We start from the raw sequence: 72,089 nt of genomic DNA on the forward strand, positions 1-72,089 counted from the left end.
AGGGATACACACGGAAACAATTAAAGCCTGCGAAAGACGAATAACAATAGCACAACATAGAAGCACTACTCTTTAACTACCGCGCCACAACACCTGACAACCCGATACCTCAACACCTACTACCAACACCAGACAAACGAACAGCAAAAAAACAATCAAAACCGTGCAACCTGTGCAACAACCCAACAACCTAAGAATTCTGTTGGAAATGCAAATACGACCTAACACTGGAGCTACAACAACTCGACATTGAAGAAAACGAAAACGGACCCACCACGAGCGCATCCACCAAAAACCTGGAACACGAAGCCTCCGACTGAAACTATATAGCATGTGTGTGCCTTGTATTAGGTCATTAATAAATATATTATATTACACCTACTGTGGTTCCTTTAGTTCCTATGGTAGAGCACACACATCATACCTAGTTTCAATATTTCATTATGTGTGTCTACCCCCACCCCACGTTCGTATTTCCCGCTAAATCTATTCTCTTTTTCATTGGTTTATTTTGGTTTGTCTCATTTTCTATATATTTCATTGGTCAACCCCGTCGCGGGCGGTAGCCACCCCTTCAGGGGTGGCCCAACGAAAGGCGCATGCGCCCACGCATTTTGGAGGCCAATTACACAATTACGATCAATTAATTACCGATATATTTTCGAATAATAGAATTTAAAAGTCGTCAATAAATTAGTTAAAATTACAACACTTTTCTAAAATTTCATAATGTACCATATAATAGTTGTATAATTTATGACATTAACAATAAAAATATTTCAATTGTAATATTAATAATATTGAAAATTTAAGATTTTTAACCTCATCGATAGTTGTGAGGTTATCCGATGCGATTCTACAATGTTCACGATAAGAAGAACACATGCCGACAAATTTCAAGATGCTCATCGATCGTGTGAAGAAAATATCGTGAAAATTCGTTTCAGGAAGAAAGAACTGCATGAACTAGAGATGATTTGTCATGAAGATTCTTTAGATTTCGATGTGAATGGTTATTGTCAAATGAAAATGGAAAATGTAAATTTTTACCATGTTCATTACCATCGACATAATTTATAACGCCTATGTTTAAATAATTTATATACTTATCTAACTATTTCAAATAGATAATTTCCAATTCATTTCTCGGAATATTTTGATTTTTTTTAATTTATTATAATAATAAAAAAATTGGAATATCTGTTCAGATAAAAAGTACTTCACATCATTTCTTAAAATAAAATCTCAAAATTCCCCAAAGTTATACTTAAAACGAAAAACACTTTTATACTTCATTCCTTTCTACAAAATTTATAAACACATGATTTTTCTAAATATATTAATTATTGTCCCAAATAAAATTTTTCTACAAAAAAAAAATTAAACAAAATAAAAATTTTATATATAAACGCACACCTTTATAAAAGTTCAAAACGATATCAAATTCTCACCCCATCTCCAACCGGTCTCTAATTGAATTTTAATGACCTTTTCCATATAAAAGAAACTACCCTTCCAACTTTTATTTACCACCGGTGACAATAAACGCGAAACATAATTGGACAGCCATCTCCGGCGCCATAAAGAACGCGAAGATAAAATACAACAAGGCCAGGTCCGTGAAGGACGGCATCAAGGTGTTCCCAGAGACCACCGAAGACTACAGGAACTTAATCAAGTTCCTAAACGCCCACAATGCGGAGTACTACACGTACGCATTAAAGGTTGAGAAAAAAACCAAGATGGTCATAAAGGGCCTCTTTAAAGAACTACCCCTCACAGAGATCGAGGAAGACCTGAAGGCACAAGGTATAGAAGATGCAAAAGTAGTTCAGCTACTGAAGAAAAAGAGGGGAGACAAAGGAGAGAAACTGGTCTCCGAGTTCTTCATTGTGACGACTTGCAATGAAAACATAAAAAAGATTACAAACATTTGCTCCGGAAAGGTCACGCTCGAGGAGCCAAATAAAATCAGTGAGGTACCGCAATGCCATACGTGCCAAAAGTTTGGCCACGGCCAAAGTAGATGCACCTTCCAACACAGGTGCGTCAAGTGCGGCAAGGACCACCCCACCCGGGAATGCACCATTCCGTCGGAGCCCAAAACGGGGAACGTGAAGTGCGCAAACTGCGGCGGCCCCCATGTAGCAAGCTACAGGGGTTGCCCCAGCGTCCCCAAGACCGACGCACAAAAGAGGAGGGAAATTCAAAGAAAACAAGCTCCCCCCACGAGGCAAGAACCACCACAACCACCCAGACAGGCTCCTACTCAACAACCAAGGCAAGTCACGCCGCAAATTCAACAACAGGACATTACAACTATCCTGGCGTCGCTACAAGCCATTTTACTGAAATTAGCCCCCCAGTAAATGGCCATACAAATCAGGCCCACGTCCTTGAGAGCGACAACGTGGAACATACGGGGCATACGGGCCAACAAAGCCGATATCGAAGAATATCTGGCAGAATATGACGTAGACATACTAGGGCTACAACAGACACTCATAAGAGGCGGGACGAACATCAGATTCCACAACTACGTCATATACAGAAGAGACAGCCCAAACGGAAACGCCCGAACAAACGCAGGAATCGCGATACTAGTGAAGGAATCACTAGACCACGAATACTTAGGGATTCAAGACACCGGACTGGACGCCATCACCGTAAGAGTGAACATGAGGGACGGAACCACGCTCAAGATCACCACTGTATACAGGCAAAGTACTGTCAACATCACGGCAGAAGACATAGCTACCCTAATGATGGGAAGAGAATCCCAAATAATAATAGGAGATTTCAACAGTCACGCCAGAAGCTGGAACAGCAGGCAGTACTGTCCAAATGGAAGAACATTGGAAGCCGAGGTAGCAAGAAATGGGGGAACGGCCATCGGACCGGACGAGCCGATCCATTATCCCGACAATATGATGTGATTGACATAGCCATAATCAAGAACCTGCGAATGCCCTACGCCATAGCAACGATGAACGAAGGTAAGTACAAGGTAAGAAGGACGGACTGGAAAGCGTTCAAGGAGAAATGCGCACAAAGGATTAGCCTGGCAAGAAGACTCGTAACGAGACAAGACCCGGATGAAGAGATCGCCACCCTGGAAGGCACGATCCTGCAGGCCTATGAGGACTCAACGACTACCGAAATACGCAAAAAAGACAAAAGAATAGGCGGACCACTCCCTCCACATATCGACAGGAAAATCAGAGATCGGAGAAGACTCAGGAGAATCTATTGGAGAAATAGAATTGAGCAAAACAGAATAACCCTGAACCGAGCATCTAACCAACTGAAGGAGATGCTACGCCAGCACAGAAACAGACAATGGAAAAGAAAAACCGGAGACAACACTATGTGGAGAATGCAAAAGGTATTGCGGAATCCCAGGACCACGATTCCACCAATACACGGAGAAAATGGTCTAGCATACACCAGCTTAGAAAAAGCGGAAGCATTCGCGGACTGCCTGGAGCGCGAAGGCAGGACAAACACCGAAGAAAACGAAGAAACGGAAGAAATAGAACGCAAAATGGCCAGACCAGCAAGGGAGGTTAGAGAACAGGATGACAGTGAGGAAGTCGCTGATCCAATAACCCCTAAAGAAATAGTTGCGCATATAAAGAACTCCAGAACGAGAAAAGCTCCAGGACCGGACCAAGTGACCAACATAATGTTAAAGAACTTACCAAGAAAAGGTTTCGTGGCAGTTACCAATATAGGCAACGCAATCCTCAGGCTGAGGTACTTCCCCGACGCCTGGAAGGAAGCCTCGGTGACTATGATTCCCAAACCAAGAAAAAACAGAACTTTTCCACAAAATTACAGGCCTATCAGTCTAGTAAGCAGCATGAGCAAGATCATCGAAAGAGCTATCCTCACAAGAATTAAGACCTTCACGGAGGCAATGCAGGTATTACCTGAAGAACAGTTCGGGTTCAGGGCAGGACACTCCACCTAAATGCAACTTCTAAGACTCGTCGAACAAGCCGCAGAAGGCATCGAAAGAGAACAAGCAACAGGATTGGTATTACTAGACATAGAGAGAGCCTTCGACCGAGTCTGAAAACAAGGACTCGTGGGAAAGATGAAGACCATAGGATACCCCAACTGGATCTGCAAACTGACGGATTCCTATTTGAGGAATAGGAGGATCCAGGTGAAAGTAGGGCAAGAAAAATCGCAACCGAGGATCTTGGAAGCAGGAGTCCCACATCCCTCCCCATCTCTACACGATATTTACCCACGACGTACCGAAACTCCAAAGAACCGAACTTGGACCGTACGCAGATGATACAGCCTTATCATTCAGGACACCAAACGTAGATTAAGTAACGAGAAAAATGCAAAGAGCACTCGACGATTTGGAAAAATGTTGCACCAAATGAAAAATAAAAATAAACGCCAACAAAACGGAGGCAGTGCTGATCACGAAGAAAAGAACAAGACCCCGCGAAACACTCAACCTCAACGGAGAGGACATCGAGTGGAAGGACTCCGTAAAATATCTCGGGGTGAAGATCGACAAAAAACTAATGTTTAAACAGCACATAGACGACAATATAGCCAAAACCAGGGCAGTAGCGACTCAACTATATCCTATCTTAGGGAGACACAGCGAGATGAACCCAAACAACAAGGTCACGCTGATAAAGGCGGTTATAAGACCGACACTGACCTATGCATCTACTGCATGGGACTTTGCGGCAAAAACCTACATGGAAAGGCTCAGAGCTTGCGAGAGCAAAATCAACAGGCGGGTAGTAGGAGCTCCATACTACGTAAGAAACGAAAATATCAGAAGAGATCTGAAACTCAACACTCTGTTGGAGTTAGTCGTGGATGTTCAAACACACCGCCGCTTCGAGGGTGGCTCTCGACATACCTACCCCGAGACCATAAACACTGCAAATTCTGTTTTCTCACACAAAGTCGTAAAAAGACAGCGGCATCGAAATGAGGGTTGAGGGTTGGGTGATGGTTAGTTTTGCCGCCGAACCTTTTAGCCTCATTTAGTCGTGGATGTTCAAATGCGCTTGTAGTCCTATATTAAAGTGGAAAGTGTGTGGTAGATGCAAATATCGTTTTTATTTTCGAAACGGTCAGTTTTGTGCTGCTTGTGATTTTCGGGTTGCGATTTTTGGTTACGGTTATAGAGAGACACAGTTTTGTTTGTCAGTGCCTTTACTTTTTTTTCGAGATATTTTTACCATAGACAATGAACGGGTAAGTGACTAATTAGATAATTATTTGTAAATCTGCGAGTGAATTATCCTAAAGCCTTTAATTAACTAATCAACCGCTGTTTATTCTGATTCAGTTTTTTATCTGCATTATACAGGTGCGTCGCTATTGAAGTATTACGTTGCCACCGGTGCCTACTCAGGGCCGACACTGTCTGCCCTGAAGCGATATTCGCTTGCGATGGCGTCGAGGCGCATACGTTCTGCGCCTCGTGTGCCGATGTGATTGGCTGGTTGCAAAATGAACCCCCGCTACTTTGCCCCTTTTGCGGGATGATTGTTTTTCGCTCCAGGGTGCTGGAGCGAATGGCTTTTTTGGGAGAAAGGTAAATGTTTTTGTTAAAAAAAAAAGGAAGCAAAATAAATAAATTAAAATAACTCGCTATATTCTTGTTCATCATAGAAGACGCCAAGAAATGGAGAGGATGCCTGGCCCTCCACCCTTAATCCCAATTCAGGAGATCCCGAAGTAACTAATTTCACCCCTTATTTTAAAATAAAAATACTAACACTTTTTTCAACCAAAAAAAAATAGCTTCCAAGACGTAATCTCCATCGGATCCAGCGAGGAGACAGCGGAATTCCCACACCATGGCGGGGAAGTTAGACCGGGTTCGCCAAGCTCGGGGAGTAGCACCGTAAGCTACATTTTCGAGTTGCCGCCTCCCTTGGATCCTGAGGAGTCGCTCGATTCGGGATATGGACACGAACATATTTAAAAAAAGTACGAGCGGGTATTTCCACGATAACGCTGACACCGTTAAATTTCTAATTTTCTTTTTTCAGATTCCGGAATATAAATATTTGCTCGTTACCTCTCGTGTTTTATTTCCTCTGTCCTTGGTGCGCAATAAAAGCACAGTTTGTACCCGCGAGGGTACACATTCGCAGAATTATATGTTTTTAAAATAAATGTTTTGGTCAATATTCACTAGGTGGGGTTACCTTATTCAAGAAAATCTTATTCCAAGAGGGGACACTAGTTTACATTCGAACCGCTAGAGGGTGCAGATGGTCACGCGAACAATATGATCAAGTCTCATTGACGCCATTGCTTTTCTTAGGGGTGGGAAAATATCTGGGCTCTGATTGGCTTCGCCGCCATCGGAAACTAGAGGAGGGGGGATCGATTAAACCCCACATTTCTGGTTGCTTATCCAATGGGGGCCAGTTTCAAGGGATTTTGGGTAAAGGCGGAGGAGCTAGAGAGTCGTGGGTAAGGAGGACACCCCACAAAAAAAGGGAGAGGAGTGGGGGAAGCCTATCCTGTACCAATAAACTACTAACGCAATACGCGCTGGCACACTTCCAACACCCCCTCCATGTAAAGGATAAAGAAGACTGGAGACGCTACAATAACAGCGTTGACGGCATCATCCTGGACGATCTAGACTTCCCCAATTGCAGTCCCCTCACCTTACTCAAACTACTCGATATGGAGACGCCCATCACCCAGAACATCAAATACGGGGCAACCAGAATTCAAGCAGGTACACCCAGGATAATTTGTGTAAACCACTTGGATCTGTTTTGGCCCAAAGGGATACACACGGAAACAATTAAAGCCTGCGAAAGACGAATAACAATTGTACACATAGAAGCACTACTCTTTAACTACCGCGCCACAACACCTGACAACCCGATACCTCAACACCTACTACCAACACCAGACAAACGAACAGCAAAAAAACAATCAAAACCGTGCAACCTGTGCAACAACCCAACAACCTAAGAATTCTGTTGGAAATGCAAATACGACCTAACACTGGAGCTACAACAACTCGACATTGAAGAAAACGAAAACGGACCCACCACGAGCGCATCCACCAAAAACCTGGAACACGAAGCCTCCGACTGAAACTATATAGCATGTGTGTGCCTTGTATTACGTCATTAATAAATATATTATATTACACCTACTGTGGTTCCTTTAGTTCCTATGGTAGAGCACACACATCATACCTAGTTTCAATATTTCATTATGTGTGTCTACCCCTACCCCACGTTCGTATTTCCCGCTAAATCTATTCTCTTTTTCATTGGTTTATTTTGGTTTGTCTCATTTTCTATATATTTCATTGGTCAACCCCGTCGCGGGCGGTAGCCACCCCTTCAGGGGTGGCCCAACGAAAGGCGCATGCGCCCACGCATTTTGGAGGCCAATTACACAATTACGATCAATTAATTACCGATATATTTTCGAATAATAGAATTTAAAAGTCGTCAATAAATTAGTTAAAATTACAACACTTTTCTAAAATTTCATAATGTACCATATAATAGTTGTATAATTTATGACATTAACAATAAAAATATTTCAATTGTAATATTAATAATATTGAAAATTTAAGATTTTTAACCTCATCGATAGTTGTGAGGTTATCCGATGCGATTCTACAATGTTCACGATAAGAAGAACACATGCCGACAAATTTCAAGATGCTCATCGATCGTGTGAAGAAAATATCGTGAAAATTCGTTTCAGGAAGAAAGAACTGCATGAACTAGAGATGATTTGTCATGAAGATTCTTTAGATTTCGATGTGAATGGTTATTGTCAAATAATTTATAACGCCTATGTTTAAATAATTTATATACTTATCTAACTATTTCAAATAGATAATTTCCAATTCATTTCTCGGAATATTTTGATTTTTTTTAATTTATTATAATAATAAAAAAATTGGAATATCTGTTCAGATAAAAAGTACTTCACATCATTTCTTAAAATAAAATCTCAAAATTCCCCAAAGTTAATATACTTAAAACGAAAAACACTTTTATACTTCATTCCTTTCTACAAAATTTATAAACACATGATTTTTCTAAATATATTAATTATTGTCCCAAATAAAATTTTTCTACAAAAAAAAAATTAAACAAAATAAAAATTTTATATATAAACGCACACCTTTATAAAAGTTCAAAACGATATCAAATTCTCACCCCATCTCCAACCGGTCTCTAATTGAATTTTAATGACCTTTTCCATATAAAAGAAACTACCCTTCCAACTTTTATTTACCACCGGTGACAATAAACGCGAAACATAATTGGACAGCCATCTCCGGCGCCATAAAGAACGCGAAGATAAAATACAACAAGGCCAGGTCCGTGAAGGACGGCATCAAGGTGTTCCCAGAGACCACCGAAGACTACAGGAACTTAATCAAGTTCCTAAACGCCCACAATGCGGAGTACTACACGTACGCATTAAAGGTTGAGAAAAAAACCAAGATGGTCATAAAGGGCCTCTTTAAAGAACTACCCCTCACAGAGATCGAGGAAGACCTGAAGGCACAAGGTATAGAAGATGCAAAAGTAGTTCAGCTACTGAAGAAAAAGAGGGGAGACAAAGGAGAGAAACTGGTCTCCGAGTTCTTCATTGTGACGACTTGCAATGAAAACATAAAAAAGATTACAAACATTTGCTCCGGAAAGGTCACGCTCGAGGAGCCAAATAAAATCAGTGAGGTACCGCAATGCCATACGTGCCAAAAGTTTGGCCACGGCCAAAGTAGATGCACCTTCCAACACAGGTGCGTCAAGTGCGGCAAGGACCACCCCACCCGGGAATGCACCATTCCGTCGGAGCCCAAAACGGGGAACGTGAAGTGCGCAAACTGCGGCGGCCCCCATGTAGCAAGCTACAGGGGTTGCCCCAGCGTCCCCAAGACCGACGCACAAAAGAGGAGGGAAATTCAAAGAAAACAAGCTCCCCCCACGAGGCAAGAACCACCACAACCACCCAGACAGGCTCCTACTCAACAACCAAGGCAAGTCACGCCGCAAATTCAACAACAGGACATTACAACTATCCTGGCGTCGCTACAAGCCATTTTACTGAAATTAGCCCCCCAGTAAATGGCCATACAAATCAGGCCCACGTCCTTGAGAGCGACAACGTGGAACATACGGGGCATACGGGCCAACAAAGCCGATATCGAAGAATTTCTGGCAGAATATGACGTAGACATACTAGGGCTACAACAGACACTCATAAGAGGCGGGACGAACATCAGATTCCACAACTACGTCATATACAGAAGAGACAGCCCAAACGGAAACGCCCGAACAAACGCAGGAATCGCGATACTAGTGAAGGAATCACTAGACCACGAATACTTAGGGATTCAAGACACCGGACTGGACGCCATCACCGTAAGAGTGAACATGAGGGACGGAACCACGCTCAAGATCACCACTGTATACAGGCAAAGTACTGTCAACATCACGGCAGAAGACATAGCTACCCTAATGATGGGAAGAGAATCCCAAATAATAATAGGAGATTTCAACAGTCACGCCAGAAGCTGGAACAGCAGGCAGTACTGTCCAAATGGAAGAACATTGGAAGCCGAGGTAGCAAGAAATGGGGGAACGGCCATCGGACCGGACGAGCCGATCCATTATCCCGACAATATGATGTGATTGACATAGCCATAATCAAGAACCTGCGAATGCCCTACGCCATAGCAACGATGAACGAAGGTAAGTACAAGGTAAGAAGGACGGACTGGAAAGCGTTCAAGGAGAAATGCGCACAAAGGATTAGCCTGGCAAGAAGACTCGTAACGAGACAAGACCCGGATGAAGAGATCGCCACCCTGGAAGGCACGATCCTGCAGGCCTATGAGGACTCAACGACTACCGAAATACGCAAAAAAGACAAAAGAATAGGCGGACCACTCCCTCCACATATCGACAGGAAAATCAGAGATCGGAGAAGACTCAGGAGAATCTATTGGAGAAATAGAATTGAGCAAAACAGAATAACCCTGAACCGAGCATCTAACCAACTGAAGGAGATGCTACGCCAGCACAGAAACAGACAATGGAAAAGAAAAACCGGAGACAACACTATGTGGAGAATGCAAAAGGTATTGCGGAATCCCAGGACCACGATTCCACCAATACACGGAGAAAATGGTCTAGCATACACCAGCTTAGAAAAAGCGGAAGCATTCGCGGACTGCCTGGAGCGCGAAGGCAGGACAAACACCGAAGAAAACGAAGAAACGGAAGAAATAGAACGCAAAATGGCCAGACCAGCAAGGGAGGTTAGAGAACAGGATGACAGTGAGGAAGTCGCTGATCCAATAACCCCTAAAGAAATAGTTGCGCATATAAAGAACTCCAGAACGAGAAAAGCTCCAGGACCGGACCAAGTGACCAACATAATGTTAAAGAACTTACCAAGAAAAGGTTTCGTGGCAGTTACCAATATAGGCAACGCAATCCTCAGGCTGAGGTACTTCCCCGACGCCTGGAAGGAAGCCTCGGTGACTATGATTCCCAAACCAAGAAAAAACAGAACTTTTCCACAAAATTACAGGCCTATCAGTCTAGTAAGCAGCATGAGCAAGATCATCGAAAGAGCTATCCTCACAAGAATTAAGACCTTCACGGAGGCAATGCAGGTATTACCTGAAGAACAGTTCGGGTTCAGGGCAGGACACTCCACCTAAATGCAACTTCTAAGACTCGTCGAACAAGCCGCAGAAGGCATCGAAAGAGAACAAGCAACAGGATTGGTATTACTAGACATAGAGAGAGCCTTCGACCGAGTCTGAAAACAAGGACTCGTGGGAAAGATGAAGACCATAGGATACCCCAACTGGATCTGCAAACTGACGGATTCCTATTTGAGGAATAGGAGGATCCAGGTGAAAGTAGGGCAAGAAAAATCGCAACCGAGGATCTTGGAAGCAGGAGTCCCACATCCCTCCCCATCTCTACACGATATTTACCCACGACGTACCGAAACTCCAAAGAACCGAACTTGGACCGTACGCAGATGATACAGCCTTATCATTCAGGACACCAAACGTAGATTAAGTAACGAGAAAAATGCAAAGAGCACTCGACGATTTGGAAAAATGTTGCACCAAATGAAAAATAAAAATAAACGCCAACAAAACGGAGGCAGTGCTGATCACGAAGAAAAGAACAAGACCCCGCGAAACACTCAACCTCAACGGAGAGGACATCGAGTGGAAGGACTCCGTAAAATATCTCGGGGTGAAGATCGACAAAAAACTAATGTTTAAACAGCACATAGACGACAATATAGCCAAAACCAGGGCAGTAGCGACTCAACTATATCCTATCTTAGGGAGACACAGCGAGATGAACCCAAACAACAAGGTCACGCTGATAAAGGCGGTTATAAGACCGACACTGACCTATGCATCTACTGCATGGGACTTTGCGGCAAAAACCTACATGGAAAGGCTCAGAGCTTGCGAGAGCAAAATCAACAGGCGGGTAGTAGGAGCTCCATACTACGTAAGAAACGAAAATATCAGAAGAGATCTGAAACTCAACACTCTGTTGGAGTTAGTCGTGGATGTTCAAACACACCGCCGCTTCGAGGGTGGCTCTCGACATACCTACCCCGAGACCATAAACACTGCAAATTCTGTTTTCTCACACAAAGTCGTAAAAAGACAGCGGCATCGAAATGAGGGTTGAGGGTTGGGTGATGGTTAGTTTTGCCGCCGAACCTTTTAGCCTCATTTAGTCGTGGATGTTCAAATGCGCTTGTAGTCCTATATTAAAGTGGAAAGTGTGTGGTAGATGCAAATATCGTTTTTATTTTCGAAACGGTCAGTTTTGTGCTGCTTGTGATTTTCGGGTTGCGATTTTTGGTTACGGTTATAGAGAGACACAGTTTTGTTTGTCAGTGCCTTTACTTTTTTTTCGAGATATTTTTACCATAGACAATGAACGGGTAAGTGACTAATTAGATAATTATTTGTAAATCTGCGAGTGAATTATCCTAAAGCCTTTAATTAACTAATCAACCGCTGTTTATTCTGATTCAGTTTTTTATCTGCATTATACAGGTGCGTCGCTATTGAAGTATTACGTTGCCACCGGTGCCTACTCAGGGCCGACACTGTCTGCCCTGAAGCGATATTCGCTTGCGATGGCGTCGAGGCGCATACGTTCTGCGCCTCGTGTGCCGATGTGATTGGCTGGTTGCAAAATGAACCCCCGCTACTTTGCCCCTTTTGCGGGATGATTGTTTTTCGCTCCAGGGTGCTGGAGCGAATGGCTTTTTTGGGAGAAAGGTAAATGTTTTTGTTAAAAAAAAAAGGAAGCAAAATAAATAAATTAAAATAACTCGCTATATTCTTGTTCATCATAGAAGACGCCAAGAAATGGAGAGGATGCCTGGCCCTCCACCCTTAATCCCAATTCAGGAGATCCCGAAGTAACTAATTTCACCCCTTATTTTAAAATAAAAATACTAACACTTTTTTCAACCAAAAAAAAAATAGCTTCCAAGACGTAATCTCCATCGGATCCAGCGAGGAGACAGCGGAATTCCCACACCATGGCGGGGAAGTTAGACCGGGTTCGCCAAGCTCGGGGAGTAGCACCGTAAGCTACATTTTCGAGTTGCCGCCTCCCTTGGATCCTGAGGAGTCGCTCGATTCGGGATATGGACACGAACATATTTAAAAAAAGTACGAGCGGGTATTTCCACGATAACGCTGACACCGTTAAATTTCTAATTTTCTTTTTTCAGATTCCGGAATATAAATATTTACTCGTTACCTCTCGTGTTTTATTTCCTCTGTCCTTGGTGCGCAATAAAAGCACAGTTTGTACCCGCGAGGGTACACATTCGCAGAATTATATGTTTTTAAAATAAATGTTTTGGTCAATATTCACTAGGTGGGGTTACCTTATTCAAGAAAATCTTATTCCAAGAGGGGACACTAGTTTACATTCGAACCGCTAGAGGGTGCAGATGGTCACGCGAACAATATGATCAAGTCTCATTGACGCCATTGCTTTTCTTAGGGGTGGGAAAATATCTGGGCTCTGATTGGCTTCGCCGCCATCGGAAACTAGGGGAGGGGGGATCGATTAAACCCCACATTTCTGGTTGCTTATCCAATGGGGGCCAGTTTCAAGGGATTATGGGTAAAGGCGGAGGAGCTAGAGAGTCGTGGGTAAGGAGGACACCCCACAAAAAAAGGGAGAGGAGTGGGGGAAGCCTATCCTGTACCAATAAACTACTAACGCAATACGCGCTGGCACACTTCCAACACCCCCTCCATGTAAAGGATAAAGAAGACTGGAGACGCTACAATAACAGCGTTGACGGCATCATCCTGGACGATCTAGACTTCCCCAATTGGAGTCCCCTCACCTTACTCAAACTACTCGATATGGAGACGCCCATCACCCAGAACATCAAATACGGGGCAACCAGAATTCAAGCAGGTACACCCAGGATAATTTGTGTAAACCACTTGGATCTGTTTTGGCCCCAAGGGATACACACGGAAACAATTAAAGCCTGCGAAAGACGAATAACAATTGTACACATAGAAGCACTACTCTTTAACTACCGCGCCACAACACCTGACAACCCGATACCTCAACACCTACTACCAACACCAGACAAACGAACAGCAAAAAAACAATCAAAACCGTGCAACCTGTGCAACAACCCAACAACCTAAGAATTCTGTTGGAAATGCAAATACGACCTAACACTGGAGCTACAACAACTCGACATTGAAGAAAACGAAAACGGACCCACCACGAGCGCATCCACCAAAAACCTGGAACACGAAGCCTCCGACTGAAACTATATAGCATGTGTGTGCCTTGTATTACGTCATTAATAAATATATTATATTACACCTACTGTGGTTCCTTTAGTTCCTATGGTAGAGCACACACATCATACCTAGTTTCAATATTTCATTATGTGTGTCTACCCCCACCCCACGTTCGTATTTCCCGCTAAATCTATTCTCTTTTTCATTGGTTTATTTTGGTTTGTCTCATTTTCTATATATTTCATTGGTCAACCCCGTCGCGGGCGGTAGCCACCCCTTCAGGGGTGGCCCAACGAAAGGCGCATGCGCCCACGCATTTTGGAGGCCAATTACACAATTACGATCAATTAATTACCGATATATTTTCGAATAATAGAATTTAAAAGTCGTCAATAAATTAGTTAAAATTACAACACTTTTCTAAAATTTCATAATGTACCATATAATAGTTGTATAATTTATGACATTAACAATAAAAATATTTCAATTGTAATATTAATAATATTGAAAATTTAAGATTTTTAACCTCATCGATAGTTGTGAGGTTATCCGATGCGATTCTACAATGTTCACGATAAGAAGAACACATGCCGACAAATTTCAAGATGCTCATCGATCGTGTGAAGAAAATATCGTGAAAATTCGTTTCAGGAAGAAAGAACTGCATGAACTAGAGATGATTTGTCATGAAGATTCTTTAGATTTCGATGTGAATGGTTATTGTCAAATAATTTATAACGCCTATGTTTAAATAATTTATATACTTATCTAACTATTTCAAATAGATAATTTCCAATTCATTTCTCGGAATATTTTGATTTTTTTTAATTTATTATAATAATAAAAAAATTGGAATATCTGTTCAGATAAAAAGTACTTCACATCATTTCTTAAAATAAAATCTCAAAATTCCCCAAAGTTAATATACTTAAAACGAAAAACACTTTTATACTTCATTCCTTTCTACAAAATTTATAAACACATGATTTTTCTAAATATATTAATTATTGTCCCAAATAAAATTTTTCTACAAAAAAAAAATTAAACAAAATAAAAATTTTATATATAAACGCACACCTTTATAAAAGTTCAAAACGATATCAAATTCTCACCCCATCTCCAACCGGTCTCTAATTGAATTTTAATGACCTTTTCCATATAAAAGAAACTACCCTTCCAACTTTTATTTACCACCGGTGACAATAAACGCGAAACATAATTGGACAGCCATCTCCGGCGCCATAAAGAACGCGAAGATAAAATACAACAAGGCCAGGTCCGTGAAGGACGGCATCAAGGTGTTCCCAGAGACCACCGAAGACTACAGGAACTTAATCAAGTTCCTAAACGCCCACAATGCGGAGTACTACACGTACGCATTAAAGGTTGAGAAAAAAACCAAGATGGTCATAAAGGGCCTCTTTAAAGAACTACCCCTCACAGAGATCGAGGAAGACCTGAAGGCACAAGGTATAGAAGATGCAAAAGTAGTTCAGCTACTGAAGAAAAAGAGGGGAGACAAAGGAGAGAAACTGGTCTCCGAGTTCTTCATTGTGACGACTTGCAATGAAAACATAAAAAAGATTACAAACATTTGCTCCGGAAAGGTCACGCTCGAGGAGCCAAATAAAATCAGTGAGGTACCGCAATGCCATACGTGCCAAAAGTTTGGCCACGGCCAAAGTAGATGCACCTTCCAACACAGGTGCGTCAAGTGCGGCAAGGACCACCCCACCCGGGAATGCACCATTCCGTCGGAGCCCAAAACGGGGAACGTGAAGTGCGCAAACTGCGGCGGCCCCCATGTAGCAAGCTACAGGGGTTGCCCCAGCGTCCCCAAGACCGACGCACAAAAGAGGAGGGAAATTCAAAGAAAACAAGCTCCCCCCACGAGGCAAGAACCACCACAACCACCCAGACAGGCTCCTACTCAACAACCAAGGCAAGTCACGCCGCAAATTCAACAACAGGACATTACAACTATCCTGGCGTCGCTACAAGCCATTTTACTGAAATTAGCCCCCCAGTAAATGGCCATACGAATCAGGCCCACGTCCTTGAGAGCGACAACGTGGAACATACGGGGCATACGGGCCAACAAAGCCGATATCGAAGAATATCTGGCAGAATATGACGTAGACATACTAGGGCTACAACAGACACTCATAAGAGGCGGGACGAACATCAGATTCCACAACTACGTCATATACAGAAGAGACAGCCCAAACGGAAACGCCCGAACAAACGCAGGAATCGCGATACTAGTGAAGGAATCACTAGACCACGAATACTTAGGGATTCAAGACACCGGACTGGACGCCATCACCGTAAGAGTGAACATGAGGGACGGAACCACGCTCAAGATCACCACTGTATACAGGCAAAGTACTGTCAACATCACGGCAGAAGACATAGCTACCCTAATGATGGGAAGAGAATCCCAAATAATAATAGGAGATTTCAACAGTCACGCCAGAAGCTGGAACAGCAGGCAGTACTGTCCAAATGGAAGAACATTGGAAGCCGAGGTAGCAAGAAATGGGGGAACGGCCATCGGACCGGACGAGCCGATCCATTATCCCGACAATATGATGTGATTGACATAGCCATAATCAAGAACCTGCGAATGCCCTACGCCATAGCAACGATGAACGAAGGTAAGTACAAGGTAAGAAGGACGGACTGGAAAGCGTTCAAGGAGAAATGCGCACAAAGGATTAGCCTGGCAAGAAGACTCGTAACGAGACAAGACCCGGATGAAGAGATCGCCACCCTGGAAGGCACGATCCTGCAGGCCTATGAGGACTCAACGACTACCGAAATACGCAAAAAAGACAAAAGAATAGGCGGACCACTCCCTCCACATATCGACAGGAAAATCAGAGATCGGAGAAGACTCAGGAGAATCTATTGGAGAAATAGAATTGAGCAAAACAGAATAACCCTGAACCGAGCATCTAACCAACTGAAGGAGATGCTACGCCAGCACAGAAACAGACAATGGAAAAGAAAAACCGGAGACAACACTATGTGGAGAATGCAAAAGGTATTGCGGAATCCCAGGACCACGATTCCACCAATACACGGAGAAAATGGTCTAGCATACACCAGCTTAGAAAAAGCGGAAGCATTCGCGGACTGCCTGGAGCGCGAAGGCAGGACAAACACCGAAGAAAACGAAGAAACGGAAGAAATAGAACGCAAAATGGCCAGACCAGCAAGGGAGGTTAGAGAACAGGATGACAGTGAGGAAGTCGCTGATCCAATAACCCCTAAAGAAATAGTTGCGCATATAAAGAACTCCAGAACGAGAAAAGCTCCAGGACCGGACCAAGTGACCAACATAATGTTAAAGAACTTACCAAGAAAAGGTTTCGTGGCAGTTACCAATATAGGCAACGCAATCCTCAGGCTGAGGTACTTCCCCGACGCCTGGAAGGAAGCCTCGGTGACTATGATTCCCAAACCAAGAAAAAACAGAACTTTTCCACAAAATTACAGGCCTATCAGTCTAGTAAGCAGCATGAGCAAGATCATCGAAAGAGCTATCCTCACAAGAATTAAGACCTTCACGGAGGCAATGCAGGTATTACCTGAAGAACAGTTCGGGTTCAGGGCAGGACACTCCACCTAAATGCAACTTCTAAGACTCGTCGAACAAGCCGCAGAAGGCATCGAAAGAGAACAAGCAACAGGATTGGTATTACTAGACATAGAGAGAGCCTTCGACCGAGTCTGAAAACAAGGACTCGTGGGAAAGATGAAGACCATAGGATACCCCAACTGGATCTGCAAACTGACGGATTCCTATTTGAGGAATAGGAGGATCCAGGTGAAAGTAGGGCAAGAAAAATCGCAACCGAGGATCTTGGAAGCAGGAGTCCCACATCCCTCCCCATCTCTACACGATATTTACCCACGACGTACCGAAACTCCAAAGAACCGAACTTGGACCGTACGCAGATGATACAGCCTTATCATTCAGGACACCAAACGTAGATTAAGTAACGAGAAAAATGCAAAGAGCACTCGACGATTTGGAAAAATGTTGCACCAAATGAAAAATAAAAATAAACGCCAACAAAACGGAGGCAGTGCTGATCACGAAGAAAAGAACAAGACCCCGCGAAACACTCAACCTCAACGGAGAGGACATCGAGTGGAAGGACTCCGTAAAATATCTCGGGGTGAAGATCGACAAAAAACTAATGTTTAAACAGCACATAGACGACAATATAGCCAAAACCAGGGCAGTAGCGACTCAACTATATCCTATCTTAGGGAGACACAGCGAGATGAACCCAAACAACAAGGTCACGCTGATAAAGGCGGTTATAAGACCGACACTGACCTATGCATCTACTGCATGGGACTTTGCGGCAAAAACCTACATGGAAAGGCTCAGAGCTTGCGAGAGCAAAATCAACAGGCGGGTAGTAGGAGCTCCATACTACGTAAGAAACGAAAATATCAGAAGAGATCTGAAACTCAACACTCTGTTGGAGTTAGTCGTGGATGTTCAAACACACCGCCGCTTCGAGGGTGGCTCTCGACATACCTACCCCGAGACCATAAACACTGCAAATTCTGTTTTCTCACACAAAGTCGTAAAAAGACAGCGGCATCGAAATGAGGGTTGAGGGTTGGGTGATGGTTAGTTTTGCCGCCGAAACTTTTAGCCTCATTTAGTCGTGGATGTTCAAATGCGCTTGTAGTCCTATATTAAAGTGGAAAGTGTGTGGTAGATGCAAATATCGTTTTTATTTTCGAAACGGTCAGTTTTGTGCTGCTTGTGATTTTCGGGTTGCGATTTTTGGTTACGGTTATAGAGAGACACAGTTTTGTTTGTCAGTGCCTTTACTTTTTTTTCGAGATATTTTTACCATAGACAATGAACGGGTAAGTGACTAATTAGATAATTATTTGTAAATCTGCGAGTGAATTATCCTAAAGCCTTTAATTAACTAATCAACCGCTGTTTATTCTGATTCAGTTTTTTATCTGCATTATACAGGTGCGTCGCTATTGAAGTATTACGTTGCCACCGGTGCCTACTCAGGGCCGACACTGTCTGCCCTGAAGCGATATTCGCTTGCGATGGCGTCGAGGCGCATACGTTCTGCGCCTCGTGTGCCGATGTGATTGGCTGGTTGCAAAATGAACCCCCGCTACTTTGCCCCTTTTGCGGGATGATTGTTTTTCGCTCCAGGGTGCTGGAGCGAATGGCTTTTTTGGGAGAAAGGTAAATGTTTTTGTTAAAAAAAAAAGGAAGCAAAATAAATAAATTAAAATAACTCGCTATATTCTTGTTCATCATAGAAGACGCCAAGAAATGGAGAGGATGCCTGGCCCTCCACCCTTAATCCCAATTCAGGAGATCCCGAAGTAACTAATTTCACCCCTTATTTTAAAATAAAAATACTAACACTTTTTTCAACCAAAAAAAAATAGCTTCCAAGACGTAATCTCCATCGGATCCAGCGAGGAGACAGCGGAATTCCCACACCATGGCGGGGAAGTTAGACCGGGTTCGCCAAGCTCGGGGAGTAGCACCGTAAGCTACATTTTCGAGTTGCCGCCTCCCTTGGATCCTGAGGAGTCGCTCGATTCGGGATATGGACACGAACATATTTAAAAAAAGTACGAGCGGGTATTTCCACGATAACGCTGACACCGTTAAATTTCTAATTTTCTTTTTTCAGATTCCGGAATATAAATATTTACTCGTTACCTCTCGTGTTTTATTTCCTCTGTCCTTGGTGCGCAATAAAAGCACAGTTTGTACCCGCGAGGGTACACATTCGCAGAATTATATGTTTTTAAAATAAATGTTTTGGTCAATATTCACTAGGTGGGGTTACCTTATTCAAGAAAATCTTATTCCAAGAGGGGACACTAGTTTACATTCGAACCGCTAGAGGGTGCAGATGGTCACGCGAACAATATGATCAAGTCTCATTGACGCCATTGCTTTTCTTAGGGGTGGGAAAATATCTGGGCTCTGATTGGCTTCGCCGCCATCGGAAACTAGAGGAGGGGGGATCGATTAAACCCCACATTTCTGGTTGCTTATCCAATGGGGGCCAGTTTCAAGGGATTATGGGTAAAGGCGGAAGAGCTAGAGAGTCGTGGGTAAGGAGGACACCCCACAAAAAAAGGGAGAGGAGTGGGGGAAGCCTATCCTGTACCAATAAACTACTAACGCAATACGCGCTGGCACACTTCCAACACCCCCTCCATGTAAAGGATAAAGAAGACTGGAGACGCTACAATAACAGCGTTGACGGCATCATCCTGGACGATCTAGACTTCCCCAATTGCAGTCCCCTCACCTTACTCAAACTACTCGATATGGAGACGCCCATCACCCAGAACATCAAATACGGGGCAACCAGAATTCAAGCAGGTACACCCAGGATAATTTGTGTAAACCACTTGGATCTGTTTTGGCCCAAAGGGATACACACGGAAACAATTAAAGCCTGCGAAAGACGAATAACAATTGTACACATAGAAGCACTACTCTTTAACTACCGCGCCACAACACCTGACAACCCGATACCTCAACACCTACTACCAACACCAGACAAACGAACAGCAAAAAAACAATCAAAACCGTGCAACCTGTGCAACAACCCAACAACCTAAGAATTCTGTTGGAAATGCAAATACGACCTAACACTGGAGCTACAACAACTCGACATTGAAGAAAACGAAAACGGACCCACCACGAGCGCATCCACCAAAAACCTGGAACACGAAGCCTCCGACTGAAACTATATAGCATGTGTGTGCCTTGTATTACGTCATTAATAAATATATTATATTACACCTACTCTGGTTCCTTTAGTTCCTATGGTAGAGCACACACATCATACCTAGTTTCAATATTTCATTATGTGTGTCTACCCCTACCCCACGTTCGTATTTCCCGCTAAATCTATTCTCTTTTTCATTGGTTTATTTTGGTTTGTCTCATTTTCTATATATTTCATTGGTCAACCCCGTCGCGGGCGGTAGCCACCCCTTCAGGGGTGGCCCAACGAAAGGCGCATGCGCCCACGCATTTTGGAGGCCAATTACACAATTACGATCAATTAATTACCGATATATTTTCGAATAATAGAATTTAAAAGTCGTCAATAAATTAGTTAAAATTACAACACTTTTCTAAAATTTCATAATGTACCATATAATAGTTGTATAATTTATGACATTAACAATAAAAATATTTCAATTGTAATATTAATAATATTGAAAATTTAAGATTTTTAACCTCATCGATAGTTGTGAGGTTATCCGATGCGATTCTACAATGTTCACGATAAGAAGAACACATGCCGACAAATTTCAAGATGCTCATCGATCGTGTGAAGAAAATATCGTGAAAATTCGTTTCAGGAAGAAAGAACTGCATGAACTAGAGATGATTTGTCATGAAGATTCTTTAGATTTCGATGTGAATGGTTATTGTCAAATGAAAATGGAAAATGTAAATTTTTACCATGTTCATACTATAAATCATAGATGGGCATTACAAAATCAACGTTTCACATAATTTTTTAAAAGTATTTATACAATTCAAGTTAATAACATTTTTTTACCATCGACATAATTTATAACGCCTATGTTTAAATAATTTATATACTTATCTAACTATTTCAAATAGATAATTTCCAATTCATTTCTCGGAATATTTTGATTTTTTTTAATTTATTATAATAATAAAAAAATTGGAATATCTGTTCAGATAAAAAGTACTTCACATCATTTCTTAAAATAAAATCTCAAAATTCCCCAAAGTTAATATACTTAAAACGAAAAACACTTTTATACTTCATTCCTTTCTACAAAATTTATAAACACATGATTTTTCTAAATATATTAATTATTGTCCCACATAAAATTTTTCTACAAAAAAAATTAAACAAAATAAAAATTTTATATATAAACGCACACCTTTATAAAAGTTCAAAACGATATCAAATTCTCACCCCATCTCCAACCGGTCTCTAATTGAATTTTAATGACCTTTTCCATATAAAAGAAACTACCCTTCCAACTTTTATTTACCACCGGTGACAATAAACGCGAAACATAATTGGACAGCCATCTCCGGCGCCATAAAGAACGCGAAGATAAAATACAACAAGGCCAGGTCCGTGAAGGACGGCATCAAGGTGTTCCCAGAGACCACCGAAGACTACAGGAACTTAATCAAGTTCCTAAACGCCCACAATGCGGAGTACTACACGTACGCATTAAAGGTTGAGAAAAAAACCAAGATGGTCATAAAGGGCCTCTTTAAAGAACTACCCCTCACAGAGATCGAGGAAGACCTGAAGGCACAAGGTATAGAAGATGCAAAAGTAGTTCAGCTACTGAAGAAAAAGAGGGGAGACAAAGGAGAGAAACTGGTCTCCGAGTTCTTCATTGTGACGACTTGCAATGAAAACATAAAAAAGATTACAAACATTTGCTCCGGAAAGGTCACGCTCGAGGAGCCAAATAAAATCAGTGAGGTACCGCAATGCCATACGTGCCAAAAGTTTGGCCACGGCCAAAGTAGATGCACCTTCCAACACAGGTGCGTCAAGTGCGTGCGGCAAGGACCACCCCACCCGGGAATGCACCATTCCGTCGGAGCCCAAAACGGGGAACGTGAAGTGCGCAAACTGCGGCGGCCCCCATGTAGCAAGCTACAGGGGTTGCCCCAGCGTCCCCAAGACCGACGCACAAAAGAGGAGGGAAATTCAAAGAAAACAAGCTCCCCCCACGAGGCAAGAACCACCACAACCACCCAGACAGCCTCCTACTCAACAACCAAGGCAAGTCACGCCGCAAATTCAACAACAGGACATTACAACTATCCTGGCGTCGCTACAAGCCATTTTACTGAGATTAGCCCCCCAGTAAATGGCCATACAAATCAAGCCCACGTCCTTGAGAGCGACAACGTGGAACATACGGGGCATACGGGCCAACAAAGCCGATATCGAAGAATATCTGGCAGAATATGACGTAGACATACTAGGGCTACAACAGACACTCATAAGAGGCGGGACGAACATCAGATTCCACAACTACGTCATATACAGAAGAGACAGCCCAAACGGAAACGCCCGAACAAACGCAGGAATCGCGATACTAGTGAAGGAATCACTAGACCACGAATACTTAGGGATTCAAGACACCGGACTGGACGCCATCACCGTAAGAGTGAACATGAGGGACGGAACCACGCTCAAGATCACCACTGTATACAGGCAAAGTACTGTCAACATCACGGCAGAAGACATAGCTACCCTAATGATGGGAAGAGAATCCCAAATAATAATAGGAGATTTCAACAGTCACGCCAGAAGCTGGAACAGCAGGCAGTACTGTCCAAATGGAAGAACATTGGAAGCCGAGGTAGCAAGAAATGGGGGAACGGCCATCGGACCGGACGAGCCGATCCATTATCCCGACAATATAAACAATCGCCCTGATGTGATTGACATAGCCATAATCAAGAACCTGCGAATGCCCTACGCCATAGCAACGATGAACGAAGGTAAGTACAAGGTAAGAAGGACGGACTGGAAAGCGTTCAAGGAGAAATGCGCACAAAGGATTAGCCTGGCAAGAAGACTCGTAACGAGACAAGACCCGGATGAAGAGATCGCCACCCTGGAAGGCACGATCCTGCAGGCCTATGAGGACTCAACGACTACCGAAATACGCAAAAAAGACAAAAGAATAGGCGGACCACTCCCTCCACATATCGACAGGAAAATCAGAGATCGGAGAAGACTCAGGAGAATCTTTTGGAGAAATAGAATTGAGCAAAACAGAATAACCCTGAACCGAGCATCTAACCAACTGAAGGAGATGCTACGCCAGCACAGAAACAGACAATGGAAAAGAAAAACCGGAGACAACACTATGTGGAGAATGCAAAAGGTATTGCGGAATCCCAGGACCACGATTCCACCAATACACGGAGAAAATGGTCTAGCATACACCAGCTTAGAAAAAGCGGAAGCATTCGCGGACTGCCTGGAGCGCGAATGCAGGACAAACACCGAAGAAAACGAAGAAACGGAAGAAATAGAACGCAAAATGGCCAGACCAGCAAGGGAGGTTAGAGAACAGGATGACAGTGAGGAAGTCGCTGATCCAATAACCCCTAAAGAAATAGTTGCGCATATAAAGAACTCCAGAACGAGAAAAGCTCCAGGACCGGACCAAGTGACCAACATAATGTTAAAGAACTTACCAAGAAAAGGTTTCGTGGCAGTCACCAATATAGGCAACGCAATCCTCAGGCTGAGGTACTTCCCCGACGCCTGGAAGGAAGCCTCGGTGACTATGATTCCCAAACCAAGAAAAAACAGAACTTTTCCACAAAATTACAGGCCTATCAGTCTAGTAAGCAGCATGAGTAAGATCATCGAAAGAGCTATCCTCACAAGAATTAAGACCTTCACGGAGGCAATGCAGGTATTACCTGAAGAACAGTTCGGGTTCAGGGCAGGACACTCCACCTAAATGCAACTTCTAAGACTCGTCGAACAAGCCGCAGAAGGCATCGAAAGACAACAAGCAACAGGATTGGTATTACTAGACATAGAGAGAGCCTTCGACCGAGTCTGAAAACAAGGACTCGTGGGAAAGATGAAGACCATAGGATACCCCAACTGGATCTGCAAACTGACGGATTCCTATTTGAGGAATAGGAGGATCCAGGTGAAAGTAGGGCAAGAAAAATCGCAACCGAGGATCTTGGAAGCAGGAGTCCCACATCCCTCCCCATCTCTACACGATATTTACCCACGACGTACCGAAACTCCAAAGAACCGAACTTGGACCGTACGCAGATGATACAGCCTTATCATTCAGGACACCAAACGTAGATTAAGTAACGAGAAAAATGCAAAGAGCACTCGACGATTTGGAAAAATGTTGCACCAAATGAAAAATAAAAATAAACGCCAACAAAACGGAGGCAGTGCTGATCACGAAGAAAAGAACAAGACCCCGCGAAACACTCAACCTCAACGGAGAGGACATCGAGTGGAAGGACTCCGTAAAATATCTCGGGGTGAAGATCGACAAAAAACTAATGTTTAAACAGCACATAGACGACAATATAGCCAAAACCAGGGCAGTAGCGACTCAACTATATCCTATCTTAGGGAGACACAGCGAGATGAACCCAAACAACAAGGTCACGCTGATAAAGGCGGTTATAAGACCGACACTGACCTATGCATCTACTGCATGGGACTTTGCGGCAAAAACCTACATGGAAAGGCTCAGAGCTTGCGAGAGCAAAATCATCAGGCGGGTAGTAGGAGCTCCATACTACGTAAGAAACGAAAATATCAGAAGAGATCTGAAACTCAACACTCTGTTGGAGTTAGTCGTGGATGTTCAAACACACCGCCGCTTCGAGGGTGGCTCTCGACATACCTACCCCGAGACCATAAACACTGCAAATTCTGTTTTCTCACACAAAGTCGTAAAAAGACAGCGGCATCGAAATGAGGGTTGAGGGTTGGGTGATGGTTAGTTTTGCCGCCGAACCTTTTAGCCTCATTTAGTCGTGGATGTTCAAATGCGCTTGTAGTCCTATATTAAAGTGGAAAGTGTGTGGTAGATGCAAATATCGTTTTTATTTTCGAAACGGTCAGTTTTGTGCTGCTTGTGATTTTCGGGTTGCGATTTTTGGTTACGGTTATAGAGAGACACAGTTTTGTTTGTCAGTGCCTTTACTTTTTTTTCGAGATATTTTTTACCATAGACAATGAACGGGTAAGTGACTAATTAGATAATTATTTGTAAATCTGCGAGTGAATTATCCTAAAGCCTTTAATTAACTAATCAACCGCTGTTTATTGACGGTTAAGTTTCGCAAAATTTAAAATAAAAGGAAAAAGGGAATGCTTCTTCTAAAGAGCAAAAAAAGCAAGGGCCTTTTTTACCGATAATTTTTTGAAATGCCGGGGGTTAATTTTTCTTTTTTCTTCGCGTGTAGCCTAGAGAAGACATTTACCTGATTCAGTTTTTTATCTGCATTATACAGGTGCGTCGCTATTGAAGTATTACGTTGCCACCGGTGCCTACTCAGGGCCGACACTGTCTGCCCTGAAGCGATATTCGCTTGCGATGGCGTCGAGGCGCATACGTTCTGCGCCTCGTGTGCCGATGTGATTGGCTGGTTGCAAAATGAACCCCCGCTACTTTGCCCCTTTTGCGGGATGATTGTTTTTCGCTCCAGGGTGCTGGAGCGAATGGCTTTTTTGGGAGAAAGGTAAATGTTTTTGTTAAAAAAAAAGGAAGCAAAATAAATAAATTAAAATAACTCGCTATATTCTTGTTCATCATAGAAGACGCCAAGAAATGGAGAGGATGCCTGGCCCTCCACCCTTAATCCCAATTCAGGAGATCCCGAAGTAACTAATTTCACCCCTTATTTTAAAATAAAAATACTAACACTTTTTTCAACCAAAAAAAAATAGCTTCCAAGACGTAATCTCCATCGGATCCAGCGAGGAGACAGCGGAATTCCCACACCATGGCGGGGAAGTTAGACCGGGTTCGCCAAGCTCGGGGAGTAGCACCGTAAGCTACATTTTCGAGTTGCCGCCTCCCTTGGATCCTGAGGAGTCGCTCGATTCGGGATATGGACACGAACATATTTAAAAAAAGTACGAGCGGGTATTTCCACGATAACGCTGACACCGTTAAATTTCTAATTTTCTTTTTTCAGATTCCGGAATATAAATATTTACTCGTTACCTCTCGTGTTTTATTTCCTCTGTCCTTGGTGCGCAATAAAAGCACAGTTTGTACCCGCGAGGGTACACATTCGCAGAATTATATGTTTTTAAAATAAATGTTTTGGTCAATATTCACTAGGTGGGGTTACCTTATTCAAGAAAATCTTATTCCAAGAGGGGACACTAGTTTACATTCGAACCGCTAGAGGGTGCAGATCGTCACGCGAACAATATGATCAAGTCTCATTGACGCCATTGCTTTTCTTAGGGGTGGGAAAATATCTGGGCTCTGATTGGCTTCGCCGCCATCGGAAACTAGAGGAGGGGGGATCGATTAAACCCCACATTTCTGGTTGCTTATCCAATGGGGGCCAGTTTCAAGGGATTATGGGTAAAGGCGGAGGAGCTAGAGAGTCGTGGGTAAGGAGGACACCCTACAAAAAAAGGGAGAGGAGTGGGGGAAGCCTATCCTGTACCAATAAACTACTAACGCAATACGCGCTGGCACACTTCCAACACCCCCTCCATGTAAAGGATAAAGAAGACTGGAGACGCTACAATAACAGCGTTGACGGCATCATCCTGGACGATCTAGACTTCCCCAATTGGAGTCCCCTCACCTTACTCAAACTACTCGATATGGAGACGCCCATCACCCAGAACATCAAATACGGGGCAACCAGAATTCAAGCAGGTACACCCAGGATAATTTGTGTAAACCACTTGGATCTGTTTTGGCCCCAAGGGATACACACGGAAACAATTAAAGCCTGCGAAAGACGAATAACAATTGTACACATAGAAGCACTACTCTTTAACTACCGCGCCACAACACCTGACAACCCGATACCTCAACACCTACTACCAACACCAGACAAACGAACAGCAAAAAAACAATCAAAACCGTGCAACCTGTGCAACAACCCAACAACCTAAGAATTCTGTTGGAAATGCAAATACGACCTAACACTGGAGCTACAACAACTCGACATTGAAGAAAACGAAAACGGACCCACCACGAGCGCATCCACCAAAAACCTGGAACACGAAGCCTCCGACTGAAACTATATAGCATGTGTGTGCCTTGTATTACGTCATTAATAAATATATTATATTACACCTACTGTGGTTCCTTTAGTTCCTATGGTAGAGCACACACATCATACCTAGTTTCAATATTTCATTATGTGTGTCTACCCCCACCCCACGTTCGTATTTCCCGCTAAATCTATTCTCTTTTTCATTGGTTTATTTTGGTTTGTCTCATTTTCTATATATTTCATTGGTCAACCCCGTCGCGGGCGGTAGCCACCCCTTCAGGGGTGGCCCAAAGAAAGGCGCATGCGCCCACGCATTTTGGAGGCCAATTACACAATTACGATCAATTAATTACCGATATATTTTCGAATAATAGAATTTAAAAGTCGTCAATAAATTAGTTAAAATTACAACACTTTTCTAAAATTTCATAATGTACCATATAATAGTTGTATAATTTATGACATTAACAATAAAAATATTTCAATTGTAATATTAATAATATTGAAAATTTAAGATTTTTAACCTCATCGATAGTTGTGAGGTTATCCGATGCGATTCTACAATGTTCACGATAAGAAGAACACATGCCGACAAATTTCAAGATGCTCATCGATCGTGTGAAGAAAATATCGTGAAAATTCGTTTCAGGAAGAAAGAACTGCATGAACTAGAGATGATTTGTCATGAAGATTCTTTAGATTTCGATGTGAATGGTTATTGTCAAATGAAAATGGAAAATGTAAATTTTTACCATGTTCATACTATAAATCATAGATGGGCATTACAAAATCAACGTTTCACATAATTTTTTAAAAGTATTTATACAATTCAAGTTAATAACATTTTTTTACCATCGACATAATTTATAACGCCTATGTTTAAATAATTTATATACTTATCTAACTATTTCAAATAGATAATTTCCAATTCATTTCTCGGAATATTTTGATTTTTTTTAATTTATTATAATAATAAAAAAATTGGAATATCTGTTCAGATAAAAAGTACTTCACATCATTTCTTAAAATAAAATCTCAAAATTCCCCAAAGTTAATATACTTAAAACGAAAAACACTTTTATACTTCATTCCTTTCTACAAAATTTATAAACACATGATTTTTCTAAATATATTAATTATTGTCCCACATAAAATTTTTCTACAAAAAAAAATTAAACAAAATAAAAATTTTATATATAAACGCACACCTTTATAAAAGTTCAAAACGATATCAAATTCTCACCCCATCTCCAACCGGTCTCTAATTGAATTTTAATGACCTTTTCCATATAAAAGAAACTACCCTGCCAACTTTTATTTACCACCGGTGACAATAAACGCGAAACATAATTGGACAGCCATCTCCGGCGCCATAAAGAACGCGAAGATAAAATACAACAAGGCCAGGTCCGTGAAGGACGGCATCAAGGTGTTCCCAGAGACCACCGAAGACTACAGGAACTTAATCAAGTTCCTAAACGCCCACAATGCGGAGTACTACACGTACGCATTAAAGGTTGAGAAAAAAACCAAGATGGTCATAAAGGGCCTCTTTAAAGAACTACCCCTCACAGAGATCGAGGAAGACCTGAAGGCACAAGGTATAGAAGATGCAAAAGTAGTTCAGCTACTGAAGAAAAAGAGGGGAGACAAAGGAGAGAAACTGGTCTCCGAGTTCTTCATTGTGACGACTTGCAATGAAAACATAAAAAAGATTACAAACATTTGCTCCGGAAAGGTCACGCTCGAGGAGCCAAATAAAATCAGTGAGGTACCGCAATGCCATACGTGCCAAAAGTTTGGCCACGGCCAAAGTAGATGCACCTTCCAACACAGGTGCGTCAAGTGCGGCAAGGACCACCCCACCCGGGAATGCACCATTCCGTCGGAGCCCAAAACGGGGAACGTGAAGTGCGCAAACTGCGGCGGCCCCCATGTAGCAAGCTACAGGGGTTGCCCCAGCGTCCCCAAGACCGACGCACAAAAGAGGAGGGAAATTCAAAGAAAACAAGCTCCCCCCACGAGGCAAGAACCACCACAACCACCCAGACAGCCTCCTACTCAACAACCAAGGCAAGTCACGCCGCAAATTCAACAACAGGACATTACAACTATCCTGGCGTCGCTACAAGCCACTTTACTGAGATTAGCCCCCCAGTAAATGGCCATACAAATCAAGCCCACGTCCTTGAGAGCGACAACGTGGAACATACGGGGCATACGGGCCAACAAAGCCGATATCGAAGAATATCTGGCAGAATATGACGTAGACATACTAGGGCTACAACACACACTCATAAGAGGCGGGACGAACATCAGATTCCACAACTACGTCATATACAGAAGAGACAGCCCAAACGGAAACGCCCGAACAAACGCAGGAATCGCGATACTAGTGAAGGAATCACTAGACCACGAATACTTAGGTATTCAAGACACCGGACTGGACGCCATCACCGTAAGAGTGAACATGAGGTACGGAACCACGCTCAAGATCACCACTGTATACAGGCAAAGTACTGTCAACATCACGGCAGAAGACATAGCTACCCTAATGATGGGAAGAGAATCCCAAATAATAATAGGAGATTTCAACAGTCACGCCAGAAGCTGGAACAGCAGGCAGTACTGTCCAAATGGAAGAACATTGGAAGCCGAGGTAGCAAGAAATGGGGGAACGGCCATCGGACCGGACGAGCCGATCCATTATCCCGACAATATAAACAATCGCCCTGATGTGATTGACATAGCCATAATCAAGAACCTACGAATGCCCTACGCCATAGCAACGATGAACGAAGGACAGTCAGATCACATGCCAGTGATGCTGACACTAGGGAACGGCGAAGAAATAACGGAAAGCAAGTACAAGGTAAGAAGGACGGACTGGAAAGCGTTCAAGGAGAAATGCGCACAAAGGATTAGCCTGGCAAGAAGACTCGTAACGAGACAAGACCCGGATGAAGAGATCGCCACCCTGGAAGGCACGATCCTGCAGGTCTATGAGGACTCAACGACTACCGAAATACGCAAAAAAGACAAAAGAATAGGCGGACCACTCCCTCCACATATCGACAGGAAAATCAGAGATCGGAGAAGACTCAGGAGAATCTATTGGAGAAATAGAATTGAGCAAAACAGAATAACCCTGAACCGAGCATCTAACCAACTGAAGGAGATGCTACGCCAGCACAGAAACAGACAATGGAAAAGAAAAACCGGAGACAACACTATGTGGAGAATGCAAAAGGTATTGCGGAATCCCAGGACCACGATTCCATCAATACACGGAGAAAATGGTCTAGCATACACCAGCTTAGAAAAAGCGGAAGCATTCGCGGACTGCCTGGAGCGCGAATGCAGGACAAACACCGAAGAAAACGAAGAAACGGAAGAAATAGAACGCAAAATGGCCAGACCAGCAAGGGAGGTTAGAGAACAGGATGACAGTGAGGAAGTCGCTGATCCAATAACCCCCAAAAGAAATAGTTGCGCATATAAAGAACTCCAGAACGAGAAAAGCTCCAGGACCGGACCAAGTGACCAACATAATGTTAAAGAACTTACCAAGAAAAGGTTTCGTGGCAGTCACCAATATAGGCAACGCAATCCTCAGGCTGAGGTACTTCCCCGACGCCTGGAAGGAAGCCTCGGTGACTATGATTCCCAAACCAAGAAAAAACAGAACTTTTCCACAAAATTACAGGCCTATCAGTCTAGTAAGCAGCATGAGCAAGATCATCGAAAGAGCTATCCTCACAAGAATTAAGACCTTCACGGAGGCAATGCAGGTATTACCTGAAGAACAGTTCGGGTTCAGGGCAGGACACTCCACCTAAATGCAACTTCTAAGACTCGTCGAACAAGCCGCAGAAGGCATCGAAAGACAACAAGCAACAGGATTGGTATTACTAGACATAGAGAGAGCCTTCGACCGAGTCTGAAAACAAGGACTCGTGGGAAAGATGAAGACCATAGGATACCCCAACTGGATCTGCAAACTGACGGATTCCTATTTGAGGAATAGGAGGATCCAGGTGAAAGTAGGGCAAGAAAAATCGCAACCGAGGATCTTGGAAGCAGGAGTCCCACATCCCTCCCCATCTCTACACGATATTTACCCACGACCTACCGAAACTCCAAAGAACCGAACTTGGACCGTACGCAGATGATACAGCCTTATCATTCAGGACACCAAACGAAGATTAAGTAACGAGAAAAATGCAAAGAGCACTCGACGATTTGGAAAAATGTTGCACCAAATGAAAAATAAAAATAAACGCCAACAAAACGGAGGCAGTGCTGATCACGAAGAAAAGAACAAGACCCCGCGAAACACTCAACCTCAACGGAGAGGACGTCGAGTGGAAGGACTCCGTAAAATATCTCGGGGTGAAGATCGACAAAAAACTAATGTTTAAACAGCACATAGACGACAATATAGCCAAAACCAGGGCAGTAGCGACTCAACTATATCCTATCTTAGGGAGACACAGCGAGATGAACCCAAACAACAAGGTCACGCTGATAAAGGCGGTTATAAGACCGACACTGACCTATGCATCTACTGTGGAGTTCATTAAGGATAAAGCAATAAAAGTATTAGAAAAAGCGGAGATGCACGAATCCAGAGGACTAAGAAGAGCAGTGGATTACGATCTTGAGGGATCAAGGCCAGCCAAAAGACCTAGAAGAATACTAACCCAACCAGGATGACAGCAAGTTCGCGGATAAGAAGACATTCCCGAATTCAGACGACACCAGGCAAGCAGCCTTGAGTTACCCGAGCATCCTGAGCAGAAGAAAAATTTTCTCACTGAACGGGATAGTCGGCATCAAACTACAGACATCAACATTTCATTTCCTTTGCAACTAACCAACACTTTCTTCACAGACACATCCCGTATTCCAATGCAGGAATACGGAGTTGAGCGAAGCATCGAGGTACTCCGGCGGTACCTCGACAGCCGACACTCAAAAAACGGTAGAGCGTCAGGAGGGTCTGGCTTAGAGCTTCGCCCTGCTCACCCGAATGACACTTGCCATGGTGAGGCGGTGACCCCAGGAGGGGGTCCTCACCGCGAACCGCACTTCCAGGCGGCCCTAAGGGACACGGGGCCAATCACGACCCTTTCGAGCCCGGCCGACATCAACGCAGCCGTCGAGAAATTGACGAACGACATCGTCTTGGCCATGTCCAAGGCTACAACGACTAGATCCAAACCACCACCCGTACAAACCCTCAGGCCAGAACTGTCAGGCTCCGCAACCAGAAGTTTAGGAGAGCCAGAGCAACCCTCGATCCATCGATCAAGCGGGAGGCAAATCAACTCTCCCGACAGATCAAGGATCAGCTCTCCCCAAGCGTAAAAAGGAGCTCTGGCAAGAACGCCTCGAGCAAATAAATAACGAGGATCGCGGGCCCGGAGGGGACAGCTACAACTCCCGACCAAAAGGTAGAGGCTTTTGCCAACGCCTTAATGAAGCAGTTCTCGGACAACCCCATGCAAACGCAGCAGTCCTGCCTTGACGCATCAATCAGTAAAACAACGGCACAGATCCGAGCTTCCGCATCAACAGAAGCGCTAAGGCCAGCCTCCCCGAAAGAAGTCGTCGCATTAGCCAAGAGGGCTGAAGATGAAGAAAGCTCCCGGTCTGGACACTACGAACGCCGCCCTCAGTCACCTGCCAAACAGGTCGCGGAGCTGACAAACATCGTGAACGCGATTCTCCGCACAAAGTACTTCCCGACCGCCTGAAAGAGAGCTAAGATCATCATAATCCCGAAAGCCGGAAAGTGTCCGAAGAACCCGGACAACTACCGGTCGATCAGCCTGCTCTCTTCCACAGGGAAGCTTGCGGAGACCCTAATCCTGAACAGGCTTAAGGAAACACCGCAGCTGACTTAGCTGATCCCGGAGGAGCAATTTGACTTCGTCCGGGACAAATCGACTACGCTGCAAGCGGTCTGATTAACAGAACACGTGTTAGCGTCGTTCTGCAAAGGGTTCGTAACGGGAGCCGCATTCCGCATTCGACAGGGTGTGGCACGATAGCCTCCTCCACAAGCTCTTCTGCGTAGGGATCCCCGTACATATCCTCAAGCTCCCGTACCTCGAGAACAGGACGTTATAGCTACAGGTGGAGCAGTACATCAGACCCGGCCAGCATCAGCGCGGGCGTTCCGCAAGGATGATGTACAACCTGTTCTCCCACGACTTGCCCAGACACCAGAGGACAGCCAATTACCAGTTCGCTGACGACACGGCCATAGTGGCCGCAAAACGAAGAGTCACAAAAAACGCTAGAACAAGAAAAGGAACTCACAGAACAGAAATCACCAAAACAGCAGCCGACAACAAAAACCACGGAATCCACACAGGAACCGCAAAATTAAAAGCCACAAAGAACAGTAGAACAAAAACCAAAGGAACTCACGAAACAAAAACCACCAAATCCGCAGCCTACAGCAAAAACCACAGAAGCCACACAGGAACCGCAGAACAAAGGGCCACAAAAAACAATCACACAACCAACCGAACTGACAGAAAAAAAAAACACCGAATCAACAGCCAACACCAGAAGCCAAGGAACAACTTCCAACAACCGAAATAGTAGAAAACGAATGGGAAGAAATTCCCGAAGAAGTAGATTTCAAAATTATATCTACGTTGGGCGAAGATATACTAACTAACCCAAAACCAACAACTCAGAAAAGAAAAAATTCGTAAAATCCACAAATTACTATATTTCACCCAAAAAAAAAAATTAAACAACTTAAGACGGCAGTCGAAAGCGAAGAAAAATCTAAAACCAAATTAAAAGAAGCTATCCAAAAAATTGAAAAAAACCTAGACCTCAGAACACATTTTAGCTAATTTAATTAAATCACAAGTCTCAACTAGCAAAAAACATCAAGACTTTCCTAAATGTCCTTAATTAAAACAATCAAAATTAAAAGTTCCCAGAACGATATAGCATTTACTCGAGCGGATAAAGGAAAGACAGATATAGCTATTAATTCTTCAGAATATATTTCTAAAACCCATCAATTTCTTAAACCAGAACTATTCAACACGACCCTACCGAAACATACCAGACACAAACCAAAAAATTGCTTAAAGATTTTTAATTTTTAATTTTTAATAAGACAGATAAATATCAACTAAAAATAATGAATCCGCACCCCCAAAATTATACTCTTTAAATTACATAAACAGAATAAACCAATCAGGCCGGTTGTGTCTTTTGTAACATCTATCAAACTTTCCACAAGATTAATAAATATTTTAGAAAATTACACAGCCTTCAAACCTAAATTTACAATAAAAAAAATCTTTTGAATTAGTCAACAAAGTCAAAGATATTAATATCCCCATTAATGCGTTATTAGTTTCATTCGATGTTCAAAATCTATTTCCTAGTATTCCACCTATTGATGTAATAAACATAATAGACAGCATGCTCACCCAAAAACAAATTAAGCCAATCGTTAAACAAGATTTATTGGATAGTATAATAGTTTGTTTAGACCAAAATTACTTTGAATTTAATGCTCAGTTTTATATTTCTAAAGAAGGACTAATTATGGGAAACCCACTTAGTCCTCTACTTGCCGAAATTTTTATGGACAATCTGGAAAATATTATACTTGAACATCCGTTATTTAAAAGTTTTCTTTGGTGGTACAGATATGTGGATGATGTTTGTGCGTGTTTCGTAGGGACTGAGAGACAATTAGATACCTTTTTAAATTATATCAACTCTTTACACAATCGCATAAAATTTAGTACTGAGATCGAACAAAATAACTCATTAAATTTTTTGGATTTAACGATAAATAAAGCACAAAACAATTTAGATTTTTCAATATACCATAAACCTTCACACACAAACACTATAATACATGAGAGTTCAAACCATCCCTATACACACAAAATGGATGCCTTTTATTCTTTTATGCATAGGCTGATAACTATCCCACTTTCTGCAATAAACTTTGAAAAAGAATTAAATATTATAAAACAAATAGCATTCAACAATGGATATGACCCGTCACCCGTCTATATATCCCTGCTCTACTACTGAGTCTCAAGGTTTTTTTAAAACTAATAACACAATAGGAAAATTTGTTAAAAAAAATAAATCTAAATCTAATAGATCCCAGAATTCTGGAGTCTATAGATTAAATTGCGGATCATGTTTTAAGATTTATATTGGACAAACAGGTAGATCTTTCAAAAAACGTATCAACGAACTTCGACGATCATTTAAAAACAATAGTTCAGATTCTAATTACGCTATATATTTAAATTTAGAAAAACACAATTTTGTCGACAATTTCGATATTTTACACACTGTTTCAAAAAGTAGAAAATTAAATTTACTAGAAGCTATGGAGATTAATAAAATGAGAGGTTCGAATGTATTACTTAATGATCAACTGGATTTGAATGGAAACCCCCCTTTTTTGATTCTCAATTTAATTCCTCGCATTAAATAATTACTACCTGTTTTGTATTTATAAACATCGGTACCGTTTGATATTCACATTTGATAAAGGCACGGTGTTTTTTGTTTTAAAATAAAAAACAATAGGGTCTTTCCACTCCATCCCAAAATATACCCCTACAACTCACCGCTTAACCGCAAACTTTTCCCTCCGATAATGAATATTTCAATGCTAACAAACTAATCAAAAACAAAAACAGTTAACAAGAAATAAACATCATGAACACTAAACTACCTCCGCAATATTTAAAATCATAATCTTACCACCATAGAAAAAAAATCGATATACACAATTTGTAAAAATTACACTACCTCAACTCCACATCATTTCTTAAAATTATATGACATAATTCCCTAAAAATTTTATACCATTAATATACCGTAAACCGGGGTTACTTTAGACTGACGGGGTAACTTTAGAAAAACCTGTTTTTTATTTTTGAACCGTTCTGGCGGGATTACTTTTACAACTAGCGCCATCCTTGTGGTATCGGGGTTTCAAGAATCATTTATCAGAGTGCACTGACATCTCCAATCAATTGAAACAGAAAAATATTTTTCGCAACACTGATTAATGTGTTACCAGTGATATCAGCTGTTTTCAGTTTGTCGTCGTAACCTTTTCTGGTGCCACCAACTGAGCAACCTGTTGAATTCCGGTGAGTTATTTTCTGATTGCACAACTATTTAAGATGATTTTGTCTTTTTTTTTATTCCTGTGACTCAATTCTACGATTTACTATGAATTAAAACACAAAACAACACAAGTTCAAGGGGTAACTTTAATACATGGGGAATTCTGAACATGGCCATGGGGTTACTTTAGAACATCATGTTTTTTGTATTTTTTTTCGCAGTTTAATGACTTGAAATGCCACGAAAATACATTCGTAAGCTTGGGGCACGTGCCTACCGCAACTACAGTGCTGAAACTTTGCATGAAGCTATGGATAAATGTCTCAAACGTCAGATAACAATCAGAGCTGCTGCTGAAAAGTAAGTTTAACCTCCTATGTTGACATGGAAATGTGTTTCTTGACGAATGCATGTGATTTATACAGGTATCTTTATGTTTGTTGTAGATACGGTATTCCAATTGCGACTATAGCTTTGTATATGTAGGCAAAAAAAGCAGCCACGGTAGACGATTCTCAGTCTTATTCAGCCTAAGTCGGCAGGTCGTCCAACTGTGTTCTCCCGCGAGGAACAGGAAGTTCTGACAAGTCACATCCTGGCAGTAGCAAACTATGGCTTTCCTGTTTGCGTGAATGATCTCAAAGTCATTGCCAAGTCATACCTGGAGAAGTGTGGCCGGAATGTTTCTGTTTCTAAAGATAACCTACCTGGAAGTGACTGGGTCAAACTTTTCATGGGAAGGCATCCTGAAATCTCTCAAAGAGCGGCAAAAAATATATCATTGAGCCGTGCCTCTGTGGATAAAACTGTGATCATAAACTATTTCAAACATTTTGAAAAAGAGTTTGAGGGGGTACCACCTTCAAATATTTACAACTATGATGAGACAAATTTCGTGGATGACCCAGGATGCCCAAATGTACTTGTGAAAAGAGGTACCAAGTACCCTGAACTTATAAAAAATGCAACAAAAGCCTGCACCACAGTAATGATGTGTGGGAAAATGCTGCTGGAGATTTGGTACCACCATATGTCATCTACCGAGCAGAGAACGTCTATAACACTTGGACTGTGGGGGACCACCAGGTTGCAGGTACCATCGTTCTAAAAGTGGGTAGATCGATTCCTACATATTTGGTGATTGGTTTGAAAACCACTTTTTAGCATTCGTTAGAAGACAACAGGGAAAAAAGGTTCTCTTAGGAGACAATTTATCTTCTCATTTCAATTTTGATGTCATGGCTCTTGCTCCCAATGCAACCCACCTTCTGCAACCACTAGATGTGGCATTTTTTAGGCCATTAAAGGTTGAATGGCGGAACACGTTGGACGCGTGGAAAGTGACTCCTCAAGGGAGAAGGTGCGGGACAGTGCCGAAGGATATGTTCCCCAAATTACTTAGAACCACCTTAGAAAACCTGGAACCTCGGAGCAACACCAACTTGCAAGCAGGATTCCGAAAATGTGGAATTTTCCCATTGGACCCGAATAAAGTTCTCGAAAGGTTTAGTGACTCTATCTGTGAAAAGGTCGCCTTCAAGGACAAGATTCATGAAAGCTTTGTTGAACACCTGAAAAATATTCGAACTGAGTGTGTTGCAAAAAAGACATGCAAAAAAAAGCTGATTATCCAAACTTGGAAGGGCATTACAGCGGATGATCTTAAGGATCCCAAAGACGTTAAAGCTGTTCCCGCAACGAAAAAGAAGGGGAAAGGCCAAAATGTGAAACCCAAGGGCAAAAAAAGAGCCAGGCGTGCCTCTTACGAATCCGAGTGCTCCACGGCTGGTAGTCTGAACAGTGATGACTTGCCATATGCTGAAAGAGATGAAAGCCCTCTCAATTTCGAATCAGATATGTCAGATGAAGAAGCTCTACTCCCCACCGCAACCAGCAATGCTGCCGACTCTAATGGAGAAACCCTTGATTGAAGGGGACTATGTAGCTGTAGTTTACGGTGGACGGAAATACCCGGGGAAAGTTGTACAAGAGGAGGATGGAGAGTTTGAAGTAACATGCATGAAAAAATCTGGAAAGTGGTGGACGTGGCCACAAGAAGAGGATAAGCTGTGGGTTAATCCTAGCCGCATCTGTTGCAGGATTCGAATCCCGAGGATCATACCTGGAGAGAAAGCACTGTTTTCAGTTGACTTGAAGCCATAAATCAAAGACTGCTGTGAGTGCACCTTGGATAATGTTCATGATATGAGAAACATTTCAAGCGCCTCATTTATTTTAAAAAGTTTGTGATTTCTGTGCCTTATTCTTAATTTTTTTTTCGGGCGTTGGTAATTTTTTAATTTTATCCTTTTCAACTTCTTCAAGTTTTATTTTCTAATCAAGTGGTAATATTTTTTATTGTCGAAATTAAGAAAAACATTGCGGTTTTGCATTTAAAAAACACGCTAGATGTGATTTCAAGCTTTTTTCAACTGATGTTTTGTAATAAAGAAGTTTTCTATGAATTTCTCTCTTTTCAATTTGATTCAAACCTTATTCCTGTCAGAGTAGCATGCTTAGAGTGGTAGAAACCACTTTTCATTTAAATCCAGCTTTTCAAACAAAAAAAATAATTGAAAAATTGATTTTTGTTATTAAAAAAAGACTCAAGCTATCTTTTGGATGGGGTTACTTTATTACAAACCACCGAAACAGAAGTTTTAGATGGAGAAAACACGTTGTTACAAAGTAACCCCGGATGGTGGGGTAACATTAATACAAAAAACAAATGACCTATTCAATATATCGAAGAATTCACAACAGTAATTTAAAGCTGAGATGTTAAGCTATCGTTTTGATCCAGAATTGTTGAAATATCTTGGAAAATGAGGGTGCTACAATTCAAAATATGCAAATCCTGTATCAAAGTAACCCCGGTTTACGGTACTTAAAACGAAAAACAATTTTAATTTTCATTCCTTTCTACAAATTTTGAAACACTTAATTTTTCTAAATATTGTCTCTAATTATTGTCTCATAAAATTTTTCAACAAAAAATAAATGAACAAAATAAAAAATTCATAGATAAACCCTAACCTCATAGGCTACCGGTCCCTAATTGAACTTTAATGACATGTTCCATATAAAAGAGAACCCTCACCCTTCCAACTTTTATTTAGTATCGACAGATCGTGCTTGAAGTGCTACAAAATGAACAACAAAGAAAAACGGAAATCCTCCCCAACTAAAGAACTCGTGAATGGACTACATCCAAAAGAAAAACCAACACCAAAAAACCGCAAAACAGAGAAAAGCCAAGAAAAAAATTCCATCCATACAGGAGACAAACTTAAAAATAGAACAGGAACCGCGAAATGAAAAGAAAGAAAAAACGGCAGAATAACAAAAAAAATTCACAGACAGAAACAGAAACCGACGCCCTCAAAACCCACAGAAGCCCAACAGAAATCGCAAAATCAAAAACTACAAATAACAGTTAAAGAAAAACCAAAGGAACACAAGAAAAACTGAAACCGCAAGCAACAACAGAAACGACAGAAGCCCAACAAAAATCGCAAAATCAAAAGCTACAAACAAAAGTAGAAGATAAACCAAAAGAACCCACGAAATCAAAACAGCAACCAGCAACAGAAGCCGCACGAAAGCTGCAAAACCAAGGGTCACAAAAAACAAAAAAACAGCCAACCGGACTGACGAAAAAAAATACAACAGCCACCACCAGCAGCCAAAGAACTTCCAACTACCGAAAGAATACAAACCGAATGGGAAGAAGCTATCGAACAAATAGAACTCAAGAATATATCAACATTAATCGAAGATATACTAACCAACAAAAATAAACCATTCAGAAGCGAAAATATAAGAAAGATCCACGGATTAATATAATGAACTGACGGAAAAAAAACACCGAATCAACAGCCAACACCAGAAGCCAAAAAACAACTTCTAACTAACTAACCCAAATAAACCACTCAGAAGAGAAAAAATACTCAAAATCAACCAATACAAAAATTGAACAACTTTTGACGGCAATCGAAAACGGAGAAAAATGTAAAACAAAAGTTAAAAAAGCTATCCAAAAAAATTGAAGTTAATTCAAGCGATTGCAATAAAAAGAAAATCTTTATCTTTATAATTATAGCGAACAGCCGCCTCAAGACCGTTCGGAGAGTGGAGACTATCTCGTTCAGAGACGCAGAAAATTTATAATTAAAGCCAGTAGTTGCCTCAACTCCGTCATGACATTGCAGACGTATCTCGTTCAGAGACGTAGAGTATTTATAATTACAGCGAACGGCTGCCTCAAATTCGTCACGAGAGTGGAGACTATCTCGTTCAGAGACGTAGAGTATTTATAATTATAGCGAACAGCTGCCTCAAAGTCGTCCCGAGAGTGGAGACTATCTCGTTCAGAGGCGTAGAGTATTTATAATTATAGCGAACAGCTGCCTCAAGTCCCTCATGGGAACGGAGATCTATGTCGCTCAGAGACGTATATTTATAATTATAACGAACAGCCGCCTCAAGTTCTTCACGAAAGTGGAGAGTATCTAGTTCAGAGACGCAGAATATTTATAATTACAGCGAACAGCTGCCTCAAGTCCTTCACGATAGTGGAGACTATCTCGTTCAGAGGCGTAGAATATTTACAATTATAGCGAACAACTGCCTCAAGTCCCTCACGAGAGTGGAGACCGTCTCGTTCAGAGACGTAGAATATTTATAATTATAGCGAACAGCTGCCTCAAGTCCCTCACGAGAGTGGAGACTATCTCGTTTACAGGCGTAGAATATTTATAATTATTGCGAACAGCTGCCTCAAAGTCGTCCCGAGAGTGGAGACTATCTCGTTCAGAGGCGTAGAGTATTTATAATTATAGCGAACAGCTGCCTCAAGTCCCTCATGGGAACGGAGATCTATGTCGCTCAGAGACGTATATTTATAATTATAACGAACAGCCGCCTCAAGTTCTTCACGAAAGTGGAGAGTATCTCGTTCAGAGACGCAGAATATTTATAATTACAGCGAACAGCTGCCTCAAGTCCCTCACGAGAGTGGAGACTATCTCGTTCACAGACGTAGAATATTTATAATTATAGCGAACAACTGCCTCAAACCCGTCCCGAAAGTGGAGACTATCTCGTTCAGAGACGCAGAAAATTTATAATTAAAGCCAGTAGTTGCCTCAAGTCCGTCATGACATTGCAGACGTATCTCGTTCAGAGACGTAGAGTATTTATGATTATAGCGAACAGACAACTCAAGTCCGTCACGAAAGTGGAGACTATCTAGTTCAGAGAATATTTATAATTATAGCGAACAGCTGCCTCAAGTTCGTCACGAGAGTGCAGACTATCTCTTTCAGAGACGTAGAATATTTATAATTATAGCGAACAGCTGCCTCAAGTCCCTCACGAGAGTGGAGACTATCTCGTTCAAAGACGTATAATATTTATAATTATAGGGAACAGCTGCCTAAAGTCCGTCATGACAATGGAGACATATCTCGTTCAGAGATGTAGAGTATTTATAATTATAGCGAACAGCTGCCTCAAGTCCGTCATGGGAACGGAGACCTATGTCGCTCAGAGACGTATATTTATAATTATAGCGAACAGCTGCCTCAAATCCGTCACGAGAGTGGAGACTATCTCGTTCAGAGGTGTAGAATATTTATAATTATAGCGAACAGCTGCTTCAAGTCCCTCACGAGAGTGGAGACTATCTCGTTCAGAGGCGTAGAATATTTATAATTATAGCGAACAGCTGCTTCAAGTCCCTCACGAGAGTGGAGACGGGCTCGTTCAGAGACGTAGAATATTTATAATTATAGCGAACAGCTGCCTAAAGTCCCTCACGAGACTGGAGACTATCTCGTTCAGAGGCGTAGAATATTTATAATTATAGCGAACAGCTGCTTCAAGTCCCTCACGAGAGTGGAGACTATCTCGTTCAGATACGTAAAATATTTATAATTATAGCGAACAGCTGCCTCAAGTCCGTCATGACGTTGGAGACATATCTGGTTCAGAGACGCAGAATATTTATAATTATAGGGAACAGCCGCCTCAAGTCCCTCACGAGAGTGGAGACGGTCTCGTTCAGAGACGTAGAATATTTATAATTATAGCGAACAGCTGCCTAAAGTCCCTCACGAGACTGGAGACTATCTCGTTCAGAGGCGTAGAATATTTATAATTATAGCGAACAGCTGTTTCAAGTCCCTCACGAGAGTGGAGACTATCTCGTTCAGATACGTAAAATATTTATAATTATAGCGAACAGCTGCCTCAAGTCCGTCATGACGTTGGAGACATATCTGGTTCAGAGACGCAGAATATTTATAATTATAGGGAACAGCCGCCTCAAGTCTGTCATGACAATGGAGACATATCTCGTTCAGAGACGTAGAATATTTATGATTATAGCGAACAGCTGCCTCAAGTCCCTCACGAGGGTGAAGACTATCTCGTTCACAGACGCAGAATATTTATAATTATAGGGAACAGCCGCCTCAAGTCTGTCATGACAATGGAGACATATCTCGTTCAGAGACGTAGAATATTTATAATTATAGCAAACAGCCGCCTCAAGTCCCTCACGAGAGTGGAGACGGTCTCGTTCAGAGACGTAGAATATTTATAATTATAGCGAACAGCTGCCTAAAGTCCCTCACGAGACTGGAGACTATCTCGTTCAGAGGCGTAGAATATTTATAATTGTAGCGAACATCTGCCTCAAGTCCCTCACGAGCGGACAGACAACTCAAGTCCATCACGAAAGCGGAGACTACCTCGTTCAGAGACGTAGAGTATTTATAATTATAGCGAACAGCCGCCTCAAGTTCTTCACGAGAGTGGAGACGGTCTCGTTCAGAGACGTAGGATATTTATAATTATAGTGAACAGCTGTCTCAAGTCCCTCATGAGACTGGAGACTATCCCGTTCAGTGGGGTAGAATATTTATAATTATAGCGAACAGCTGCCTCAAGTCCCTCACGAGAGTGGAGACTATCTCGTTCACAGACGTAGAATATTTATAATTATAGCGAACAACTGCCTCAAATTCGTCACGAGAGTGGAGACTATCTCGTTCAGAATCCGTCACGAGAGTGGAGATTATCTTATTTATAGACACATAATTTTACAATTATAGCGAACAGCTGCCTCAAGTCCGTCATGACAATGGAGACATATCTCGTTCAGAGACGTAGAGTACTTATAATTATAGCGAACAGCCGCCTCAAGTTCTTCACGAAAGTGGAGAGTATCTAGTTCAGAGACGTAGAATATTTATAATTACAGCGAACAGCTGCCTCAAGTCCCTCACGAGAGTGGAGACGGTCTCGTTCAGATACGTAAAATATTTATAATTATAGCGAACAGCTGCCTCAAGTCCGTCATGACGTTGGAGACATATCTGGTTCAGAGACGCAGAATATTTATAATTATAGCGAACAGCTGTCTCAAGTCCCTCACGAGAGTGGAGACTCTCTCGTTCAGAGACGTAGTAAATTTATAATTATAACGAACAGCTGCCTCAAATCAGTCCAGAGAGTGGAGACTCTCTCGTTCGGAGACGTAGAATATTTATAATTATAGCGAACAGCTGCCTAAAGTCCCTCACGAGACTGGAGACTATCTCGTTCAGAGGCGTAGAATATTTATAATTATAGCGAACAGCTGCTTCAAGTCCCTCACGAGAGTGGAGACTATCTCGTTCAGATACGTAAAATATTTATAATTATAGCGAACAGCTGCCTCAAGTCCGTCATGACGTTGGAGACATATCTGGTTCAGAAACGCAGAATATTTATAATTATAGGGAACAGCTGCCTCAAGTCTGTCATGACAATGGAGACATATCTCATTCAGAGATGTAGAATATTTATGATTATAGCGAACAGCTGCCTCAAGTCCCTCACGAGGGTGAAGACTATCTCGTTCACAGACATAGAATATTTATAATTATAGGGAAGAGCTGCCTAAAGTCCGTCATGACAATGGAGACATATCTCGTTCAGAGACGTAGAATATTTATAATTATAGCGAACAGCCGCCTCAAGTTCTTCACGAAAGTGGAGAGTATCTAGTTCAGAGACGTAGAATATTTATAATTACAGCGAACAGCTGCCTCAAGTCCCTCACGAGAGTGGAGACGGTCTCGTTCAGATACGTAAAATATTTATAATTATAGCGAACAGCTGCCTCAAGTCCGTCATGACGTTGGAGACATATCTGGTTCAGAGACGCAGAATATTTATAATTATAGCGAACAGCTGTCTCAAGTCCCTCACGAGAGTGGAGACTCTCTCGTTCAGAGACGTAGTAAATTTATAATTATAACGAACAGCTGCCTCAAATCAGTCCAGAGAGTGGAGACTCTCTCGTTCGGAGACGTAGAATATTTATAATTATAGCGAACAGCTGCCTAAAGTCCCTCACGAGACTGGAGACTATCTCGTTCAGAGGCGTAGAATATTTATAATTATAGCGAACAGCTGTTTCAAGTCCCTCACGAGAGTGGAGACTATCTCGTTCAGATACGTAAAATATTTATAATTATAGCGAACAGCTGCCTCAAGTCCGTCATGACGTTGGAGACATATCTGGTTCAGAGACGCAGAATATTTATAATTATAGGGAACAGCCGCCTCAAGTCTGTCATGACAATGGAGACATATCTCGTTCAGAGACGTAGAATATTTATGATTATAGCGAACAGCTGCCTCAAGTCCCTCACGAGGGTGAAGACTATCTCGTTCACAGACGCAGAATATTTATAATTATAGGGAACAGCCGCCTCAAGTCTGTCATGACAATGGAGACATATCTCGTTCAGAGACGTAGAATATTTATAATTATAGCAAACAGCCGCCTCAAGATCGTCCCGAGAGTGGAGACTATTTCGTTCAGAGGCGTAGAATATTTATAATTGTAGCGAACATCTGCCTCAAGTCCCTCACGAGCGGACAGACAACTCAAGTCCATCACGAAAGCGGAGACTACCTGGTTCAGAGACGTAGAGTATTTATAATTATAGCGAACAGCCGCCTCAAGTTCTTCACGAGAGTGGAGACGGTCTCGTTCAGAGACGTAGGATATTTATAATTATAGTGAACAGCTGTCTCAAGTCCCTCATGAGACTGGAGACTATCCCGTTCAGTGGGGTAGAATATTTATAATTATAGCGAACAGCTGCCTCAAGTCCCTCACGAGAGTGGAGACTATCTCGTTCACAGACGTAGAATATTTATAATTATAGCGAACAACTGCCTCAAATTCGTCACGAGAGTGGAGACTATCTCGTTCAGAATCCGTCACGAGAGTGGAGATTATCTTATTTATAGACACATAATTTTACAATTATAGCGAACAGCTGCCTCAAGTCCGTCATGACAATGGAGACATATCTCGTTCAGAGACGTAGAGTATTTATAATTATAACGAACAGCCGCCTCAAGTTCATCACGAAAGTGGAGAGTATCTAGTTCAGAGACGCAGAATATTTATAATTACAGCGAACAGCTGCCACAAGTCCCTCACGAGAGTGGAGACGGTCTCGTTCAGAGACGTAGAATATTTATAATTATAGCGAACAGCTGCCTAAAGTCCCTCACGAGACTGGAGACTATATCGTTCAGAGGCGTAGAATATTTATAATTATAGCGAACAGCTGCTTCAAGTCCCTCACGAGAGTGGAGACTATCTCGTTCAGATACGTAAAATATTTATAATTATAGCGAACAGCTGCCTCAAGTCCGTCATGACGTTGGAGACATATCTGGTTCAGAAACGCAGAATATTTATAATTACAGGGAACAGCCGCCTCAAGTCTGTCATGACAATGGAGACATATCTCGTTCAGAGACGTAGAATATTTATGATTATAGCGAACAGCTGCCTCAAGTCCCTCACGAGGGTGAAGACTATCTCGTTCACAGACATAGAATATTTATAATTATAGGGAAGAGCTGCCTAAAGTCCGTCATGACAATGGAGACATATCTGGTTCAGAGACGCAGAATATTTATAATTATAGCGAACAGCTGTCTCAAGTATCTCACGAGAGTGGGGACTCTCTCGTTCAGAGACGTAGTAAATTTATAATTATAACGAACAGCTGCCTCAAATCAGTCCAGAGAGTGGAGACTCTCTCGTTCGGAGACGTAGAAAAATTATAATTATAGCAAACAGCTGCCTCAAGTCCCTCACGAGAGTGGAGACGGTCTCGTTCAGAGACGTAGAATATTTATAATTATAGCGAACAGCTGCCTAAAGTCCCTCACGAGACTGGAGACTATCTCGTTCAGAGGCGTAGAATATTTATAATTATAGCGAACAGCTGCCTCAAGTCCGTCATGACATTGGAGATATATCTGGTTCAGAGACGCAGAATATTTATAATTATAGCGAACAGCTGTCTCAAGTTCGTCACGCGAGTGCAGACTATCTCTTTCAGAGACGTAGAATATTTATAATTATAGCGAACAGCTGCCTCAAGTCCCTCACGAAGGTGAAGACTATCTCGTTCACAGACATAGAATATTTATAATTATAGGGAACAGCTGCCTAAAGTCCGTCATGACAATAGAGACATATCTGGTTCAGAGACGCAGAATATTTATAATTATAGCAAACAGCCGCCTAAAGATCGTCCCGAGAGTGGAGACTATTTCGTTCAGAGGCGTAGAATATTTATAATTATAGCGAACAGCTGCCTCAAGTCCCTCACGAGAGTGGAGACTATGTAGTAAAGAGACGTAGAATATTTATAATTATAGCGAACAGCCGTTTCAAGTCCCTCACGAGAGTGGAGACTATCTCGTTCACAGACGTAGAATATTTATAATTATAGGGAACAGCTGCCTCAAGTCCGTCATGACAATGGAGACATATCTCGTTCAGAGATGTAAAGTATTTATAATTATAGCGAACAGCTGCCTCAAGTCCGTCATGGGAACGGAGACCTATATCGCTCAGAGACGTATATTTATAATTATAGCGAACAGCGGCCTCAAGTCCCTTCATAACAATGGAGAGGTATCTCGTTTACAGACGTAGCATATTTATGATTATAGCGAACAGACAACTCAAGTCCATTACGAAAGCGGAGACTACCTCGTTCAGAGACGTAGAGTATTTATAATTACAGCGAACAACTGCCTCATGTTCTTCACGAAAGTGGAGAGTATCTAGTCCAGAGACGCAGAATATTTATAATTACAGCGAACATCTGCCTCAAGTCTCTCACGAGAGTGGAGACTATGTCGCTCAAAGACGTAGAATATTTATAATTATAGCAAACAGCCGCCTCAAATCAGTCCCGAGAGTGGAGACTCTCTCGTCCAGAGACGTAGTAAATTTATAATTATAACGAACAGCTGCCTCAAATCAGTCCCGAGAGTGGAGACTCTCTCGTTCGGAGACGTAGAAAATTTATAATTATAGCAAACAGCTGCCTCAAGTCCATCACGAAAGCGGAGACTACCTCGTTCAGAGACGTAGAGTATTTATAATTATAGCGAACAGCCGCCTCAAGTTCTTCACGAAAGTGGAGAGTATCTAGTCCAGAGACGCAGAATATTTATAATTACAGCGAACAGCTGCCTCAAGTCCCTCACGAGAGTGGAGACGGTCTCGTTCAGAGACGTAGGATATTTATAATTATAGCGAACAGCTGCCTCAAGTCCCTCACGAGAGTGGAGACTATCTCGTTCAGTGGGGTAGAATATTTATAATTACAGCGAACAGCTACCTTAAATCCGTCCCGAGAGTGGAGACTATCTCGTTCACAGACGTAGAATATTTATAATTATTGCGAACAGCTGCCTCAAAGTCGTCCCGAGAGTGGAGACTATCTCGTTCACAGACGTAGAATATTTATAATTATTGCGAACAGCTGCCTCAAAGTCGTCCCGAGAGTGGAGACTATCTCGTTCACAGACGTAGAATATTTATAATTATTGCGAACAGCTGCCTCAAAGTCGTCCCGAGAGTGGAGACTATCTCGTTCAGAGACGCAGAATATTTATAATTACAGCGAACAGCTGCCTCAAGTCCCTCACGAGAGTGGAGACTATCTCGTTCACAGACGTAGAATATTTATAATTATAGCGAACAACTGCCTCAAATTCGTCACGAGAGTGGAGACTATCTCGTTCACAGACGTAGAATATTTATAATTATAGCGAACAACTGCCTCAAAACCGTCCCGAGAGTGGAGACTATCTCGTTCAGAGACGCAGAAAATTTATAATTAAAGCCAGTAGTTGCCTCAAGTCCGTCATGACATTGCAGACGTATCTCGTTCAGAGACGTAGAGTATTTATGATTATAGCGAACAGACAACTCAAGTCCGTCACGAAAGTGGAGACTATCTAGTTCAGAGACGCAGAATATTTATAATTATAGCGAACAGCTGCCTCAAGTTCGTCACGAGAGTGCAGACTATCTCTTTCAGAGACGTAGAATATTTATAATTATAGCGAACAGCTGCCTCAAGTCCCTCACGAGAGTGGAGACTATCTCGTTCAAAGACGTATAATATTTATAATTATAGGGAACAGCTGCCTAAAGTCCGTCATGACAATGGAGACATATCTCGTTCAGAGATGTAGAGTATTTATAATTATAGCGAACAGCTGCCTCAAGTCCGTCATGGGAACGGAGACCTATGTCGCTCAGAGACGTATATTTATAATTATAGCGAACAGCTGCCTCAAGTCCCTCACGAGAGTGGAGACTACCTCGTTCAGAGACGTAGAATATTTATAATTATAGCGAACAGCTGCCTCAAGTCCCTCACGAGACTGGAGCCTATCTCGTTCAGTGGACAATGGAGACATATCTCGTTCAGAGATGTAGAGTATTTATAATTATAGCGAACAGCTGCCTCAAGTCCGTCATGGGAACGGAGGCCTATGTCGCTCAGAGACGTATATTTATAATTATAGCGAACAGCTGCCTCAAATCCGTCACGAGAGTGGAGACTACCTCGTTCAGAGACGTAGAATATTTATAATTATAGCGAACAGCTGCCTCAAGTCCTTCTCGAGAGTGGAGACTATCTCGTTCAGAGGCGTTGAATATTTACAATTATAGCGAACAACTGCCTCAAGTCCCTCACGGGAGTGGAGACGGTCTTGTTCAGAGACGTAGTATATTTATAATTATAGCGAACAGCTGAATCAAGTCCCTCACGAGACTGTAGCCTATCTCGTTCAGTGTCGTAGAATATTTATAATTATAGCGAACAGCCGCCAAAAGATCGTCCCGAGAGTGGAGATAATTCGTTCAGAGGCGTAGAATATTTATAATTATAGCGAACAGCCGCCAAAAGATCGTCCCGAGAGTGAAGATAATTCGTTCAGAGGCGTAGAATATTTATAATTATAGCGAACAGCTGCCTCAAGTCCCTCACGAGAGTGGAGATTATGTCATTCAGAGACGTAGAATATTTATAATTATAGCGAACTGCCGCCTCAAGATCGTCCCGAGAGTGGATACTATTTCGTTCAGAGGCGTAGAATATTTATAATTATAGCGAACAGCTGCCTCAAGTCCCTCACGAGAGTGGAGACAATCTCGTTCGGAGACGCAGAGAATTTATAATTATAGCGAACAGCCGCCTCAAGATCGTCCTGAGAGTGGATACTATTTCGTTCAGAGACGTCGAATATTTATAATTATAGCGAACAGCTGCCTCAAGTCCCTCACGAGAGTGGAGACTATCTCGTTCACAGACGTAGAATATTTATGATTATAGCGAACAGCTGCCTCAAGTCCGTCATGGGAACGGAGACCTATGTCGCTCAGAGACGTATATTTATAATTATAGCGAACAGCTGCCTCAAATCCGTCACGAGAGTGGAGACTATCTCGTTCAGAGGCGTGGAATATTTATAATTATAGCGAACAGCTGCCTCAAGTCCCTCACGAGAGTGGAGACTATCTCGTTCACAGACGTAGAATATTTATGATTATAGCGAACAGCTGCCTCAAGTCCGTCATGGGAACGGAGACCTATGTCGCTCAGAGACGTATATTTATAATTATAGCGAACAGCTGCCTCAAATCCGTCACGAGAGTGGAGACTATCTCGTTCAGAGGCGTGGAATATTTATAATTACAGCGAACAGCTGCCTCAAGTCCCTCACGAGAGTGGAGACGGTCTCGTTCAGATACGTAAAATATTTATAATTATAGCGAACAGCTGCCTCAAGTCCGTCATGACGTTGGAGACATATCTGGTTCAGAGACGCAGAATATTTATAATTATAGCGAACAGCTGTCTCAAGTCCCTCACGAGAGTGGAGACTCTCTCGTTCGGAGACGTAGAATATTTATAATTATAGCGAACAGCTGCCTAAAGTCCCTCACGAGACTGGAGACTATCTCGTTCAGAGGCGTAGAATATTTATAATTATAGCGAACAGCTGCTTCAAGTCCCTCACGAGAGTGGAGACTATCTCGTTCAGATACGTAAAATATTTATAATTATAGCGAACAGCTGCCTCAAGTCCGTCATGACGTTGGAGACATATCTGGTTCAGAAACGCAGAATATTTATAATTATAGGGAACAGCTGCCTCAAGTCTGTCATGACAATGGAGACATATCTCATTCAGAGATGTAGAATATTTATGATTATAGCGAACAGCTGCCTCAAGTCCCTCACGAGGGTGAAGACTATCTCGTTCACAGACATAGAATATTTATAATTATAGGGAAGAGCTGCCTAAAGTCCGTCATGACAATGGAGACATATCTCGTTCAGAGACGTAGAATATTTATAATTATAGCGAACAGCCGCCTCAAGTTCTTCACGAAAGTGGAGAGTATCTAGTTCAGAGACGTAGAATATTTATAATTACAGCGAACAGCTGCCTCAAGTCCCTCACGAGAGTGGAGACGGTCTCGTTCAGATACGTAAAATATTTATAATTATAGCGAACAGCTGCCTCAAGTCCGTCATGACGTTGGAGACATATCTGGTTCAGAGACGCAGAATATTTATAATTATAGCGAACAGCTGTCTCAAGTCCCTCACGAGAGTGGAGACTCTCTCGTTCAGAGACGTAGTAAATTTATAATTATAACGAACAGCTGCCTCAAATCAGTCCAGAGAGTGGAGACTCTCTCGTTCGGAGACGTAGAATATTTATAATTATAGCGAACAGCTGCCTAAAGTCCCTCACGAGACTGGAGACTATCTCGTTCAGAGGCGTAGAATATTTATAATTATAGCGAACAGCTGTTTCAAGTCCCTCACGAGAGTGGAGACTATCTCGTTCAGATACGTAAAATATTTATAATTATAGCGAACAGCTGCCTCAAGTCCGTCATGACGTTGGAGACATATCTGGTTCAGAGACGCAGAATATTTATAATTATAGGGAACAGCCGCCTCAAGTCTGTCATGACAATGGAGACATATCTCGTTCAGAGACGTAGAATATTTATGATTATAGCGAACAGCTGCCTCAAGTCCCTCACGAGGGTGAAGACTATCTCGTTCACAGACGCAGAATATTTATAATTATAGGGAACAGCCGCCTCAAGTCTGTCATGACAATGGAGACATATCTCGTTCAGAGACGTAGAATATTTATAATTATAGCAAACAGCCGCCTCAAGATCGTCCCGAGAGTGGAGACTATTTCGTTCAGAGGCGTAGAATATTTATAATTGTAGCGAACATCTGCCTCAAGTCCCTCACGAGCGGACAGACAACTCAAGTCCATCACGAAAGCGGAGACTACCTGGTTCAGAGACGTAGAGTATTTATAATTATAGCGAACAGCCGCCTCAAGTTCTTCACGAGAGTGGAGACGGTCTCGTTCAGAGACGTAGGATATTTATAATTATAGTGAACAGCTGTCTCAAGTCCCTCATGAGACTGGAGACTATCCCGTTCAGTGGGGTAGAATATTTATAATTATAGCGAACAGCTGCCTCAAGTCCCTCACGAGAGTGGAGACTATCTCGTTCACAGACGTAGAATATTTATAATTATAGCGAACAACTGCCTCAAATTCGTCACGAGAGTGGAGACTATCTCGTTCAGAATCCGTCACGAGAGTGGAGATTATCTTATTTATAGACACATAATTTTACAATTATAGCGAACAGCTGCCTCAAGTCCGTCATGACAATGGAGACATATCTCGTTCAGAGACGTAGAGTATTTATAATTATAACGAACAGCCGCCTCAAGTTCATCACGAAAGTGGAGAGTATCTAGTTCAGAGACGCAGAATATTTATAATTACAGCGAACAGCTGCCACAAGTCCCTCACGAGAGTGGAGACGGTCTCGTTCAGAGACGTAGAATATTTATAATTATAGCGAACAGCTGCCTAAAGTCCCTCACGAGACTGGAGACTATATCGTTCAGAGGCGTAGAATATTTATAATTATAGCGAACAGCTGCTTCAAGTCCCTCACGAGAGTGGAGACTATCTCGTTCAGATACGTAAAATATTTATAATTATAGCGAACAGCTGCCTCAAGTCCGTCATGACGTTGGAGACATATCTGGTTCAGAAACGCAGAATATTTATAATTACAGGGAACAGCCGCCTCAAGTCTGTCATGACAATGGAGACATATCTCGTTCAGAGACGTAGAATATTTATGATTATAGCGAACAGCTGCCTCAAGTCCCTCACGAGGGTGAAGACTATCTCGTTCACAGACATAGAATATTTATAATTATAGGGAAGAGCTGCCTAAAGTCCGTCATGACAATGGAGACATATCTGGTTCAGAGACGCAGAATATTTATAATTATAGCGAACAGCTGTCTCAAGTATCTCACGAGAGTGGGGACTCTCTCGTTCAGAGACGTAGTAAATTTATAATTATAACGAACAGCTGCCTCAAATCAGTCCAGAGAGTGGAGACTCTCTCGTTCGGAGACGTAGAAAAATTATAATTATAGCAAACAGCTGCCTCAAGTCCCTCACGAGAGTGGAGACGGTCTCGTTCAGAGACGTAGAATATTTATAATTATAGCGAACAGCTGCCTAAAGTCCCTCACGAGACTGGAGACTATCTCGTTCAGAGGCGTAGAATATTTATAATTATAGCGAACAGCTGCCTCAAGTCCGTCATGACATTGGAGATATATCTGGTTCAGAGACGCAGAATATTTATAATTATAGCGAACAGCTGTCTCAAGTTCGTCACGCGAGTGCAGACTATCTCTTTCAGAGACGTAGAATATTTATAATTATAGCGAACAGCTGCCTCAAGTCCCTCACGAAGGTGAAGACTATCTCGTTCACAGACATAGAATATTTATAATTATAGGGAACAGCTGCCTAAAGTCCGTCATGACAATAGAGACATATCTGGTTCAGAGACGCAGAATATTTATAATTATAGCAAACAGCCGCCTAAAGATCGTCCCGAGAGTGGAGACTATTTCGTTCAGAGGCGTAGAATATTTATAATTATAGCGAACAGCTGCCTCAAGTCCCTCACGAGAGTGGAGACTATGTAGTAAAGAGACGTAGAATATTTATAATTATAGCGAACAGCCGTTTCAAGTCCCTCACGAGAGTGGAGACTATCTCGTTCACAGACGTAGAATATTTATAATTATAGGGAACAGCTGCCTCAAGTCCGTCATGACAATGGAGACATATCTCGTTCAGAGATGTAAAGTATTTATAATTATAGCGAACAGCTGCCTCAAGTCCGTCATGGGAACGGAGACCTATATCGCTCAGAGACGTATATTTATAATTATAGCGAACAGCGGCCTCAAGTCCCTTCATAACAATGGAGAGGTATCTCGTTTACAGACGTAGCATATTTATGATTATAGCGAACAGACAACTCAAGTCCATTACGAAAGCGGAGACTACCTCGTTCAGAGACGTAGAGTATTTATAATTACAGCGAACAACTGCCTCATGTTCTTCACGAAAGTGGAGAGTATCTAGTCCAGAGACGCAGAATATTTATAATTACAGCGAACATCTGCCTCAAGTCTCTCACGAGAGTGGAGACTATGTCGCTCAAAGACGTAGAATATTTATAATTATAGCAAACAGCCGCCTCAAATCAGTCCCGAGAGTGGAGACTCTCTCGTCCAGAGACGTAGTAAATTTATAATTATAACGAACAGCTGCCTCAAATCAGTCCCGAGAGTGGAGACTCTCTCGTTCGGAGACGTAGAAAATTTATAATTATAGCAAACAGCTGCCTCAAGTCCATCACGAAAGCGGAGACTACCTCGTTCAGAGACGTAGAGTATTTATAATTATAGCGAACAGCCGCCTCAAGTTCTTCACGAAAGTGGAGAGTATCTAGTCCAGAGACGCAGAATATTTATAATTACAGCGAACAGCTGCCTCAAGTCCCTCACGAGAGTGGAGACGGTCTCGTTCAGAGACGTAGGATATTTATAATTATAGCGAACAGCTGCCTCAAGTCCCTCACGAGAGTGGAGACTATCTCGTTCAGTGGGGTAGAATATTTATAATTACAGCGAACAGCTACCTTAAATCCGTCCCGAGAGTGGAGACTATCTCGTTCACAGACGTAGAATATTTATAATTATTGCGAACAGCTGCCTCAAAGTCGTCCCGAGAGTGGAGACTATCTCGTTCACAGACGTAGAATATTTATAATTATTGCGAACAGCTGCCTCAAAGTCGTCCCGAGAGTGGAGACTATCTCGTTCACAGACGTAGAATATTTATAATTATTGCGAACAGCTGCCTCAAAGTCGTCCCGAGAGTGGAGACTATCTCGTTCAGAGACGCAGAATATTTATAATTACAGCGAACAGCTGCCTCAAGTCCCTCACGAGAGTGGAGACTATCTCGTTCACAGACGTAGAATATTTATAATTATAGCGAACAACTGCCTCAAATTCGTCACGAGAGTGGAGACTATCTCGTTCACAGACGTAGAATATTTATAATTATAGCGAACAACTGCCTCAAAACCGTCCCGAGAGTGGAGACTATCTCGTTCAGAGACGCAGAAAATTTATAATTAAAGCCAGTAGTTGCCTCAAGTCCGTCATGACATTGCAGACGTATCTCGTTCAGAGACGTAGAGTATTTATGATTATAGCGAACAGACAACTCAAGTCCGTCACGAAAGTGGAGACTATCTAGTTCAGAGACGCAGAATATTTATAATTATAGCGAACAGCTGCCTCAAGTTCGTCACGAGAGTGCAGACTATCTCTTTCAGAGACGTAGAATATTTATAATTATAGCGAACAGCTGCCTCAAGTCCCTCACGAGAGTGGAGACTATCTCGTTCAAAGACGTATAATATTTATAATTATAGGGAACAGCTGCCTAAAGTCCGTCATGACAATGGAGACATATCTCGTTCAGAGATGTAGAGTATTTATAATTATAGCGAACAGCTGCCTCAAGTCCGTCATGGGAACGGAGACCTATGTCGCTCAGAGACGTATATTTATAATTATAGCGAACAGCTGCCTCAAGTCCCTCACGAGAGTGGAGACTACCTCGTTCAGAGACGTAGAATATTTATAATTATAGCGAACAGCTGCCTCAAGTCCCTCACGAGACTGGAGCCTATCTCGTTCAGTGGACAATGGAGACATATCTCGTTCAGAGATGTAGAGTATTTATAATTATAGCGAACAGCTGCCTCAAGTCCGTCATGGGAACGGAGGCCTATGTCGCTCAGAGACGTATATTTATAATTATAGCGAACAGCTGCCTCAAATCCGTCACGAGAGTGGAGACTACCTCGTTCAGAGACGTAGAATATTTATAATTATAGCGAACAGCTGCCTCAAGTCCTTCTCGAGAGTGGAGACTATCTCGTTCAGAGGCGTTGAATATTTACAATTATAGCGAACAACTGCCTCAAGTCCCTCACGGGAGTGGAGACGGTCTTGTTCAGAGACGTAGTATATTTATAATTATAGCGAACAGCTGAATCAAGTCCCTCACGAGACTGTAGCCTATCTCGTTCAGTGTCGTAGAATATTTATAATTATAGCGAACAGCCGCCAAAAGATCGTCCCGAGAGTGGAGATAATTCGTTCAGAGGCGTAGAATATTTATAATTATAGCGAACAGCCGCCAAAAGATCGTCCCGAGAGTGAAGATAATTCGTTCAGAGGCGTAGAATATTTATAATTATAGCGAACAGCTGCCTCAAGTCCCTCACGAGAGTGGAGATTATGTCATTCAGAGACGTAGAATATTTATAATTATAGCGAACTGCCGCCTCAAGATCGTCCCGAGAGTGGATACTATTTCGTTCAGAGGCGTAGAATATTTATAATTATAGCGAACAGCTGCCTCAAGTCCCTCACGAGAGTGGAGACAATCTCGTTCGGAGACGGAGAGAATTTATAATTATAGCGAACAGCCGCCTAAAGATCGTCCTGAGAGTGGATACTATTTCGTTCAGAGACGTCGAATATTTATAATTATAGCGAACAGCTGCCTCAAGTCCCTCACGAGAGTGGAGACTATCTCGTTCACAGACGTAGAATATTTATGATTATAGCGAACAGCTGCCTCAAGTCCGTCATGGGAACGGAGACCTATGTCGCTCAGAGACGTATATTTATAATTATAGCGAACAGCTGCCTCAAATCCGTCACGAGAGTGGAGACTATCTCGTTCAGAGGCGTGGAATATTTATAATTATAGCGAACAGCTGCCTCAAGTCCCTCACGAGAGTGGAGACTATCTCGTTCACAGACGTAGAATATTTATGATTATAGCGAACAGCTGCCTCAAGTCCGTCATGGGAACGGAGACCTGTCGCTCAGAGACGTATATTTATAATTATAGCGAACAGCTGCCTCAAATCCGTCACGAGAATGGAGACTATCTCGTTCAGAGGCGTAGAATATTTATAATTATAGCGAACAGCTGCCTCAAGTCCCTCACGAGAGTGGAGACTATCTCGTTCACAGACGTAGAATATTTAGGATTATAGCGAACAGCTGCCTCAAGTCCGTCATGGGAACGGAGACCTATGTCGCTCAGAGACGTATATTTATAATTATAGCGAACAGCTGCCTCAAGTCCCTCTCGAGAGTGGAGACTACCTCGTTCAGAGACGTAGAATATTTATAATTATAGCGAACAGCTGCCTCAAGTCCTTCTCGAGAGTGGAGACTATGCCATTCAGAGACGTAGAATACTTATAATTATAGCGAACTGCAGCCTCAAGATCGTCCCGAGAGTGGAGACTATCTCGTTCAGAGGCGTAGAATATTTATAATTATAGCGAACAGCTGCCTCAAATCAGTCCCGAGAGTGGAGACTCCCTCGTTCAGAGACGTAGTAAATTTATAATTATAGCGAACAGCTGCCTCAAGTCCCTCACGAGAGTGGAGACTCCCTCGTTCAGAGACGTAGTAAATTTATAATTATAGCGAACAGCTGCCTCAAGTATCTCACGAGAGTGGAGACTATCTCGTTCACAGACGTAGAATATTTATGATTATAGCGAACAGCTGCCTCAAGTCCCTCACGAGAGTGGCGACTATCTCTTTCAAAGACGTAGAATATTAATAATTATAGCGAACAGCTCCTCGAGTCCGTCATGACAATGGAGACATATCTAGTTCAGAGACGCAAAATATTTATAATTACAGCGAACAGCTGCCTCAAGTCCCTCACGAGAGTGGAGACGGTCTCGTTCGGAGACGTAGAATATTTATAATTATAGCGAACAGCTGCCTCAAATCCGTCACGAGAGTGGAGACGATCTCGTTCAGAGACGTAGAATATTTATAATTATAGCGAACAGCTGCCTCAAATCCCTCACGAGAGTGAAGACCATTTCGGTCAGAGACGTAGAATATTTATAATCATAGCGAACAGCTCCTCGAGTCCGTCATGACAATGGAGACATATCTCCTTCAGAGACGTAGAGTATTTATAATTATAGCGAACAGCTGCCTCAAATCAGTCCCGAGAGTGGAGACTCCCTCGTTCAGAGACGTAGTAAATTTATAATTATAGCGAACAGCTGCCTCAAGTCCCTCACGAGAGTGGAGACGGTCTCGTTCAGAGACGTAGAATATTTATAATAATAGCGAACAGCTGCCTCAAGTCCCTCACGAGAGTGGAGACTATCTCGTTCACAGACGTAGAATATTTATAATTATAGCGAACAGCTGCCTAAGTCTGCCTCCAGTCCGTCATGGGAACGGAGACCTATGTCGCTCAGAGACGTATATTTATAATTATAGCGAACAGCTGCCTCAAGTCCCTCACGAGAGTGGCGACTGTCTCTTTCAAAGACGTAGAATATTAATAATTATAGCGAACAGCTCCTCGAGTCCGTCATGACAATGGAGACATATCTCGTTCAGAGACGTAGAATACTTATAATTATAGCGAACAGCCGCCTCAAGTTCTTCACGAAAGTGGAGAGTATCTAGTTCAGAGACGCAGAATATTTATAATTACAGCGAACAGCTGCCTCAAGTCCCTCACGAGAGTGGAGACAGTCTCGTTCAGAGACGTAGAATATTTATAATTATAGCGAACAGCTGCCTCAAGTCCCTCACGAGACTGGAGACTATCTCGTTCAGTGGGGTAGAATATTTATAATTACAGCGAACAGCTACCTTAAATCCGTCCCGAGAGTGGAGACTATCTCGTTCAGAGGCGTAGAGTATTTATAATGATAGCGAACAGCTTCCTCAAATCCCTCACGAGAGTGAAGACTATTTCGGTCAGAGACGTAGAATATTTATAATTATAGCGAACAGCTGCCTCTAGTCCCTTACGAGAGTGGAGACTATCTCGTTCACAGACGTAGAATATTTATGATAATAGCAAACAGCTGCCTCAAATCCGTCACTAGAGTGGAGACTATCTCGTTCAGAGGCGTAGAATATTTATAATTATAGCGAACAGCTGCCTCAAATCAGTCCCGAGAGTGGAGACTCCCTCCTTCAGAGACGTAGAAAATTTATAATTATAGCAAACAGCTGAATCAAGTCCCTCACGAGAGTGGAGACAATCTCGTTTCAGAGACGTAGAAAATTTACAATTATAGCAAACAGCTGCCTCAAGTCCCTCACGAGAGTGGAGACGGTCTCGTTCAGAGACGTAGAATATTTATAATTATAGCGAACAGCTGCCTCAAGTCCCTCACGAGAGTGGAGACTATCTCGTTCACAGACGTAGAATATTTATAATTATAGCGAACAGCTGCCTAAGTCTGCCTCCAGTCCGTCATGGGAACGGAGACCTATGTCGCTCAGAGACGTATATTTATAATTATAGCGAACAGCTGCCTCAAATCCGTCACTAGAGTGGAGACTATCTCGTTCAGAGGCGTAGAATATTTATAATTATAGCGAACAGCTGCCTCAAATCAGTCCCGAGAGTGGAGACTCCCTCGTTCAGAGGCGTAGAATATTTATAATTATAGCGAACAGCTGCCTCAAATCAGTCCCGAGAGTGGAGACTCCCTCCTTCAGAGACGTAGAAAATTTATAATTATAGCAAACAGCTGAATCAAGTCCCTCACGAGAGTGGAGACAATCTCGTTCAGAGACGTAGAAAATTTACAATTATAGCAAACAGCTGCCTCAAGTCCCTCACGAGAGTGGAGACTATGCCATTCAGAGACGTAGAATACTTATAATTATAGCGAACAGCTGCCTCAAATCAGTCCCGAGAGTGGAGACTCCCTCGTTCAGAGACGTAGTAAATTTATAATTATAGCGAACAGCTGCCTCAAGTCCCTCACGAGAGTGGAGACTATCTCGTTCAGAGACGTAGAATATTTATGATTATAGCAAACAGCTGCCTCAAGTCCCTCACGAGAGTGGCGACTGTCTCTTTCAAAGACGTAGAATATTAATAATTATAGCGAACAGCTCCTCGAGTCCGTCATGACAATGGAGACATATCTCGTTCAGAGACGTAGAGTATTTATAATTATAGCGAACAGCCGCCTCAAGTTCTTCACGAAAGTGGAGAGTATCTAGTTCAGAGACGCAAAATATTTATAATTACAGCGAACAGCTGCCTCAAGTCTCTCACGAGAGTGGAGACGGTCTCGTTCGGAGACGTAGAATATTTATAATTATAGCGAACAGCTGCCTCAAATCCGTCACGAGAGTGGAGACGATCTCGTTCAGAGACGTAGAATATTTATAATTATAGCGAACAGCTGCCTCAAGTCCCTCACGAGAGTGGAGACGATCTCGTTCAGAGACGTAGAATATTTATAATTATAGCGAACAGCTGCCTCAAGTCCCTTACGAGACTGGAGCCTATCTCGTTCAGTGGGGTAGAATATTTATAATTATAGCGAACATCTGCCTCAAATCCGTCCCGAGAGTGGAGACTATCCCGTTCAGAGGCGTAGAATATTTATAATGATAGCGAACAACGTCCTCAAATTCCTCACGAGAGTGAAGACCATTTCGGTCAGAGACGTAGAATATTTATAATTATAGCGAACAGCTGCCTCAAGCCCCTAACGCGAGTGGAGACAATCTCGTTCAGAGGCGTAGAATATTTATAATTATAGCAAACAGCTGCCTCAAGTCCTTCACGAGAGTGGAGACTATGTCATTCAGAGACGTAGAATATTAATAATTATAGCGAACTGCCGCCTCAAGATCGTCCCGAGAGTGGATACTATTTCGTTCAGAGGCGTAGATTATTTATAATTATAGCGAACAGCTGCCTCAAATCAGTCCCGAGAGTGGAGACTCCCTCGTTCAGAGACGTAGTAAATTTATAATTATAGCGAACAGCTGCCTCTAGTCCCTCACGAGAGTGGAGACTATCTCGTTCACAGACGTAGAATATTTATGATTATAGCGAACAGCTGCCTCAAGTCCCTCACGAGAGTGGCGACTGTCTCTTTCAAAGACGTAGAATATTAATAATTATAGCGAACAGCTCCGTCATGACAATAGAGACATATCTCCTTCAGAGACGTAGAGTATTTATAATTATAGCGAACAGCTGCCTCAAATCAGTCCCGAGAGTGGAGACTCCCTCGTTCAGAGACGTAGTAAATTTATAATTATAGCGAACAGCTGCCTCAAGTCCCTCACGAGAGTGGAGACGGTCTCGTTCAGAGACGTAGAATATTTATAATTATAGCGAACAGCTGCCTCAAGTCCCTCACGAGAGTGGAGACTATCTCGTTCACAGACGTAGAATATTTATAATTATAACGAACAGCTGCCTAAGTCTGCCTCCAGTCCGTCATGGGAACGGAGACCTATGTCGCTCAGAGACGTATATTTATAATTATAGCGAACAGCTGCCTCAAATCCGTCACTAGAGTGGAGACTATCTCATTCAGAGGCGTAGAATATTTATAATTATAGCGAACAGCTGCCTCAAATCAGTCCCGAGAGTGGAGACTCCCTCGTTCAGAGACGTAGAAAATTTATAATTATAGCAAACAGCTGAATCAAGTCCCTCACGAGAGTGGAGACAATCTCGTTCAGAGACGTAGAAAATTTACAATTATAGCAAACAGCTGCCTCAAGTCCCTCACGAGAGTGGAGACTATGCCATTCAGAGACGTAGAATACTTATAATTATAGCGAACTGCCGCCTCAAGATCGTCCCGAGAGTGGAGACTATCTCGTTCAGAGGCGTAGAATATTTATAATTATAGCGAACAGCTGCCTCAAATCAGTCCCGAGAGTGGAGACTCCCTCGTTCAGAGACGTAGTAAATTTATAATTATAGCGAACAGCTGCCTCTAGTCCCTCACGAGAGTGGAGACTATCTCGTTCACAGACGTAGAATATTTATGATTATAGCGAACAGCTGCCTCAAGTCCCTCACGAGAGTGACGACTGTCTCTTTCAAAGACGTAGAATATTAATAATTATAGCGAACAGCTCCTCGAGTCCGTCATGACCATGGAGACATATCTAGTTCAGAGACGCAAAATATTTATAATTACAGCGAACAGCTGCCTCAAGTCCCTCACGAGAGTGGAGACGGTCTCGTTCGGAGACGTAGAATATTTATAATTATAGCGAACAGCTGCCTCAAATCCGTCACTAGAGTGGAGACTATCTCGTTCAGAGGCGTAGAATATTTATAATTATAGCGAACAGCTGCCTCAAATCAGTCCCGAGAGTGGAGACTCCCTCCTTCAGAGACGTAGAAAATTTATAATTATAGCAAACAGCTGAATCAAGTCCCTCACGAGAGTGGAGACAATCTCGTTTCAGAGACGTAGAAAATTTACAATTATAGCAAACAGCTGCCTCAAGTCCCTCACGAGAGTGGAGACGGTCTCGTTCAGAGACGTAGAATATTTATAATTATAGCGAACAGCTGCCTCAAGTCCCTCACGAGAGTGGAGACTATCTCGTTCACAGACGTAGAATATTTATAATTATAGCGAACAGCTGCCTAAGTCTGCCTCCAGTCCGTCATGGGAACGGAGACCTATGTCGCTCAGAGACGTATATTTATAATTATAGCGAACAGCTGCCTCAAATCCGTCACTAGAGTGGAGACTATCTCGTTCAGAGGCGTAGAATATTTATAATTATAGCGAACAGCTGCCTCAAATCAGTCCCGAGAGTGGAGACTCCCTCGTTCAGAGGCGTAGAATATTTATAATTATAGCGAACAGCTGCCTCAAATCAGTCCCGAGAGTGGAGACTCCCTCCTTCAGAGACGTAGAAAATTTATAATTATAGCAAACAGCTGAATCAAGTCCCTCACGAGAGTGGAGACAATCTCGTTCAGAGACGTAGAAAATTTACAATTATAGCAAACAGCTGCCTCAAGTCCCTCACGAGAGTGGAGACTATGCCATTCAGAGACGTAGAATACTTATAATTATAGCGAACAGCTGCCTCAAATCAGTCCCGAGAGTGGAGACTCCCTCGTTCAGAGACGTAGTAAATTTATAATTATAGCGAACAGCTGCCTCAAGTCCCTCACGAGAGTGGAGACTATCTCGTTCAGAGACGTAGAATATTTATGATTATAGCAAACAGCTGCCTCAAGTCCCTCACGAGAGTGGCGACTGTCTCTTTCAAAGACGTAGAATATTAATAATTATAGCGAACAGCTCCTCGAGTCCGTCATGACAATGGAGACATATCTCGTTCAGAGACGTAGAGTATTTATAATTATAGCGAACAGCCGCCTCAAGTTCTTCACGAAAGTGGAGAGTATCTAGTTCAGAGACGCAAAATATTTATAATTACAGCGAACAGCTGCCTCAAGTCTCTCACGAGAGTGGAGACGGTCTCGTTCGGAGACGTAGAATATTTATAATTATAGCGAACAGCTGCCTCAAATCCGTCACGAGAGTGGAGACGATCTCGTTCAGAGACGTAGAATATTTATAATTATAGCGAACAGCTGCCTCAAGTCCCTCACGAGAGTGGAGACGATCTCGTTCAGAGACGTAGAATATTTATAATTATAGCGAACAGCTGCCTCAAGTCCCTTACGAGACTGGAGCCTATCTCGTTCAGTGGGGTAGAATATTTATAATTATAGCGAACATCTGCCTCAAATCCGTCCCGAGAGTGGAGACTATCCCGTTCAGAGGCGTAGAATATTTATAATGATAGCGAACAACGTCCTCAAATTCCTCACGAGAGTGAAGACCATTTCGGTCAGAGACGTAGAATATTTATAATTATAGCGAACAGCTGCCTCAAGCCCCTAACGCGAGTGGAGACAATCTCGTTCAGAGGCGTAGAATATTTATAATTATAGCAAACAGCTGCCTCAAGTCCTTCACGAGAGTGGAGACTATGTCATTCAGAGACGTAGAATATTAATAATTATAGCGAACTGCCGCCTCAAGATCGTCCCGAGAGTGGATACTATTTCGTTCAGAGGCGTAGATTATTTATAATTATAGCGAACAGCTGCCTCAAATCAGTCCCGAGAGTGGAGACTCCCTCGTTCAGAGACGTAGTAAATTTATAATTATAGCGAACAGCTGCCTCTAGTCCCTCACGAGAGTGGAGACTATCTCGTTCACAGACGTAGAATATTTATGATTATAGCGAACAGCTGCCTCAAGTCCCTCACGAGAGTGGCGACTGTCTCTTTCAAAGACGTAGAATATTAATAATTATAGCGAACAGCTCCGTCATGACAATAGAGACATATCTCCTTCAGAGACGTAGAGTATTTATAATTATAGCGAACAGCTGCCTCAAATCAGTCCCGAGAGTGGAGACTCCCTCGTTCAGAGACGTAGTAAATTTATAATTATAGCGAACAGCTGCCTCAAGTCCCTCACGAGAGTGGAGACGGTCTCGTTCAGAGACGTAGAATATTTATAATTATAGCGAACAGCTGCCTCAAGTCCCTCACGAGAGTGGAGACTATCTCGTTCACAGACGTAGAATATTTATAATTATAACGAACAGCTGCCTAAGTCTGCCTCCAGTCCGTCATGGGAACGGAGACCTATGTCGCTCAGAGACGTATATTTATAATTATAGCGAACAGCTGCCTCAAATCCGTCACTAGAGTGGAGACTATCTCATTCAGAGGCGTAGAATATTTATAATTATAGCGAACAGCTGCCTCAAATCAGTCCCGAGAGTGGAGACTCCCTCGTTCAGAGACGTAGAAAATTTATAATTATAGCAAACAGCTGAATCAAGTCCCTCACGAGAGTGGAGACAATCTCGTTCAGAGACGTAGAAAATTTACAATTATAGCAAACAGCTGCCTCAAGTCCCTCACGAGAGTGGAGACTATGCCATTCAGAGACGTAGAATACTTATAATTATAGCGAACTGCCGCCTCAAGATCGTCCCGAGAGTGGAGACTATCTCGTTCAGAGGCGTAGAATATTTATAATTATAGCGAACAGCTGCCTCAAATCAGTCCCGAGAGTGGAGACTCCCTCGTTCAGAGACGTAGTAAATTTATAATTATAGCGAACAGCTGCCTCTAGTCCCTCACGAGAGTGGAGACTATCTCGTTCACAGACGTAGAATATTTATGATTATAGCGAACAGCTGCCTCAAGTCCCTCACGAGAGTGACGACTGTCTCTTTCAAAGACGTAGAATATTAATAATTATAGCGAACAGCTCCTCGAGTCCGTCATGACCATGGAGACATATCTAGTTCAGAGACGCAAAATATTTATAATTACAGCGAACAGCTGCCTCAAGTCCCTCACGAGAGTGGAGACGGTCTCGTTCGGAGACGTAGAATATTTATAATTATAGCGAACAGCTGCCTCAAATCCGTCACGAGAGTGGAGACGATCTCGTTCAGAGACGTAGAATATTTATAATTATAGCGAACAGCTGCCTCAAATCCCTCACGAGAGTGAAGACCATTTCGGTCAGAGACGTAGAATATTTATAATCATAGCGAACAGCTCCTCGAGTCCGTCATGACAATGGAGACATATCTCCTTCAGAGACGTAGAGTATTTATAATTATAGCGAACAGCTGCCTCAAATCAGTCCCGAGAGTGGAGACTCCCTCGTTCAGAGACGTAGTAAATTTATAATTATAGCGAACAGCTGCCTCAAGTCCCTCACGAGAGTGGAGACGGTCTCGTTCAGAGACGTAGAATATTTATAATAATAGCGAACAGCTGCCTCAAGTCCCTCACGAGAGTGGAGACTATCTCGTTCACAGACGTAGAATATTTATAATTATAGCGAACAGCTGCCTAAGTCTGCCTCCAGTCCGTCATGGGAACGGAGACCTATGTCGCTCAGAGACGTATATTTATAATTATAGCGAACAGCTGCCTCAAGTCCCTCACGAGAGTGGCGACTGTCTCTTTCAAAGACGTAGAATATTAATAATTATAGCGAACAGCTCCTCGAGTCCGTCATGACAATGGAGACATATCTCGTTCAGAGACGTAGAATACTTATAATTATAGCGAACAGCCGCCTCAAGTTCTTCACGAAAGTGGAGAGTATCTAGTTCAGAGACGCAGAATATTTATAATTACAGCGAACAGCTGCCTCAAGTCCCTCACGAGAGTGGAGACAGTCTCGTTCAGAGACGTAGAATATTTATAATTATAGCGAACAGCTGCCTCAAGTCCCTCACGAGACTGGAGACTATCTCGTTCAGTGGGGTAGAATATTTATAATTACAGCGAACAGCTACCTTAAATCCGTCCCGAGAGTGGAGACTATCTCGTTCAGAGGCGTAGAGTATTTATAATGATAGCGAACAGCTTCCTCAAATCCCTCACGAGAGTGAAGACTATTTCGGTCAGAGACGTAGAATATTTATAATTATAGCGAACAGCTGCCTCTAGTCCCTTACGAGAGTGGAGACTATCTCGTTCACAGACGTAGAATATTTATGATAATAGCAAACAGCTGCCTCAAATCCGTCACTAGAGTGGAGACTATCTCGTTCAGAGGCGTAGAATATTTATAATTATAGCGAACAGCTGCCTCAAATCAGTCCCGAGAGTGGAGACTCCCTCCTTCAGAGACGTAGAAAATTTATAATTATAGCAAACAGCTGAATCAAGTCCCTCACGAGAGTGGAGACAATCTCGTTTCAGAGACGTAGAAAATTTACAATTATAGCAAACAGCTGCCTCAAGTCCCTCACGAGAGTGGAGACGGTCTCGTTCAGAGACGTAGAATATTTATAATTATAGCGAACAGCTGCCTCAAGTCCCTCACGAGAGTGGAGACTATCTCGTTCACAGACGTAGAATATTTATAATTATAGCGAACAGCTGCCTAAGTCTGCCTCCAGTCCGTCATGGGAACGGAGACCTATGTCGCTCAGAGACGTATATTTATAATTATAGCGAACAGCTGCCTCAAATCCGTCACTAGAGTGGAGACTATCTCGTTCAGAGGCGTAGAATATTTATAATTATAGCGAACAGCTGCCTCATATCAGTCCCGAGAGTGGAGACTCCCTCGTTCAGAGGCGTAGAATATTTATAATTATAGCGAACAGCTGCCTCAAATCAGTCCCGAGAGTGGAGACTCCCTCCTTCAGAGACGTAGAAAATTTATAATTATAGCAAACAGCTGAATCAAGTCCCTCACGAGAGTGGAGACAATCTCGTTCAGAGACGTAGAAAATTTACAATTATAGCAAACAGCTGCCTCAAGTCCCTCACGAGAGTGGAGACTATGCCATTCAGAGACGTAGAATACTTATAATTATAGCGAACAGCTGCCTCAAATCAGTCCCGAGAGTGGAGACTCCCTCGTTCAGAGACGTAGTAAATTTATAATTATAGCGAACAGCTGCCTCAAGTCCCTCACGAGAGTGGAGACTATCTCGTTCAGAGACGTAGAATATTTATGATTATAGCAAACAGCTGCCTCAAGTCCCTCACGAGAGTGGCGACTGTCTCTTTCAAAGACGTAGAATATTAATAATTATAGCGAACAGCTCCTCGAGTCCGTCATGACAATGGAGACATATCTCGTTCAGAGACGTAGAGTATTTATAATTATAGCGAACAGCCGCCTCAAGTTCTTCACGAAAGTGGAGAGTATCTAGTTCAGAGACGCAAAATATTTATAATTACAGCGAACAGCTGCCTCAAGTCTCTCACGAGAGTGGAGACGGTCTCGTTCGGAGACGTAGAATATTTATAATTATAGCGAACAGCTGCCTCAAATCCGTCACGAGAGTGGAGACGATCTCGTTCAGAGACGTAGAATATTTATAATTATAGCGAACAGCTGCCTCAAGTCCCTCACGAGAGTGGAGACGATCTCGTTCAGAGACGTAGAATATTTATAATTATAGCGAACAGCTGCCTCAAGTCCCTTACGAGACTGGAGCCTATCTCGTTCAGTGGGGTAGAATATTTATAATTATAGCGAACATCTGCCTCAAATCCGTCCCGAGAGTGGAGACTATCCCGTTCAGAGGCGTAGAATATTTATAATGATAGCGAACAACGTCCTCAAATTCCTCACGAGAGTGAAGACCATTTCGGTCAGAGACGTAGAATATTTATAATTATAGCGAACAGCTGCCTCAAGCCCCTAACGCGAGTGGAGACAATCTCGTTCAGAGGCGTAGAATATTTATAATTATAGCAAACAGCTGCCTCAAGTCCTTCACGAGAGTGGAGACTATGTCATTCAGAGACGTAGAATATTAATAATTATAGCGAACTGCCGCCTCAAGATCGTCCCGAGAGTGGATACTATTTCGTTCAGAGGCGTAGATTATTTATAATTATAGCGAACAGCTGCCTCAAATCAGTCCCGAGAGTGGAGACTCCCTCGTTCAGAGACGTAGTAAATTTATAATTATAGCGAACAGCTGCCTCTAGTCCCTCACGAGAGTGGAGACTATCTCGTTCACAGACGTAGAATATTTATGATTATAGTGAACAGCTGCCTCAAGTCCCTCACGAGAGTGGCGACTGTCTCTTTCAAAGACGTAGAATATTAATAATTATAGCGAACAGCTCCGTCATGACAATAGAGACATATCTCCTTCAGAGACGTAGAGTATTTATAATTATAGCGAACAGCTGCCTCAAATCAGTCCCGAGAGTGGAGACTCCCTCGTTCAGAGACGTAGTAAATTTATAATTATAGCGAACAGCTGCCTCAAGTCCCTCACGAGAGTGGAGACGGTCTCGTTCAGAGACGTAGAATATTTATAATTATAGCGAACAGCTGCCTCAAGTCCCTCACGAGAGTGGAGACTATCTCGTTCACAGACGTAGAATATTTATAATTATAACGAACAGCTGCCTAAGTCTGCCTCCAGTCCGTCATGGGAACGGAGACCTATGTCGCTCAGAGACGTATATTTATAATTATAGCGAACAGCTGCCTCAAATCCGTCACTAGAGTGGAGACTATCTCATTCAGAGGCGTAGAATATTTATAATTATAGCGAACAGCTGCCTCAAATCAGTCCCGAGAGTGGAGACTCCCTCGTTCAGAGACGTAGAAAATTTATAATTATAGCAAACAGCTGAATCAAGTCCCTCACGAGAGTGGAGACAATCTCGTTCAGAGACGTAGAAAATTTACAATTATAGCAAACAGCTGCCTCAAGTCCCTCACGAGAGTGGAGACTATGCCATTCAGAGACGTAGAATACTTATAATTATAGCGAACTGCCGCCTCAAGATCGTCCCGAGAGTGGAGACTATCTCGTTCAGAGGCGTAGAATATTTATAATTATAGCGAACAGCTGCCTCAAATCAGTCCCGAGAGTGGAGACTCCCTCGTTCAGAGACGTAGTAAATTTATAATTATAGCGAACAGCTGCCTCTAGTCCCTCACGAGAGTGGAGACTATCTCGTTCACAGACGTAGAATATTTATGATTATAGCGAACAGCTGCCTCAAGTCCCTCACGAGAGTGACGACTGTCTCTTTCAAAGACGTAGAATATTAATAATTATAGCGAACAGCTCCTCGAGTCCGTCATGACCATGGAGACATATCTCCTTCAGAGACGTAGAATATTTATAATTATAGGGAACAGCTGCCTCAAATCAGTCCCGAGAGTGGAGACTCCCTCGTTCAGAGACGTAGAATATTTATAATTATAGCGAGCAGCTGCCTCAAGTCCCTCACGAGAGTGGCGACTGTCTCTTTCAAAGACGTAGAATATTAATAATTATAGCGAACAGCTCCTCGAGTCCGTCATGACAATGGAGACATATCTCGTTCAGAGACGTAGAGTACTTATAATTATAGCGAACAGCCGCCTCAAGTTCTTCACGAAAGTGGAGAGTATCTAGTTCAGAGACGCAGAATATTTATAATTACAGCGAACAGCTGCCTCAAGTCCCTCACGAGAGTGGAGACTGTCTCTTTCAAAGACGTAGAATATTAATAATTATAGCGAACAGCTCCTCGAGTCCGTCATGACAATGGAGACATATCTCGTTCAGAGACGTAGAGTACTTATAATTATAGCGAACTGCCGCCTCAAGATCGTCCCGAGAGTGGAGACTATCTCGTTCAGAGGCGTAGAATATTTATAATTATAGCGAACAGCTGCCTCAAATCCGTCACGAGAGTGGAGACTACCTCGTTCAGAGACGTAGAATATTTATAATTATAGCGAGCAGCTGCCTCAAGTCCCTCACGAGAGTGGCGACTGTCTCTTTCAAAGACGTAGAATATTAATAATTATAGCGAACAGCTCCTCGAGTCCGTCATGACAATGGAGACATATCTCGTTCAGAGACGTAGAGTACTTATAATTATAGCGAACAGCCGCCTCAAGTTCTTCACGAAAGTGGAGAGTATCTAGTTCAGAGACGCAGAATATTTATAATTACAGCGAACAGCTGCCTCAAGTCCCTCACGAGAGTGGAGACTGTCTCTTTCAAAGACGTAGAATATTAATAATTATAGCGAACAGCTCCTCGAGTCCGTCATGACAATGGAGACATATCTCGTTCAGAGACGTAGAGTACTTATAATTATAGCGAACAGCCGCCTCAAGTTCTTCACGAAAGTGGAGAGTATCTAGTTCAGAGGCGTAGAATATTTATAATTATAGCGAACAGCTGCCTCAAGTCCCTCACGAAAGTGGAGACTACCTCGTTCAGAGACGTAGAATATTTATAATTATAGCGAACAGCTGCCTCAAGTCCCTCACGAGAGTGGCGACTGTCTCTTTCAAAGACGTAGAATATTAATAATTATAGCGAACAGCTCCTCGAGTCCGTCATGACAATGGAGACATATCTCGTTCAGAGACGTAGAGTACTTATAATTATAGCGAACAGCCGCCTCAAGTTCTTCACGAAAGTGGAGAGTATCTAGTTCAGAAACGCAGAATATTTATAATTACAGCGAACAGCTGCCTCAAGTCCCTCACGAGAGTGGAGACAGTCTCGTTCAGAGACGTAGAATATTTATAATTATAGCGAACAGCTGCCTCAAGTCCCTCACGAGACTGGAGACTATCTCGTTCAGTGGGGTAGAATATTTATAATTACAGCGAACAGCTACCTTAAATCCGTCCCGAGAGTGGAGACTATCTCGTTCAGAGGCGTAGAGTATTTATAATGATAGCGAACAGCTTCCTCAAATCCCTCACGAGAGTGAAGACTATTTCGGTCAGAGACGTAGAATATTTATAATTATAGCGAACAGCTGCCTCAAGCCCTTCATGCGAGTGGAGACTCACGAGAGTAGAGACTACCTCGTTCAGAGACGTAGAATATTTATAATTATAGCGAACAGCCGCCTCAAGTTCTTCACGAAAGTGGAGAGTATCTAGTTCAGAGACGCAGAATATTTATAATTACAGCGAACAGCTGCCTCAAGTCCCTCACGAGAGTGGAGACTATCTCGTTCAGTGGGGTAGAATATTTATAATTACAGCGAACAGCTACCTTAAATCCGTCCCGAGAGTGG

At 42.5% G+C, this 72,089-nt stretch overlaps 4 protein-coding genes across 4 annotated transcripts; all 4 read left to right on the forward strand.

Annotated features, from left to right (window-relative positions):
- Positions 1-5,330: 5,330 nt before the first annotated feature.
- LOC132698318 (uncharacterized) lies at positions 5,331-6,042 on the forward strand. The gene is made up of 3 exons (XM_060664313.1): positions 5,331-5,581; positions 5,659-5,724; positions 5,791-6,042. Exons 1-3 carry the CDS (start codon positions 5,529-5,531, stop codon positions 5,972-5,974), a joined length of 303 nt encoding a protein of 100 aa, XP_060520296.1. The 5' UTR covers positions 5,331-5,528; the 3' UTR covers positions 5,975-6,042.
- A 6,038-nt stretch (positions 6,043-12,080) lies between these two features.
- On the forward strand, positions 12,081-13,086 carry LOC132698239 (uncharacterized). Its single transcript, XM_060664199.1, has 3 exons — positions 12,081-12,331; positions 12,409-12,474; positions 12,542-13,086. The coding sequence occupies exons 1-3, from the start codon at positions 12,279-12,281 to the stop codon at positions 12,723-12,725; spliced, it is 303 nt and encodes a 100-aa protein (XP_060520182.1). The 5' UTR covers positions 12,081-12,278; the 3' UTR covers positions 12,726-13,086.
- Positions 13,087-18,831: 5,745 nt separating this feature from the next.
- Positions 18,832-20,639, forward strand: LOC132698338 (uncharacterized). The gene is made up of 3 exons (XM_060664339.1): positions 18,832-19,082; positions 19,160-19,225; positions 19,292-20,639. The coding sequence occupies exons 1-3, from the start codon at positions 19,030-19,032 to the stop codon at positions 19,473-19,475; spliced, it is 303 nt and encodes a 100-aa protein (XP_060520322.1). The 5' UTR covers positions 18,832-19,029; the 3' UTR covers positions 19,476-20,639.
- Positions 20,640-24,317: 3,678 nt separating this feature from the next.
- LOC132697702 (uncharacterized) lies at positions 24,318-26,804 on the forward strand. The gene is made up of 3 exons (XM_060663277.1): positions 24,318-26,138; positions 26,215-26,280; positions 26,347-26,804. The coding sequence occupies exons 1-3, from the start codon at positions 26,086-26,088 to the stop codon at positions 26,528-26,530; spliced, it is 303 nt and encodes a 100-aa protein (XP_060519260.1). The 5' UTR covers positions 24,318-26,085; the 3' UTR covers positions 26,531-26,804.
- The last annotated feature ends 45,285 nt before the right edge of the window (positions 26,805-72,089 follow it).

Source organism: Cylas formicarius, unplaced genomic scaffold (genome assembly GCF_029955315.1).
Source record: "Cylas formicarius isolate icCylForm1 unplaced genomic scaffold, icCylForm1.1 PGA_scaffold_2__14_contigs__length_35257938, whole genome shotgun sequence".
NCBI lineage: Eukaryota > Metazoa > Arthropoda > Insecta > Coleoptera > Brentidae > Cylas > Cylas formicarius.

Excerpts from the sequence above, each read along its gene's own strand:
- LOC132698338 (XM_060664339.1), top strand. The coding sequence starts at position 19,030 with ATGATTGTTTTTCGCTCCAGGGTGCTGGAGCGAATGGCTTTTTTGGGA. Across the intron at positions 19,083-19,159 it reads ATGGCTTTTTTGGGAGAAAG|AAGACGCCAAGAAATGGAGA; the intron begins GTAAATGTTTTT and ends TGTTCATCATAG. Across the intron at positions 19,226-19,291 it reads CCAATTCAGGAGATCCCGAA|CTTCCAAGACGTAATCTCCA; the intron begins GTAACTAATTTC and ends AAAAAAAAATAG.
- LOC132697702 (XM_060663277.1), top strand. The coding sequence starts at position 26,086 with ATGATTGTTTTTCGCTCCAGGGTGCTGGAGCGAATGGCTTTTTTGGGA. Across the intron at positions 26,139-26,214 it reads ATGGCTTTTTTGGGAGAAAG|AAGACGCCAAGAAATGGAGA; the intron begins GTAAATGTTTTT and ends TGTTCATCATAG. Across the intron at positions 26,281-26,346 it reads CCAATTCAGGAGATCCCGAA|CTTCCAAGACGTAATCTCCA; the intron begins GTAACTAATTTC and ends AAAAAAAAATAG.
- LOC132698239 (XM_060664199.1), top strand. The coding sequence starts at position 12,279 with ATGATTGTTTTTCGCTCCAGGGTGCTGGAGCGAATGGCTTTTTTGGGA. Across the intron at positions 12,332-12,408 it reads ATGGCTTTTTTGGGAGAAAG|AAGACGCCAAGAAATGGAGA; the intron begins GTAAATGTTTTT and ends TGTTCATCATAG. Across the intron at positions 12,475-12,541 it reads CCAATTCAGGAGATCCCGAA|CTTCCAAGACGTAATCTCCA; the intron begins GTAACTAATTTC and ends AAAAAAAAATAG.
- LOC132698318 (XM_060664313.1), top strand. The coding sequence starts at position 5,529 with ATGATTGTTTTTCGCTCCAGGGTGCTGGAGCGAATGGCTTTTTTGGGA. Across the intron at positions 5,582-5,658 it reads ATGGCTTTTTTGGGAGAAAG|AAGACGCCAAGAAATGGAGA; the intron begins GTAAATGTTTTT and ends TGTTCATCATAG. Across the intron at positions 5,725-5,790 it reads CCAATTCAGGAGATCCCGAA|CTTCCAAGACGTAATCTCCA; the intron begins GTAACTAATTTC and ends AAAAAAAAATAG.